Consider the following 62641-nt stretch of genomic DNA (forward strand, 5'->3'; position numbering starts at 1 on the left):
CCTTCCATCCCTCTGTCTTTTTTTTCAAGGCAGGTTCTCACTCTGCTGGAGTGCAGGGGTGCTATCACAGCTCACTGCAGCTCTGAAGCTTTGAATTCCTGGGTTTAACTGATCCTTCCACCTCAGCCTCCCAACTACAGACACACACCACCACCACACCTGGCTAAGTTTTAAAAAAACTTTTTGTAGAGACAGGGGTCTCGCTGTGTTTCCCAGGCTTGTCTTGAACTCCTGGGCTCAAGATCCTCCTACCTCGGACTCCCAAAGTGTTTGGATCACAGGACTGAGCCACTGTGCCCAGTCACACTGGTGGAGAATGGTGTTTAGAAACCAGACCTCGATTTGGTTTCTCAACCCAAGGGGAAAATGGTGATTCCAGATCTGGAGCATGGAAAGTATGAGGTCAGCCTGAAATGTCTTCTAGTGTCAGAAAGAAGGGTGTACCCAAAGACTAGGCAAGGCGTATGAAATTAGCAGACGTAAAGGGCCTCCAATGGGCAACATTTGGAATGGCTTCAGTGTTTTCTAAAAATGGACTCTAACACATTGCACTTTTTAAAAAGTATTCACAAATCCAAAATAATACCAAAAAAATACTGATGTTGGGGGCAGATCTTCTTTATACAACAATCCAGGCAATAAACAGAAAAGAAACAATAGAATTAGAAAGAGTTACCATTTTGTAGCCACCAATGTCATACTATATTCAGATAAGAAAGTATTCAAGGCATGGCTGGAGGAGAGAGGCAGCCGCGTGGGGCGGGAGGCTGGCAGAGTGGATGCCCTTTGTCGAAAGAACCAGCTCCACCTTCCCCGTCCTGAGAGTCTCTGAAAACAAGACCTGGTCCTGACATATCACCCCTCAGGCACTGAACCCTGGCAGCCACACTGTGGAACAGGTATTTTTCAAAATCTCTTTCTGACACACACGTTTGACAGCAAGGAAGTTCAGTGACCAGCTTCTGGGTCACTGTTCATGGCTTTGGGAACACAGTCCCCACCAGCCAGTATTCGGCCAGAAGGTGGCACCGGGGCAGAGGGCAGCCTTCGGCCCACAGCCATTCCAGGAAGGGTCCTGCCAAGCCAGTGGGTCTGCTGAGGGCAGCTCCTTAGTCCAAAATCCTAAAATCTCTCCAGGAGCAAGTAAGAGTGACAAAGCTTCCAAAGAGTCCCCACCAGGCGCCAAGAACACAAGGAGGTAGAGGCCCCTCTCCTGGAAGCCTTACAGGCGTCCTCCATGCCCATGTGGACTGCCCACCCCATGTTTAGTTTTCTTAGGACTCTGTGAGCAGAAGAGGGGCAAGATCTAAACACATATTTGTTGAAGGCTGTGCAAATTCCACAAGTTCAATAATTTTGCAAAGACTCGGACTTTTTATGCTGTTCACGAGCTCACTGCTCCCTCCTCTCCCTGATCACCAGGGCGGCTTCACAGACACAGCAAATCCTGTTTGCTCCTATGCCCTTCACATCCAGGTCATGTGCACCCAGGGCATGCTGGCCTTGGAGAAAGGTCTGGTCCCGGTCTCAGCTCCTGAGTGACCTTGAGAAGCCTTTTATTTCATCACTGGTGCCTTCATCTCTCACGTGGGACAGATACTGTTATCTGCCCCGTAAGGTGATTATGAACGCTAAATGAAATTAGAAGCTTATGAGAGTTTGAAACTGCTTTCTTCTGAATGCAGTTTCACACCTGCAGTGCCCCTGAATGGCTGCCCTTGGAAGCAGTGATATGTAATCAGATGTGGGTTTCCTTGTACTTTGAAGCCTTGCAAGAACCCTTTGGGATTTGGAGATGATTGTACGTATTCTTTAGCTCATCAGAACCACAATGATCCAAGATACACAAGTAAGCGTGCTCTGGGTAACCTGCTGGCTGCTGCCGGAACAGGAGGGCAGGCCCTGCTGTCTCTAACTGGGTCTCTGCACTGCTCTGCAGCCATCTGCCTCATCTTGCTGATGAGCAGCTGCTGCAGAATGAGGGATTGGGAGGAATTCCTAGAAATCTACCCATGGCAGTATAAAACCAAACGAAAAAACAAACAAACAAACAACAACAAACAAACAAAAACCATGAAAGAGTACTGTTACTATTTTTTAGAACAGCTTTCTTCCCCCCAAATCTCCATTTTTCATTTTAGAGAGTCTATGCCAGCATCTGTAGAAACCAGAACCTGGAGCTGCACTGACGTGATTTTCCAAGCACCTGGGGTCGTCCTGGTAAAACCGACACCCTGGACACCATTTGCCATTGAGGCAGCAAACTTAGGGGGTTTCCCAGAAGAGGAGGATGAAGAGTTGGGAGCACATCACAGGCCGTCAGATGCCAGCTGGCCGTGAGGTTGGGGAAGCAAGGCAGAAGCGGATTTTAAATGAATCAACAGAAACCCAGTCAATTGAACTGGGTCATGTTGAAGACGGAAGGGTGCTGAGCAGGCACGGAAACCTGGACGCAACGTCGGCAGGGACCTTCTAGCTCTCTGGTGCTGAAGGAAGCTTGACTCAGGGGGTTTGTGCAGTCAGGCATCCTTGGCGCACACCCCCTAGCATGAGAGGAACATCCCAAGGTCAACCTTCTTCCAATTCATTGTGCACCAAGCAGTGTCATCATCCAGCTGCCTTGGCAACCATCCTATAGAAAAAGAAAGTGTTCCCTGAGTCATGTCACACCCACGCCATTCTGTCCCATCAACAATCACTTCTCTCCTTATTGATGGATAAATTAACCTCAGGATTTATATGTCAGTGTTTATGAGTCTAGTTAACTTGTGTCTGTCTTTGAAAGACACGCACTTTCCTGTAATAACAAAACCAGTGTTCTGGAAACCAGAGCTGGGCTGCAAAGAATTCACCCAGGTTAGGGCCCCCCGCGAGGGGCACCTGCTTGTGCAGCCAGCCCAGCTGTACTTGAGACTGGCTTTCCTTGAGGCTCAGTGCATGTGGTCACATAAGAATCATTGTTAAAGAATGACAGATCACATTTTGACTACTTTATGTTAACAGCTGTGCTTTTATATCACTCTCTGTGTCTAGTCTCCCTTTTATTGTCACTATAAACATAAATAAAATGTTCAATGAATGCTGATTTATTTAATAGACTGATTTATTTAATAAATAAAATATTGAGCCTATATTTATTAAACATTTAATATATTTATTTATTAAATATATTTACTTATTTAATATATTTATAAAATATATTTAGTAAATATAGGCTCAATATTTTTGACTGAAAAGGGATAAATGCCTATGAGGGCAAAAGGCAGCCTCTATGTGAAAGCACTATAAGAGAAATATGCTTTATAAATACATGAGATTGTCAATTGCCCAGGGGGATTCTGTTCTAACACAAGCCACCCACAGGACAGGACTTACATCCAAACCATAACCCAAGCCTGCTTTATGGGTTTCATAGTTATAAACAGTTTCTCACACATACCTTCACTTTATCCTCACAGTGCTGTAGGTGGGGTGACGTGGGAACTGGGATTTGAATGTTGTGTTGTGTTATTTGCATTTGATCCAAGAGTGCCTTAACCTTGATCTGCCATTCGCTTCTTTTTTTCCTTCTTCCCCCCTCAATCTTTAGCAGAGGACTCTTATGGGAGCAATATACAAAACCAAAACAAAAACAATAATAGAACCACCAACCCATGGGAATCAATTATTTAAAATTAGCACATGCCTACTGTCTATGGATATTAAAATCAAAAAACAGAAAAACCAAAAATGAACTTTGACCTAAACCTCACACCATACACAATTATCTCAAAATGGATCACGGACTAAACGTAAAACATAGAATTATAAACTTCTGAAAAAACCCAAGAAGAGAATCTTTGAAATCTAGAGCTAGCCAGAGTTTTTAGACTTGACACCAAATCATCATCCATAACAGGGGAAATCGATCAATTGGGCCTCATCATAGTTAAAGATGTCTGCTCTCTGAGAGATCACGTTAAGAGATTGAAGAGGCTGGGCACAGTGGCTCACGCCTATAATCCCAGCACTTTGGGAGGCCGAGGCGGGTGGATCACGAGGTCAAGAGATCAAGACCATCCTGGTCAACAAGGTGAAACACCATCTCTACTAAAAATACAAAAATTAGCTGGGCATGGTGGCGGGCGCCTGTAGTCCCAGCTGCTGGGGAGGCGGAGGCAGGAGAATTGCTTGAACCCAGGAGGCGGAGGTTGTGGTGAGCCGAGATCGTGCCATTGCACTCCAGCCTGGGTAACAAGAGCGAAACTCCGTCTCAAAAAAAAAAGAGATTGAAGAGACAAGCTATAGAACAGGAGAAAATATTTGCAAACCACGTGTCTGACAAAAGAATTGCATCTAGAATACATGAAGAACTCTTACAGTGATGATATGCAGATGGCAAATAAGTACATGAAATGCTGGCCAACATCATCTGCCAGAAAAATGTGAAATAAAACCAGAATGGGATGGAAGACACACCTGCCGGAGTGGCTAACATAAAAATAACGACCACACCAAATGTTGACAAGGACGGGAAGCTGGGTCACTCATGCGTGACCAGTGGGAATGTGAAATGGTACAGCCCCTCTGGAAAAGAAGATGAGTCGTTTCTTATAAAACCAAGCATGAACTTACCATACGACCCAATAGTTGTACTCTTGGACATTTAACACAGGGAAATATTTTTCTATTCACACAAAATCTTGTTCATCAGTGTTCATTACAGACTCATTTGTAATAGCCAAAAACTGGAGACAATCAAAAGAATCCATCTCACTGTATGGTTAGAAAACTGTGGTAAGGCTGGGTGTGGTGGCTCACACCTGTAATCCCAGCACCTTGGGAGGCCGAGATGGGAAGATCACTTGAAGCCAGGATCACTTGAGCTCAGGAGTTCAAGACCAGCCTGGGCAACATGGCAAAACCCTATCTCTACAGAAAGTACAGAAATTAGCCAGGTGTGGTGGCACATGCCTGTGGCCCCAGCTACTCAGGAGGCTGAGGCAGGAGGATGGCTTGAGCTCGGGTGGTTCAGGTTGCAGTGAGCCAAGATTGTCCCTTTGCACTTCAGCCTGGGTGACAGAGTGATGTGCTGGCTCAAAAACGAACAAAAAAAACCTGTCATACCTCCATACCATGGAGTACTACTCAGCAATGACAAAACCTCAAACTATTAATGCACGCGACAGATGCCTTGGAAGGATCTCAAGGGAATTATGCTGAGTGGGGAGAGCCAACCCTGAAAGGTCACATGCTGTCTCATTTCACTTATATGGCACTCCTGAAGGGAGGAAATTACAGAGGTGGAGTACAGATTACTGATCCTCAGAGATCATCTTCCAAGGTATCACAAGGGATCATCATAATGAAAATTTTCTGTATTTTCACTATGGTGGTGGTCACATGTATCCACATAGGCGATAAATTTACATATAACTAAACACATACACACACACGCAAATGCATTTCACAAGTGAGGAAATCTCAAAAACGTTAGTATTAGTTTCCCAAGGCTACTGTAACAAATTACTCCAAATTGGGTGACTTAAAAGAGCAAAAGTTTATTCTATCGCAGTGTTTGGGGCAAAAGTCTGAAATCAAGGTGTTGACAGGGCCGGCTCCCTCTAAAAGCCCTAGGGAAGAGGAACAGCCTTTTTAAGCTTCTAGAAGTTCCCTGACTGATGGCAGCACCCCTTCAGTCTCTGCCTCTGCCATCACAGGGCTGTCTTCCCGTGTCTCCCTGTGTATCAGCATCATTTTTCTTGTGGTGATATTGCATTCTGCTGTAGTTACGCTACCGTTGGGGAAGTTGAGTGAAAGTTATATGCGATCTGTCTGCAGTATTTCTTACAACTGCATATGAATGTGTAAGCATGCAAACTAAAAAGGTGTTTTTCTTTTTTTTTTTTTTTTAAGGAGAGGCTGAGCAAGGAGGGATGCCCAGGTCCTGGTGTCTGCTTGGCTGTGGGGCAGCAGGAGACATGGGAGGTGGCATCCAAGTTTCATGGCTGGATGATGGGAGATGGGCTGGACCAGGACATCGCAGAGGACGGGGAAGGAGGACCACACCAGGGTCAGACCAGGGGACTGGTGGTCAGCATGGTGGCTTCAGGGACGAGAAGTATGAATTTATTTGGTATGGAAGTAACACCAGCCAGCTTAAGCAGAAATGAAGAGTTTCCTATAAGATTAAAGGGAAGAACCATTGAAGCTAATGGTAGAAATGCAATTGGACCTCAGGAAAGGCCAGTGCCGGGCATGGGAGGCCCGTGAGCACCTAGGGAAAACATGCTCTTGATTTCAATCCTGTTCCTTGACAGACCAGACATCTCTATCCCTTCGCCCACCTGCTGTAGAGAAAATGGCTAGACTTAGCTCAGGTCCCAAGTTTGCATCTTATCATTTCAGCCACTGGGAGAAACTGCCCTCTTGTTATCAGTCCTAGTCTCAAATTCCCAGATAAAAGGTTCTGACTGGCTCTCTTGGGGCCAGGTCATCTCCACTGTGGCCAAAGACAGGATTATTTTACACACACATGGCCGAGCTCTCCAGAGAACGACAGTTTAGGGAGGTCATTTTGAGCTGAACAGACATCCCAAAATGTATTCTCTTTCCATGACAGAAGTCTTTAAAGCACCTTATATTCAGTTCCATAAACTTATTAGAGAAATGGAATTAGCCAGATTTTATTTCAAAAGAGGCATCTCTCTCTATTTTTTCAACCATCATATTTTAGACGGATTTTCAACAGTAACTGAAATAAACATTTAGATTGGCTTTTATGTAACCATAAATTAAATTAACCAAAGCATCAAATCCCCAAGCATTCTTAGAGTCAGAGTTTTATTTTCTTCTAAATCCAGATCTATGAAAGCAGAAATCACAGTCAGAGATTGATAACAATTGCTCACTCGCAATCCCTTAAGCTTTCGAAAATCATTTATTACTCTGATAAAAATAATTCATCTGAAGACGAATGTGGCAGAATAACCCCGTAGTGCAAAGCCATTTTCCTTTAACAGAGCAATACAGTTTCTTCTTAGAGACCAACACAACAGTAAGTGCAAACATAAGCAGACCGTGGTCATTTATAACGCGAGTTAGTGTCTGGGAGGTTTGCTGTAACAAGCGGGTGACCCGCTGGAGGTCAGATGACAGTAACTTGAGCAGAACAAGAAGTTCGAGATTCAGAACCAGGTATGAAGCATGAGAGGAAAGCCTAAAAAAACAGGGACAGGAAAGGAGCCTCTTCTTCCCTTTTTTTGTATAAAAAACCCTCAGAGGAAGATTTTTCTTCTTGTAAGAGCGTTAATGGGGCTGAGTCACAAACGCCACGCAAACAAACGGTTCCTCACCGCATCTGCTTCCTAGACTTGGGATTTGTTGATTCTGTCCCACAGTTGTGCCTCCTGGTGATTTTTCATTAATCAAGAGCCGCAGAAGTGAAAGAACTTCGTACTCTTTTCAAAACATCAAAGTGGACACAGAGGTTTCTGGGAGCTCTTTGATTCTAAACCCATCTTCCTTCCCTTTCGGGGCACCCGCCATTGAAAGAGGTGGACGGTCAGCCCAGGGAGGACGAGACTGAAAAGCAAAGAGGAAGAATCTAGAAGCCTCATGCACAGTGTCACCAGCAAGTGTGGTGGAAGACGGTTTTTGAAAATGAAAGCTCTGGGCAACCTCAAGAGAGAACTCTGTCAGTGTTTTGTCAGTTAGGGATGTGGACGACATGATGTAAAATGAAGTCACATTCCAGGCATACCATTTGCGGTGGAGAGCAAATGCATTCAGTAAAACCAGGTTCCAAAAGGAATCTGTGTAATGTCCGAATGAACTATTATGAAGCAGTGGTGAAATATTTAAAGGCCAACTTATGTGCACAACAAAATTTATGTGCAGAAGTTTTTCTCAGAAATCATGTAAGAAGTGAACTAAAAAGAATTCCAGTGAGATGCTGGAATTCCAGTGAAAATAAATGGTGTGGCAGGCAGAATTCTGAGGTGGCCCAGGAGATTTCTGCCTCCAGGCATACATATTGTGTGCAATCCCCTGCCTTGCATATCACCTGGGAATTGAGGACACAGACACTCCTTAGGCTAGATTTTGTTATACGACAAAGGTGATGGGTTAGTCATTCTTGTGATCATGTTATGTCGTATAAGACTCCAAGACCCGCCAACTGGCCTCAAAGATCAAGCAAACAGCTGTGCAGTGAGCTACCATACCCTAAGACGGCCACATGGCTTGGACCTTAGGGGGGTTATAGGAGCTAAGAGTGACCCCCAGTTGACAGACAGCAAGAAAACAGGGACCTCAGTGCTGCAGCCTCATGGTAATGGATTCTGCCAACAGCTACATGAGCTTGGAGGACCTGGAGGCTTACGTAAGAACCCCAGCCCCTACAGTGACACCTTGAGTTCAGCTTGGTGATGCTTTGGACAGAAAACTCAGTTAACCCGCCTGCAGACTCCTGACTTACAGAAACTGTGAGATAATAAATTTGTGTTGTTACTCTATATTCTGATGTAGTAAAAAAAAAAAAAAAAGAATAAATTTATGGTGCTTTAAGCCACTGAGTTTGTGCCAATTTGTTACACAACAGAAAAGTAATACAGATCATATCAGAATATAAATCAGTATAGTTTACCTCAGTAAGAGTTTTAAACAGAATTTTATGCATCTGTCATAGAATAAAGGATTGCCGCTGTTGGATTAGAAACTTGAGAGCCCTGAATGCATCATTTAAAAGGACTAGCACTGTGCTGGGAGTCAAAGAACATGGCTGTGCCAGGCTGACGGAGACCAGTCACTTCATTGCTGGGCATGCTAGTTTTACACCCTGTTAAATGAAAAGATGCAGCAAAATCGCTTCCTAAGTTTCTTGTTGGTTTCAAAACGCAATGCCAGTTAATTCCCGTTTGTCTCTTTCAATTATAAAAGTGATGAATATTAACATTCACTTTCCCGTGTAAACCCTTGCAGTAGTCAGCCTCCCTGGTCGATTTTTTAAAAGTCCAAATTACATGGCGTTGTCAATGTCTCCACCGTGTTTGTTTGTTTGTTTTTGAGATGAAGTTTCGCTCTTGTTGCCCAGGCCAGAGTGCAATGGCAAGATCTTGGCTCACCAAACCTCCACCTCTTGGGTTCAAGCGATTCTCCTGCCTCAGCCTCTCAAGTAACTGGGATTACAGGCACGTGCCACAACACCCAGCTAATTTTGTATTTTTAGTAGAGAAGAGGTTTCTCTATATTGGTCAGGCTGGTCTCGAACTCCTGACCTCAGGTGATCCTCCTGCCTTGGCCTCCCAAAATGCTAGGATTCCAGGCATGAGCCACCGTGCCCAGCCTCCACCTTGTCTTTTCTCCCTCCATTCTCATTACTTCAGCTAAGCTGACAGCCTTGCAGGGTTCTTTTTATCATGTAGGTGTGGGCACCTTTACACGCCTTTGTATCCACCACAAGTCAGTGGCTGGAGGAAGGTTACCCAACCTCTTTCTGTCTCTCTTTTCTCACTTAAAAAATGGAGGTAATAATGCCGTCTTGTCTTCTGTATAGGATCATTCATTCCTTCAGCACACATTTTCTAAGGACCTACACTGTATCACCTGCTCTTTGGTGCTGGAGATGCGACAATAAACAACGACACAAGGTCACCTGGCCTGTGGAGCTGATATTCTACCGCAGATGGTCCATGAAGTCCTCTTCGAGAAGATGAAATTTGCAGCAAGATCTGAGTGTAGGGAGGTAGGGGCCACACAGACACCTGGGGTGACAACCTCCAGGACAGGGAACAGCACAGGCTCAGGCCAAGGCATGCTGTAATCAGTGCCTCCAGCTTCCTGTGCAGCTCGGAGAAAGTCACTCTGCCGCTCTGAGCCGCCTTTCTCTCATTTGTTTGAGACAATCAGTGATTCTCACCCAGGAGACTTGGACCTCTAGAGGCCCCACAAAGAAAATAATGCAGGCTGGGTGCGGTGGCTCACACCTGTAATCCGACATCTGGGGATGCCAAGATGGGAGGAAGGCTCAAGGTCAGGAATTCAAGACCAGCCTGGTCAACATAAATAGGGCAATCCCGTCTCGTAAGAAAAGAAAAAATTAGCTAGGCAGCTTGGCTCACACCAGTAGTCCAGCTACTCAGGAGGCTGAGGTGGGAGGATTGCTTGTGCCCAGGAGTTCAGGGTTGCAATGAGTTATGATCATACCACTGCAATGTAGCCTGGACAACAGTGCAAGACCCTGTCTCAAAAAGAGAAAGAAAGACAGAGGGAAAGAGAAGAAGGACGGAGTGAGGGGGCAGGGAAGGAGGGAAGGAAGGAAAGAAGGAAGACCAAGAAGGAAGGCTCATTATACAAAGAAAGAGCCCAGTTTCAACGTTTTAAATGTGGCTTTTCTGTTGTTTTAGTCTGGAATCATACCAACTCTCTAACACCGGTTGTCTTACAATGATCTTCAGCTGCGTGTGTAGCTGAGGAACTAAAAATGGAAAATTATTACAGAATAAGAATACATTTTAAGTGGAGGCTCTTTTTTGTATTCTTTTTTTTTAATTTCTACAGATTTCAGGGGTATAGGTGGTGTTTGGTTACATGACTAAGTTCTACAGAGGTGACTTCTGAGATGTTGGTGCCCCCATCACCCATGCAGCGTACACTGCACCCGATTTGTAGCCTTTTATCCCTCACTTCCCCCACCTTTTCCCCCAAGTCCCCTAAGTCTATTGTACCATTCTTATGCCTTTGCACCCTCATAGCTTAGCTCCCACTTATGAGTGAGAACATACACATTTGGTTTTCAATTCCTGAGTTACTTCACTTAGAATAATAGTCTCCAAATCCAACCAGGTCACTGTGAATGCCATTATTTCATTCCTTTTTATAACTGAGTAGTATTCCATGGTGTGTGTGTGTGTGTGTGCGTGTGTGCACACGCGCGCGTGTGCGCCCACGTATGTGTATATATATCTATATATATATAGATAGATATATATACACACATATATACGCACACACACATATACATATATATATGTATGCATGTACCACAATTTCTTTATTCATGTGTTGGTCGATGGGCATTTGGGCTGGTAAGTGGAGGCTCACATGCACAGTCTCTGTGGGAAAGAGAGCTTGGAGACCATCAGGCTGGTGTGGTTTGGAGGCCCCACAGCTCCAGCTAGCCATCGTTCTCCAACCTCAGGAAAAGCTTTTGCTCTTTCACTGCAGGGCACAATCTCCTGAAAACACATCTTTAACGGAGGCCTTCCATCTACAAATGCAATTGATGGGCCAAAGGTACCAGTTGTCTGAAGGCACTTACTTCCCAGTACCAAGAAACACCCATGTACCCTAAAGAGGAACGCCACCAGAAGACACAGGGCAGGAGCTACCAGCAAGAAGAAGAAACTGCTCTCTGGCTTTGTAAATTCTGATGTCTGCAGCTACTGGAGTCTGGGAAGGAAAAAGGAGGGAAATCGCTTTTAAACCTCCTCCTACTTTGCCTCCCCGCTCTCTCAGTGAGAGACACTGAGGGTCCAACAAAGAAATGCCAGCATCATTGAAGGGAGTTGAAGTTCCTGTTAACAAGGCAGTCTGCTTGGACCGAGAGCACTGGGAATTGGGGAAAACACATTCTGTCCTCAGGGATGTTGCTGCCTGAATTCATGTTTTCTGGAGGATGCTGTGGGCTGAATCCTCTAGCCAGGAACGGGATGCATCATCCGGAAGTTTTCAGGAGCTCTTCCTCCCAGTAAAACATTATTGTGCCAGAGCATTGCCTCAAGCCAGGATTCTCTCTTGAAACTTTTTTTCTACTTTTTGTATTTCGTTTTACACTGGACTGGTATGCAGACAGGCGAAGATCTCATCGAGGCACTTCCAGTGACTTTAAACAGTCACACAACATGGGCCCCCGTTTCAGCCTCGGCGCTGGCCCTTGGCGACGGAAGATAACGTTTAAGCAGATATAGGCTGAAGTTTGGACTTCTCTGATAAGCATTTCTATTTAAGGGACGGGGACGTGGATGATGCCAACAGTTATGGATGGAAAAGTAAGATTATGCACCAGGAAAACTCATTTCCAAGGAAGCAGGCTGTACGCATGGCTTCCCTGGCTGCGGCTGGGTTCCCGGTGCTGGCAGCAGCTGGCGAGGGCTCTCCACTGACCTGCAAATCCCAGGGACAAATCCGAAGCTCTGGGGTTGGCAGGTCAGGAGCAAATCCAAAGCTCCTGTGATTTCTTTCCTTGGATTATCAGAATCAAATGTGCTTTCTTTTCTTTCTCACTCTCCTTCCTTCTTAAAATGCTTTTCCAAAGAATTTCCTTCCATGAACAACTGTCTGCTATTTCTACCACTGGACTTTTCAGTCTCTTGCTAACTTTTTCTTTCTTTAACTTCCTGTGAATAATGCATGTCCTGGGAGCCCGGTCCTCCCAAACAGCACATGTTGGCAAATGAAATGTGAGGGTAACAGCCAAGTACTCATGCACTCCTGGTTCTGAGACCCTGTACTCTACGCTGGAGTCCCTTCCCCTGTGCACAGGCAGGAACTTTCCTGTAACTCCAGTATTTCTGCTGAGTCGACCAGCCCCTAGAGATATTAGGACATTAAGACTTTGTCTAGTCCCACAGCTAGTTGGAAATAAGGGGTGAAATCCTCTTCTAAGCAACATTTCTAAAGGGGGGTGCCATAGACCATCTGCATCAGAACTCCCAGGGGTCCTAATGAAGCCCAGGAATTTGCATTTTAAATAAATTTGCTAGGTGATTTGAAAACCAAGTTTAAGTTCCTATCTGTATTAGTCTGTTCTCGCACTGCTATAAAAACATACCTGACACTGGGCAATTTATAATGAAAAGAGGTTTAACCGGCTCATCATTTTGCAAGCTGTACAGGCTTCTGCTTCTGGGGAGGCCTCAGGAAACTTACAATCATGGCCGAAGGCTAAAGGGAAGGAAGCACATCTTACATGTAGGGGCAAGAGGAAGAGAAAGAGAAGGGGAAGGTGCTACACACTTTCTTCTTCTTTTTTTGTTTTTGTTTTTGTTTTTTTGAGACGGAATCTTGCTCTGTTGCCCAGGCCGGAGTCCAGTGGCACCATCTTGGCTCACTACAACCTCGGCCTCCCAGGTTCAACCAATTCTTCTGCCTCAGCCTCCCGAGTAGCTGGGACTACAGTTACATGCCACCATGCCAGGCTAATTTTTTGCATTTTTAGGAGACAGGGTTTCACCATGTTGGCCTGATGTTCTCAATCTCCTGACTTTGTGATCTGCCCACCTTGGCCTCCCAAAGTGCTAGGATTATAGGCGTGAGCCACCATGCCCTGTCAGTGCTACACACTTCCAAACAGCCAGATCTCGTGAGAACTCTAGCATGAGACAGCCCTGGGGGATGGTGCTAAACCATTAGAAACCACACTCATGATCCAGTCACCTCCCCCCAGGCCCCACCTCCAAGACTGGAGATCACGGTTCAACATGAGGTTTGGGTGGGGACACAGAGCCAACCCATATCAGTATCCCGATGTCTGTGAAACAGTGAAATACACACACACCAGAAGCTGTAAGTCCTGTGAAAGTGAACAGCTTCCAACTCGAAGTGCAGTCAGAGTGGGTGGGTGGGTAGTCACTGATAAGAGAAATGAATAATTGCCATGCAGTAAAAGGCATTTAAAAAACACTTTTTTTAAACAGGCAAACCATGCCCGGGATACAAAAGAGAAAACAGTGACAAGCAGTCTGCCTGCTCCGCTCTCTCCTAGGGACTCTTCCTCCCTCCCCGGAGGCCACCACAGCTGATAGAATCTGGTTAGGAGAAAAGACTTGAAAATCGGGGAAAAGCTTACAGGCCATGTTCAACCTGGAAATGATATTTTTCTTATCTAAAGACAATGAGGTCCATAAGATCTTCCCCCAACCCACCTGCAGGCAGAATCCCACCCCTACCCCATCACCAAGATGGCCTTATCCTCACCCTCATCCCTAGGGCCTATGAATGGGTTCCATTCCATGGCAAAAGAGAATGTGACAAAGAGGTTAAGATTATGGATCTGTGGCCAGGCGCGGTGGCTCATGCTTGTAACCCCAACACTTTGGGAGGCTGAGGTCAGGTGGATCATTAGAGTCAGGAGTTTGAGACAAGGCTGACCCACATGATGAAACCCTGTCTCTACTAAAATACAAAAAACTAGCCAGGCATGGTGGCAGGTGCCTGTAGTCCCAGCTGCTTAAGAGGCTGAGGCAGGAGAATCTCTTAAACCAAGATTGCACCACCGCACTCCAGCCTGGGAGACAGACCGAGACACCGTCTCAAAAAAAAAAAAAAATTGTAATTTTAATATAGAGATATCTTCCTTGCTCATAATGGTGAGCCCAATCTAATCACATGAGCCCTTGTAGGAAACAAAACATAATTTATTTTCTTTCCTTTTCCTTTATCTAGGTTCTTAGTGAGACATTCTCCTGAAAACAAGTCAAATTAACAAAAGAAAAAGCAAGCAGAAATGTAGTAACACCTGCTGTACCCATCGCATCAGAGAGGTCTCAGTTCCAACGTATTTCTCTCTCAAGGCCTAGGGGCTTGCTTAAACAGTATTCTAATGAAGGGCCATAGATCCTACATAGTGACAAGATGAAGAAGGTGAGAGAAGTTCTTGTCTTTAAAAGGTGGGAAACTGGAGGAAGATGGTAAAACGTGTTCCCAGGGTCTTCTGGTGCCAGCTGCTGCCTTCTCCGGGCCGATGACAAGCACTGTCTCTGGGAAAAAGGGACCGATGTCCTGCCGTCAGGCAGGCGGAGGTGAAGGTAATGTTCCCCTGCATTTTCAGTGTCTTAAACTTACCAGTCGTCAATATATATATGTTTTTAATTTATTTATTTTACTTTAGGTGCATACTATATCTGGCATTTCTCCCCATGTTATCACTCCCTACCCTCCCCTCCCTCCCTACCCCCGCTGTCTCTCCCCTATCCCCCCAATGGCCCCCAATGTGTGATGCTCCTCTCCCTGAGACCATGTGTTCTCGTTGTTCAGCACCCACCTATGAGTGAGAACATGCAGTATTTCATTTTCTGTTCTTGGGTCCGTTTGCTGAGAATGATGTTCTCCAGATTCATCCAAGTCCCTGCAAAGGACACGAACTCATCGTTTTTTATGGCTGCATAGTATTCCACGGTGTATATGTGCCACATTTTCCCAATCCAGTCTATCATCAATGGGCATTTGGGTTGGTTCCAGGTCTTTGCTATTGTACACAGGGCTGCAATGAACATTCATGTGCATGTGTCCTTATAGTAGGATGATTTATAATCCTTTGGATATATACCCAGTAATGGGATTGCTGGGTCAAATGGAATTTCTATTTCTAGATCCTTGAGAAATCGCCACACTGTCTTCCACAGTGTTTGAACTAATTTACACTCCCACCAACAGTGTAAAAGTGTTCCTATTTCTCCACATCCTCTCCAGCATCTGTTGTCTCCAGATTTTTTAATGATCGCCATTCTAACTGGCGTGAGGTGGTATCTCAATGTGGTTTTGATGTGCATTTCTCTAATGACCAGGATGATGAGCATTTTTTTCATATGTTTGAACAGTTGTCAATATTTTCAGGAGAAATATTTTGGTTTTCTTTATCCTTCAAAGCAGATAACTTTCTCCAGCTCTAGTCCAAAGCAGTTGCCACAGAGAGAGTTGTAGGATCTGGAGTGTGGGAGGGTCCAAGCTGCCGGGGCTGGAGGAGAAGCCACGTGGAAGGTGGAAGGAATACAGGTCACCTCGAGGAGCAAAGACTGGCTCCCAGTGGAGGCAGCAGAAAAATGAGACCTCTCCCTACAACTGTGGGGAACCAGACTTCCTCACCAACCTGAATGAGTCATCCCCAGAGCCACGGAAGGCAGTGCAGCCCAGCTGACTGACTTGCTTTCCAGCTTGTGATTCAACTCAGCTGTCCTCAGTCGTCTGACCTGTAGAAGCATGAGCCAATAAACAGGTGGTAAGTCTCTGAGTTTGTGGTGGTTTGTTGAGGTTGCTGGACACACTTCGTGGGGATGCATGGGTACCATCATTATGTGCCGAGGTGTGTGTGGTGTTGGCTTCTGCATCGGTACACAGGAGAGGGTTCATTTGATTGTGAGTTGTCACCTGGCCAGCCTGTCACTACAGGAGCAGCTGAAGCCCTGCCTGCTGGACACAGGGGACAGCAGAGTTTCTGTGACGTTCCTGGGAAGGGGTGAGAACTGGAGGAGTGGGGATTGGTTGGAATGGTTGGGAGGGTCAGTTGCCTGCAGCTGGGTTTGCTGTTGTTGTTTCCAGGTGTTGCTCTTCAGGCTGGAGCTGATTTGGGGGAGAGAAAGCTGCAAGAGAGTGGGCCAGCCTGGTACCCATGCAAACTGCAGTCCTGCCTGTCGGTGGCTTTGCTGCTGCTGTTGCTCTTGTTGTTTTCATGGTTGGCCCCAGGTGTGTTCAGGAGAGCCCTTAACTTGTTGAGAGGATGAGGTTTGGAACTGAGCCCCAGGGCCATTTCACGAAGTCCTTATGCCTCACTGACCTCCCGTGTACAATGGTGTGATAATAATAGGATTCTTTTGGCAAGGCACGGCGGCTCACGCCTATAATCCCAGCACTTTGGGAGGCCGAGGCAGGTGGATCACGAGGTCAAGAGATCGAGACCATCCTGGTCAACAAGGTGAAACCCCGACTCTAATAAAAATACCAAAATTAGCTGGGCATGGTGGCGCGCGCCTGTAGTCCCAGCTACTCGGGAGGCTGAGGCAAGAGAATCGCTTGAACCCAGGAAGCGGAGGTTGCGGTGAACTGAGATCGTGCCATTGCACTCCAGCCTGGGTAATAAGAGCGAAACTCCATCTCAAAAAAATAAATAAATAAAAATAAAAATAAATAATAACAGGATGCCTTTTATGGGGCTGTGTAAGGACCCAAAGGGAAGCCTGTTTGTAAAGCTCAGAGCGTGAAGTATGGGAGCCCGTGTCCTATAAAACTCATTCCTAACTTGCCCGATGCCTTTCTGTTGGTGGGTGGTCCTCAGCGGACCCCCAGAAGCTTTCACATGGTGAGGGCCCTGCTTTTCTGGAGCTTCCTTGGATCATCTGCCCCCAAATAGACACACGTTGGATCTGCCATGGAACCAAATCCAGCCCTAGCCCTAAAGGCAGCCCCATCTTCCAATCAAAATGAAGAGTATTTTTAAAGTTCTGTCGTCTGCATCTCTTCTGAGGGACTCCAGGAGACGACCTTCACTGGGCCCTGGGATCACGTGGCCCATCTCCAGCCTGACCCCCATCTGGGGGGCAGCATGAAAGTGGCATGTCTCTCTTGCAAGATGCTGCTGGATATTTCACAGGGGTGGTGGGCAGCCTGTTAATGGTGAAGTCCAGCAGGATTTAAATGAGTGAGTTGATCATTTGGATAGCGATCCTCTGCCCCGCTCCACCCTCCCCTGAGAAGGCTGCATCTCCGCGTTTCATTTCTGGATTGGGATGGGAACGTGACCCAGGACCCGTGGCAATCAGGAGCAAAGTCAGAGCCTTTGATTGGAAAGCCAGCGCCACCTGCTGACTCTCAAGCTCACTTCTTTGGTCAGTTTCTCTGCCTGGGACAAGGAGTCTAAGGGCTCCCCACTCTTCTAGTTATCAGGCAAAGTTGCACATTGATTCTGCCTTTGACATTGGCAAGAGGAACCCCTTCCTGTGGCCCCAGGCATTCAAACAGCATAGCCTGTCCACAGGACATTCAGGCATACTCAGTAGCGGTTAAAATCAGACACCTTTCATACTTTACCAACTTCCTGTCATTTAAAACAACAGCTTTACATACACTGCTCAAGGTGTGAAATTTGTCTCTGGCAAAATTGACCCTAAACTCTAAACATCTTCCCTGGTCAAAAATTCCTTGCAGGCCCCAGGGACGTGCTTCTCTGTAGTTCTGTGTCTCAACACCAAGGGTGACTCTATCCAAAGGCTGTGAGGTTTGTAGATTGTACAACTACCGCAATCAGAGCTAGTTACTGAACTGTGACCATTTAGTAAAGAGAAGGTACAAACTAACTGACTTGTCAAATTCTTCCTTGTAGAGAGCATGGATGCAACCGATTCTTGCATAACCAAATTCTTTCCTAGGAGTGCCGAAAATCCATTTTCTGTTAGTAATTCCAGAAATATTCATAGATAAACAGACTACTCACAGCCCTGGCACCTGGTGTCTCAGGACATTTTTCTTTTTCTTTTTTCTTTCTTTCTTTCTTTTTTTTTTAGATAAAATCTTGCTTATTGCTCAGGCTGGAGTGCAGTGGCACAATCTCAGTGCACTACAACCTCTGCCTCCCTGGTTCAAGCGATTCTCCTGCCACAGCCTCTCAAGTAGCTGGGATTACAGGCACCCACTGCCACAACAAGCTAATTTTTGTATTTTTTAGAAGAAAAACTACTACTAAATTTTGCCATGTTGGGTCTCGCCTTACTGGCCAGGATGGTCTCAAACTCCTGACCTCAGGTCACCCTCCCACCTTGGCCTCCCAAAGTGCTGGGCTTACAGGTGTGAGCCATCGTGCCGACCAACATTCTTCAATATTAAACAACTTGTGTCACTCTTACATTTTATATGTGTAGGTCTAGATACAACACGTGTGATGCTAAAGCTGATTCTTTGTGTTTATCTATGAATCTTGATATTGCTTTAAAGGATGGTAAAAATCATATGAGTGCTAATAATTTAAAGGATAAAATTAAAATTTTGTATTTTATGCCACAACAACAATCTCTTTTGTGCAGCCCTATTACAATGTTTGAATAAGGTTTGTAAATTCTGGGTACGTTTCTACCCCAAAGTACTTTCCTAAGATTTTTATCAACAATTGCAATAACTACAGCTTTAGCACATCTAAGTTTCTTCAAAATGAAACGAACAAAAATGATCTGAAAACCTTAATGATTCCAGAAAGTTTGCTTCATTCGTCATTACTATCAATAGAATGCAAATCATATGAAAATGATTCTAGGCCGGGCACAGTGGCTCAAGCCTGTAATCCCAGCACTTTGGGAGGCTGAGGCGGGTGGATCACGAGGTCGAGAGATCGAGACCATCCTGGTCAACATGGTGAAACCCCGTCTCTACTAAAAATACAAAAAATTTTCTGGGCACGGTGGCACGTGCCTGTAATCCCTGCTACTCAGGAGGCTGAGGCGGGAGAATTGCCCGAACCCAGGAGGTGGAGGTTGCGGTGAGCCGAGATTGCGCCATTGCACTCCAGCCTGGGTAACAAGAGCGAAACTCCATCTCAAAAAAAAAAAAAATTAAAGAAAAAAGAAAATATTGATTCTAACGACATATTAGTATTTTGCTAAAATTAAGAAAAGACAAACATCTATGGATAATATAATAACGTATGAATTATTTATGTTATTATTTACTTATTCAAACAGTGTAGCCTATCCACAGGATACTTAGGCATACACAATAATTATTAAATTCAGCTGTCTCTGATATTTTACCAACTTTCTGTCATTTAAAACAACAGCTCTATATATACTGCTTTATTTTTGTTCTTACGAAGGTATGCTTTTCCAAGTAGAATGATGAAATGTATTTATTCCTTAGTTTTATTTGTACCTTTAAGTATCTGTCTACTGTATCTCTACCCATACTTCCTGATACACACACATGCGTGCTACCTGGGTCTCGATTTGTACCCTTGCCCTAGACCCCACAAAGGCTAAGAGAAACCTGCTGTTAGTGATTTTTTTCTAAAGTAAAACCTGCTTGGGTTGGCTGTAACATATGCCATTCAGGTTTGTAAAAATATTGGGGTAAGCATCTAGGTTTATTAAAATGTTAGGTTAGGGGCACTGTCTCTAAAAGGGATGGTCTGACTTGGGGACAAGGAGGCTAAGGAAGGCAAGCAAGACATTTTAAAGCTACTGATGTCAAAATAAAGGGGGCTCTGGCCAGGTACAGTGGCTCACGCCTATAATCCCAGCACTTTGGGAGGCGGAGGCAGGTGAATCACCTGAGGTCAGGAGTTCGAGACTAGCCTAGCCAACATGGTGAAACCCTGTCTCTACTACAAACACAAAAATTAGCCAGACATTGTGGCGCACACCTGTAATTCCCATTACTTGGAAGACTGAGGCAGGAGAATCACTTGAACCCGGGAGGCGGCAGTTGCAGTGAGCAGAGATTGCACCATTGCATTCTAGGCTGGGCAACGAGAGTGAGACTCCATCTCAAAACAAACAAACAAACAAACAAATAAAGAGAGGTGTCCTGGAGAGGCAGTCTTGTCTGGGAAGCTGTGAAGAGGGGACATGAGCTTTGTTACAGGACCCTTTATTGAGTTCGGGAATTATCAAGTCAGCTTCTGGAAGCTTGCTCCTCTTTTCTAAGCAGTAATGTGGACATCACAGTTTATACTGATGTCTGTAGTGCTTCTTACTCCAAGAATACAAAAGAGGGGACTCGATCCTTGCCCCAAAGGACACTAAGGGACTTCCTTCGCAGAGAAGCATCCCTTCATGAAACAACTTTAGTTCAACATCACTTGCTGCTAACTAGTATGGTGGTTCCTCAAAAAATTAAAAGCAGAATCACCATGTGATCCAGCAATTCTACTTCTGGGCAAAAACATTAAAGAATTAAAAGCAGGGTCTTGGACACATATCTACATACTCGTGTTCCTATACGCATTATTCACAAAAGCCAAATGACGGTGGTGGCAACTGAACTGTTCATCTGTGGGTGGATGGATAAACAAAACGTGGTGTATACATACAATGGCATCATAACCATAAAAGAAAGGAAATTCTGACACACACTACAACATGGATGATTCCTGAGGACATTACGCTAAGTGAAATAAGCCAGTCACTAGAGGACAAATGCTATACAGTTTCATTTACATGAGGCACCTGGAGCGATAATCTTCTGTGTTAATTTATTTCAGACTTGTCAGCTCCTTTAATTGTGTGAGTTAATTCTGGCTCCCTCTCCCCATCCCTCTTTCTTTGTGCGCGCGCGCGCGCGTGTGTGTGTGTGTGTGTGTGTGTGTGTGTGTGTGTGCATGACTGGGCTAAAGGGTGCCCAGATAGCTGGTAAAACATTATTTAGGGTGTGTCTCTGAGAGTGTTTCTTCAAGAGGTTAGCACTAGAATCCGTAGAGTAATTAAAGAAGAACTGTGCTCACAGGTGTGGGTGGCCATCACCCAAACTGTTGAAGGCCCAAAGAGAACAAAAAGAAGGAAGGATGAATCTGTTCCCTCCGCTTGAGCTGAAACATCCATCTTTTCCTACCCTGGGACATTGGAGCTCCTGGTTCTCAGGTTTCCAGACTCAGGCTAGGACTTATTCAATTGATTCTCCTAGTTCTCAGGGCTTTAGACTCAGGCTGTATCACACCATAGGCTTTCCTGGTCCCCCAGGGTGCAGACAGCAGATCCTGAGACTTCTTGGCCTGTAAGTCAAGTCCTGTAATAAATTCCTACCTATTATGTATCTTTTATCTATCTATCTATCTATCTATCTATCTATCTATCTATCTATCATCTACCCTATCTGTTCTGCTTCTTTGGAGACCTTAGCTAATACATCTAGAATAGTCAAATTCATAGAGAGAGAGAATGGTGGCTGGCAGGGGCTGGGAGGAGGAAGGAATAGGGAGTTGTTCAAAGTGTGCAGAGTTTCAGCTTTAAAAGATGGAAACCTCTGGAGATGGACGGTGGTGATCATTGCCCAACAGTGAGGACGTACTTAGTGCCACTAAACTCTACGCTTAAAAATGGTTAAAATGAGGCTGGGCTCAGTGGCTCATGCCTGTAATCCCAGCACTTTGGGAAGCTGAGGCTGGTGTTCAAGACCAGCCTGGCCAAGATGGTGAAACACCATCTCTACTAAAAATACAAAAATTAGCTGAGCGTGGTGGTGCCTGTAGACTCAGCTACTCAGGAGGCTGAGGCAGAGAATTGCTTGAACACAGGAGGCAGAGGTTGCAGTGAGCCGAGATTGCACCACTGCACTCCAGCCTGGGCAACAGAGTGAGACTCTGTCTCAGAAAAAAAAAAAAAAGTTACAATGGTTTGTTTTAATCTTATGTGTATTCTACCATAATTTTAAAAACTGCTTGCTACTAATTCACACATTGCTTTAATCTTTCATTAATCAAAATCTGCTTTTTAAGAGGCCTGCGGTGATTTGAGGGGCAGAGGGGTGAACGAGAAGAGCTCCCGTTCTCTGCCCCAGCAGGCTCTGATGTGGTGAAGAAGACAAGCTTAAGTAATAAGGGGCCCAGGTCTGAAGGTTCAGAATAAAATGACTATTCTCCAGCATCGAGAAGTGACCTTGAGGAAAGCCCATTTCGAGATTTTGGGCTGGTATCATTTAAAAATCACTTAACTGTGGAATATGATGCTAAGGGTTTTCAGATCTCGCCAGGGCAACAGTCACCTCCTATTGATGAGAACACTGGGACGCAGGGTTTTCTGTGAGCAGCTCAAGGCCCCATGGCCAAGGGATCCTTGCACATACCCCCACCCAGCACCTGGTTTTTATATTTGTCCACAGAGCTTTCCTTTTTGCATTGCAGCCAATATTCATACGCAAGGAGTAAGGGTCACCCATGCCAGTGGAGTGAGGTCCTCAGATTTCCGGGGGAGAAGTCCCATGCCAGTGGAGTGAGGTCCTCAGATTTCCGGGCGAGAAGTCCCATGCCAGTGGAGTGAGGTCCTCAGATTTCCGGGCGAGAAGTCTCATGCCAGTGGAGTGAGGTCCTCAGATTTCCGGGGGAGAAGTCCCATGCCAGTGGAGTGAGGTCCTCAGATTTCCGGGCGAGAAGTCCCATGCCAGTGGAGTGAGGTCCTCAGATTTCCGGGCGAGAAGTCCCATGCCAGTGGAGTGAGGTCCTCAGATTTCCGGGCGAGAAGTCCCATGCCAGTGGAGTGAGGTCCTCAGATTTCCGGGGGAGAAGTCCCATGCCAGTGGAGTGAGGTCCTCAGATTTCCGGGCGAGGAATCCAACCTGCAGGAGCGAGGCACACATAAAATGATAACTCAGGCCTTGTGGGCCACGGCTTCCATGGATACAAGGGCCCAAAGTGAGTCCTCAGAGGCTGACATGCTTTGTGTTGCTCTAGGCAGCCTCACTCCCAGAAGTCATATTCTCAGCTTCTTACAGAAAGACATTTCAGGGTGAAGCTGGTATTTCAGCCCAGGCAACCAGCATAGGTTTGTGATCTTAATAAAACCAAGAGTGGCCTTTCATTTCCTGGAGGTGGCAGAGTTTTTATGGTGTGCAGGAAGGATAAAAACGCCAGCAGATCCTTTACACTCTCTTGAAATAGAAATCTGAGAAACTTACTCGGGAGGCCGCCGCTGGGAACTAGCTTACCTGAAGGACATCAATCCTCCTGGCGCCTTTCAAAATTCTTACTTATTTCCCCCAAAGTTAGAAAACTGTGGAAATTCAGACAGAGGATATAAGATGCATTAGATTGAAAAGTATCAAAAAGGGACTTGCTTTGTGTGATGGTTAATTTTATGTGTCAGCTTGGCTGGGCCATGGTGCCCCATTGTTTGGTCAAACACCAGTCTCAATGTTGTGGTGAAGGCGATTTTTAGATGTGGTTGACATTTAAATCAGCTGGATTTGAATACAGCCTAGGACCCTGCATAATGTGGGTGGGCCTTGTCCAATCAACTGAAGGCCATAAACGACGAGACTGACGTTTGCCGAAGAGAAGAAATTTTGCCTCCAGACGGCTTTTGGATTCAAGACATCAGCTCTCACTGGAATTTCCAGCTGACAGTCTCTTGTGCAGATTTCAAACTTGCCAGCTCCTTTAATTGTGTGAGTTAATTCTGGCTCACTCTCCCCGTCCCCTCTCTCTTTTCGTGTGTGTGTGTGTGTGTATGTGTGTGTATGTGTGTATGTGTGTGTGTCTGTGTGTGTGTATGTGTGTGTATGTGTGTGTGTGTGTATGTGTGTGTGTGTGCGTTTACATTGTATACAGCTGGCCTTTGAACCACACAGATTTGAACTGCATGGGTCCACTTATACATGGATTTTCTTCCACCTCTACCACTCCTGAGTCAAAAAGACCAACTCCTCCTCTTCCTTTTCCATCTACTCAACCTGAAGATGACCAGGATGAAGATCTTTATGATGATCCACTTCCACTTGATAAATAGTAAACATGTTTTCGCTTCCTTATAATTTTCTTAATGATATATTTTCTCTAGCTTTCTTTATTGTAAGATTATAGTATACAATACATATAACATATAAAATATGTTTCATCAACAGTTTATGTTATAAATACATATACTATATATTATATATATAAAATGTATATTCACTATATATGATATATATATGTTGTGTATATATCAAATATATGTTGTATATCTCATGAATATATATCATATATAGTGAATATACATATATCCATTTTATATATATGTATAAATGATATATATACATATATTCATTATATGTCTATATGGATATATATATATATATATAATGGATATATATTCACTATATATACCATATATATGATATACATATTATATGTATATATATCATATATATGAATATACACACAGGGACACATATACACGCCCTATACATCATATATGTGGTATGTATGTTCATATACATATATGTGTATGAATATACATGCTACATACATGATATATGGCTTGTATATGTGTCCCTGTGTGCATATCTTGCATTGGTCTGTTTTTCTGCAGAATCTTGACTAATATATTTGGAAATTGATCATTGGCATGCATTGTGAAACTACGAGTCAAGGTTATAGATGAAAATACTGGACTTTATTTATTGGTTTCTTATTTGTTTTTTGGCATTTTCTTTGGTAAACACATTTAATATAAATGGTAAGTCTGTACCTTCTTCAGAGCTATTCCAGGACCCTAGGATTTCCTCTAATCCTTGCTCTGTCCTTTCTTTAATCCCTTCCAGAGCCAGAGCCCTCCCCTCTCTGCAGCCCCATCTGATGTGCCCTCCCTCCTCCTCTTCCCACCTCCTTCTCTGGGCTCCATGCCTTCCCTTGCCTTGCAGCTCAGTCCTTGCTGCTCCCTGTTCTCTGCTTCCCCACAGCAGAAAGCCTCCCTGCCCCAGCACTCCTCGTGCAGGTGCCAGGGGTGTCCAGCGCTGTCCTGTGAAATCAGAGCACGACGGAGCCTGCCTGCGGGATTGTGGCTGCTGAGACCTGACACCAGCAGAGGGTCCTGGCCCTGCCCAGTGTTCACCAACCACTCAGCATATTCCCAGCCCTTATCTCCAAAACCAGCAGCCCCAATTCTGTGTGGGAGGTAGTGATCCAGGTGGTGTGAGGTGTAGACAGCTCCACTAGAGGTCAACCCTTAGTCCTGCAATAGCCTGCGGCAGAGCCAGGAAAACTCCTGCAGGGCAGGGAGCTGGTGGAGGGAGGGGCCCAGGATCCTCTGGGGCCTGTGCCGAGGGCAGGGCAGGGAGAGGATTGTGGCAGGACCAGGATCTGCCCCAGCACTCCCAGTTGGGTTGCTCCCTCCCACCCTCAGCAGAGCCTGAACCTCCACCCAGCACCACCTGCTTTGGGTCGTTCTTGGGATCTGATTCCAGACTCCTCTGGGTTTTGTCCAGCCCACCTCCACTCACTCCCGCCACCTCCTCTATGCTGCAAGAGAAACGCCACCTTCAACGTGTTTGAGTTACATAAACTAAAATAATGTGATATAGGAAAGGTTTGAGAAACCTCACTCCAAATGAGATGAATCTTCTCCAAACTAGGGAAAAAAATCACTGAGAACTGCATGTTATAATTTCAAAGCTTGCAAGCAGAATGAATTCTAACTTGTCTTTATGGTATTGTCATATGGTAGGGATATTTCCACTGTCAGAAGAATTTCCTACCCATCTTTAAAATAATTATATGAAGCACAGGGCTGTTCACTTGCATCTGAACTTCTGTGAGCAACCACTGTAGGGCCATTTTAACCTCATTATTTTCTCCTATGGGAATATCATCTAAGCCAATGAGAAGTGGTGGTACCAATGCTGATGTGACTCTATGTCCTTGAAACAGAAGCCAGTAGTGACAGGCAGCACCTCAGACCGGTAATCCCAGCACCTTGGGAGGCTGAGGCAGGTGGATCGCCTGAGGTCAAGAGTTCAACACCAGCCTGGCCAACATGGTGAAATCCTATCTCTATTAAAAATATAAAATTGGGCCAGGCGTGGTGGCTCAAGCCTGTAATCCCAGCACTTTGGGAGGCCGAGGCGGGTGGATCACAAGGTCAAGAGATCGAGAGCATCCTGGTCAACATGGTGAAACCCCGTCTCTACTAAAAAAAAAAAATATACAAACAATTAGCTAGGCATGGTGGCACGTGCCTGTAATCCCAGCTACTCAGGAGGCTGAGGCAGGAGAATTGCCTGAACCCAGGAAGCGGAGGTTGTGGTGAGCCAAGATCGCGCCATTGCACTCCAGCCTGGGTAACAAGCATGAAACTCCGTCTCAAAAAAAAAAAAAAAAAAAAAAAAAAAAATTGGCCAGCCATGGTGGTGGATGCCTGTAATCCCAGCTACTTGGGAGGCTGAGGCAGGAGGATAGCTTGAACCCAGGAGGCGAGGGTGCAGTGAACAGAGATCGTGCCATTATGTTTCAGCTTAGGCAACAAGAGTGAAACTCCGTCTCAAAAAAAAAAAGAAGTCAGTGAGGAGGAGGCCAAAGAAGCACGATTTTACTACCTGCTATTTTAGGACAGGCCCACTGAAAACATCAATGATGATGCTGAGGAAAAAAATAAAAGTAGTATTGAGGAAGTTAGTTTTGTGTTAAAGTATTATATCATAAAGCAAGGGTAATAAAAAAAGGTGTTTGCGACACGGTGGATGACACCCTTTCCTGGTTCACATCCAAGATCTCATTGGTTGTGGAGAATCTGTTCATGGTTATAGAGGAAAGAAATCTAAAAGAAAGCAGGAAGGCTAAGCTGACTTATATAAGGAGTGGAAAGATGAGGGGAGCAGGGAGAAGAAGCAGAAAAGCAAATGGGGCTTCAGAAAAGTTTAGGGGTTTGTAGAGAGGGAGAAAAAAGAAAAGAAGAAAGGGAATTTTGAAAGGGTTGCTGTCGTGTGTAAAATATATGTCCTTTAACTTTTTTTTTAGACGGAGTTTTGCTCTTGTTACCCAGGCTGGAGTGCAATGGCGCGATCTCGGCTCACCGCAACCTCCGCCTCCTGGGTTCAGGCAATTCTCCTGCCTCAGCCTCCCGAGTAGCTGGGATTACAGGCACGCGCCACTATGCCCAGCTAATTTTTTGTATTTTTAGTAAAGACGGGGTTTTACCATGTTGACCAGGATGGTCTCGATCTGTTGACCTCATGATCCACCTGCCTCGGCCTCCCAAAGTGCTGGGATTACAGGCTTCAGCTACCGCACCAGGCCCATCCTTTAATTTTCTTTGAGAGACACACCGTGGTTGGCATTAGAGGTATTTTGCATACTCTGGATGATACCATGGTGAGAGTGGCCCATGTGGGACATTGAGATGGATTTGGGTTTCACATGGCAGAGAAAATCAGCTGAATGATAATTAGTGACATGTCTGTTTCTGAGAGTCTATTGTTTTATCTTGAGTTATATAAATTTGATATAGGAAAGATTAATAAAATCTCACTCCAAATGAGATGGATTCTCTCCAAACTAAGAAAGAAAAAAAAAAACACCGAGAATAGCATACTGTGATTTGAAATCTTGTAAGCAGCTTTGAACTTTTAAAATATTCATATAATTTTTTAAAGGATGGGTAGGAATTTCTGTTGACAGTGGAAATCTTCCTGCCATCTGACAATAGCATAAAGACAAATAGAATCCACTCTGCTTGCAAGCTTTGAAATTACAGTATGCAATTCTCAGTGATTTTTTTCCTTCATTTGGAGAAGATCCATCGCATTTGGAGTGAGATTTTATTAACCTTTCCTATATCACATTATTTTAATTTACATAACTCAAACACAGAAGGATACTGCATGGGTGGCATTTCCTTTGCAGCACAGAGGAGGCGGTGGAAGTTCTTTCTCTGACTTGACCAGAGATGTGAGCCTGAGAAGGTATTGGCTGAGCCTGGCTCTCTGGTTTGAGACTCAGGGACATTAAGCTCAGTCCTCTTCCACCTGCACACCCCCACCTGATGCTACCGTCATTGTGCCTTATCTGCTCACATCTGTCACCCTTGGCTCGGCACTCGAGGCCATCCCTAACGCAAAGCCATCGCTTCAGCCATGCCTTATCTCCCACTCTTCCTGAAAGTGAAGCACCGCCTCTCTCACCCTGCGGTCCTTCCTGATGGTCACGCACACCCTGCAGGGGAAGCCATCCTCTCCCTCGCACTGGCCCCTGCTCCTCTGCTGCTGGCCTCTGCAGTTTCCGTCTTCACCGCAGACTCTGGAGCCTCCATGAATTTGTTCCAAACACCTTCTTTTCTTCCTTTCATTCCTTTGAGCTGCTTAGCACCATCTCAGCCTCTGATTGTGGGTGCCTCCTGGACAGCAGCCCTTAGTTCTGTGTTGTTTATCTCCTCCCCTCATCAACCAGGGCTTGGTAAATTCTAAATTATTTAAAATCAATTTGTAAAACCCACCATTAGTATCATTTCGCTCTTATTCCAGGTCGATTTTGACAAATTTTTAACAGATTTTCATTGAAAATGCCATATATCTAAAAAGAATTAATACAAAGATGAAGTTTATATCAATATACGTTTTATTTTTTCAAAATTATAGTATGAAGTTTTTTCTGGAGAAGGACAGATTTTATTGAATTCCTGCACAGGAGTTTCTCTTCTCCTTATCACACGGTACAGAATTAAGCATGAAAGGTTAATTCACATAGTTTAGAGCTCTTTCTTCCTTACCTTCTTTCAGCAAAACCAAAGCGGGGGAGAAAAGCCTATTTTCAGTCAACAGCTATTTTATTAACCTAGTTGTTAAATTATTTAACTTTATTTGCGATACCATACTTCCCCCTTGTGGAAATAAACAGGCCATAACAATTGCAATCTTTCTTTTTCTGAATCCATTGCAGCAGTTTGTGAAAAGACCAGGAAGGAAACAGTAGCTTATTTCCAGCCTTTTCATCACATGGGTTCTGTATCTGAAATTCGTTTTCATTCCTTATTTTCCTCCCTAATTTATAATATGGTCTTGCACCTTAAATTCTTTTGTAATGTTATTCAAATGAAAATTCATAGATTTTCAAAAGTACTTTATATCCTAAACCTTCATCTATCAATTAATAATGCTTTTGTCTTATGAGGCAATGTTAGGCATATAGCCCATCGGTCTGAGCTGATCAGCATACATTGAATAGTGCCTTTGTTTGATGTCATTTCAGAGAAAATCGCTTCGGAGAAATCTAAGAAGCCTGCTGCTTTAGTAATATTTGGGGTAAATATTTTTATTAAGGAAATAAGCAAAAAGCCTGGTGGAATACTATTTTTCAAACCTTTATACTTGTAGCAAACGAATAGTTTTGCTTAATTGATTTGTTCCAGAGGTGACAAAACTGAGGACCTTACCTGAGATGACAAAGCTACTTAAGTGGTGGGACTGTGATCAAAATGTATTAAGTGACTGAAAGTCAAAAGAAGCTGTCTGTTGAAAAATGTGTGCTTTGAATGAAGAGACCTTCCAAACAGGCTTTGTGTGAGCAACATGGCAGTTTATTCACCTGGGTGCAGGTGGGCTAAGGCCGAAAAGGGCATTATGAGCAAAGGGCAGTGGGATAGGAGCTGGTTTCATAGGTTTGGGTAGTCCTTTGGGGGTGGGGATGTTGCAGAGTAAGATCAGTTACAGTGGTGGGGAGTAGGGGGCAAGGAGTACACATGACTACAAGTTCAGTTACAATGGCAGGGTTGGGTGAGAGGTATTTACATGATCATAAGAACAGTTCAGATGGCAGGGTTGGGTGAGGGGTATTTACATGATCATAAGAACAGTTCAGATGGCAGGGTTGGGTGAGGGGTATTTACATGATCATAAGAACCGTTCAGATGGCAGGGTTGGGTGAGGGGTATTTACATGATCATAAGAACCGTTCAGATGGCAGGGTTGGGTGAGGGGTATTTACATGATCATAAGAACAGTTAAGATGGCAGGGTTGGGTGAGGGGTATTTACATGATCATAAGAACAGTTCAGATGGCAGGGTTGGGTGAGGGGTATTTACATGACCATAAGAACAGTTCAGATGGCAGGGTTGGGTGACGGGCTTGTCCGGGGAAGCGATTAGGGACAATGGCAAATATAGGCAGTGGGTGGGAGACTTCAGCGGAGACAAGGAGGACTTCAGACTTTCAGGCTCCAGGCTTGCATGTGGAGACCTGACGCTGTCCCCTCACTTGAAACTCAGTAGGCAGCCACTAACAGACTAAGGAATAGATCGTGGCAATCAGTTTTGCATGGGAAAGTGAATCACAGTTTCCCAGAGTAAATGGAAGAACAAAAAGGAAATACCAAGGCTACTGGAAAAAATAAAACATAAAATCTGACATGTAATCAGTGCTATTTAGTATAAGTCAAAGGCTCCCATCTTCTGTTAAATCACAAAATCACAATGGGCTGCTGCTTAAAAGGGAAGTTACAATTAAATAACATTAAAGGTTTATCTTCTTCTTGAGATGGAGTTTCGCTGTTGTTACCCAGGCTGGAGTGCAATGGCACGATCCCGGCTCACTGCAACCTCCACCTCCTGAGTTCAGGCAATTCTCCTGCCTCAGCCTCCCGAGTAGCTGGGATTACAGGTGCACACCACCATGCCCAGCTAATTTTTGTATTTTTAGTAGAGCCAGGGTTTCATCTTGTTGACCAGGATGGTCTCGATCTATTGACCTCGTGATCCTCTCACCTCGGCCTCCCAAAGTGCTGGGATTACAGGCGTGAGCCACCGCGCCCGGCCTAAAGCTTATTCTATATGGAAAACATGACAGCAACAGTGAACAAAACGTAAGTGTTTGGATGGTTTGGCAAAGGTGGTGAGGAGCAAAATGGCCAGGCGGTAACTCTCCCTGCTGTGCCTGTCTCTGGGGTTCCTCCATTCCTATTTTTTCCAGGCTACACAATACTATTGAGAGAAAGAAATTTTATGACAGCGATGGCCAGAAAAAATAGTCGAGACAAAATTGGACATTTAAATTTATAGAAAGTGCTATCTACAGCTTTAAAAATACATAAAGCAAAACTGTTTGAAGTACAAGGAGTAATTAACAGAAACAGGAAAGCAGTAGAAGTGTGTGTATATACAAACACACACAAATATAGATATATATATTCATAACACCAACATTCTGTATTCCAATCAGGCATATAAAAAGTGAGGCCAGGAAAGCTTTGTAAAATATATCTAATTGAGACAAATCAGGTGTCTGCTTTCAGACATAATGGAGTGACTTAAATTGGGCTAACTTTTGTGCCAGGAAAAACAATCAGCTGAATAAAATGTGCAAAGTGACTGTGTGAAGCGTGGGCAGCCACTGATGTAGACAGTACTGAAAGGCACAGTTGTGAGAAGGAAAGCACACATTTCTACATTAACCCTGCTGGTTTTCCCTGAGGGAATTTTTTAAAAACCTTGCATGAGGAATAGAGACCACCTCTAACGGGCCAGGCACAGTGGCTCAAGCCTGTAATCCCAGCACTTTGGGAGGCCGAGGCGGGTGGATCACGAGGTCAAGAGATCGAGACCATCCTGGTCAACATGGTGAAACCCCGTCTCTACTAAAAATACAAAAAATTAGCTGGGCATGCTGGCGCGTGCCTGTAATCCCAGCTACTCGGGAGGCTGAGGCAGGAGAATTGCCTGAACCCAGGAGGTGGAGGTAGCAGTGAGCCGAGATTGTGCCATTGCACTCCAGCCTGGGTAACGAGAGCGAAACTCTGTCTCAAAAAAAAAAAAAAAAAAAAGAGACCACTTCTAACAAAGCTGGAAATCAAGCCTCGATGGGACCCAAGGTGTTTCACTCACACAGTAATGCCTGACAGGAAAAAAACCTTCTTTGAAGAAAAACATCATTATCAGAGCCTCTACGATTTTTACCTACAATGAACAAAATAAAATTTAAAAATTAAGGAACATGGTAAAAAAGATAGGACCAAGAGAAACAAATGCTGAGAAAAATGTAAACATTATAAGTAGTTTCACGGGTGATTTAGATATTGGTGTTATCAAAGAGGAATTTTAAAAATGTATTAGCCATTCAAGAAAATAAAGGATGCCATGGAAAAACAAGAGAAAATATGAAGAATTCAAACATAACTGAATGTATAGAACAAAGCAACTGGGCAGTCTAGAGCTGAAAAATACAATATTTGAAATAAAGAATTTATGAAATGAATTTAACAGTACACTGGACATAGCAGAAGATAGATGGATAGAACTCATTCAAAATGAAGCAAGGAGAGAAAAATAATGGAATGAACAGTACAGGATATTGTATACATATAATCAGTGTCCCCAAAGGACAGGTTGCAAAAGAGCATAAACAATATTTGAAGAGGTAATGGCCAAGTATATGTTTAAAGAATAATGAAAGACATCAACCTACAGGTTCAAGAGTCTAAGCAAACCCCAAGTAACATAACCAGAATCAGCATATCTTAGTCAAACTACTGAAAATCAAAGACAAAATGAAAAGCTTAAAAGCAGGCAGGAGTAGTGGCAAGACATTATTTTCAAAGGATGAAGAATAAAGCTTGCAGTTGACTTTACAACGGAAATCATGGAAGCAAGTGGAATGTCGTCTTTAAAGGACTAGGTATCAGCCAACCTAAAATTTTATACACATTGAAAATATGAATAAAAGTGCAAGCAAAGTAAGAAATTTTTGACAAATGAAAGCTGAGAAAATTTGTATCCAGTAGAGTTGCTCTAAAAGAAACACTGAAGATGGAGAATATCTTCATGATTTTGAGGTAAGAACAGATTTCTGAAATAGTTTTTTAAAAAGATACTAAACCTAATGAACATAGTCGATAAATTGAACATAAATTGATAACTGACATTAAGCATTTGTTTACCAAAATATACCTTTAAAAGAATAAAAATGCAATACCAACAAATATAAATGTTTATATTTGTGAATCATGTACTTGACCAAAGGCTTTTATTCAAGATCAATGAAAAGGAAAATGTATAAAAAATTGGATCAGGAACTTTCCTAAGAATCTAAGAAGAACTTCGACTTCATTAGTTACCAGAGAAAAACAAATTTAAAACACAGTAAGATACTACTATTTAATTAGCTAGATTCTTAAATACATTCTAGATTAGCTGAAATTAAAAGACTGACTTCATTAAGTGTTGATGAGGATGTGGAGTAATTCATGTGCACTGGTAGTGGAAATGTATGTAAATTGATATAAGCACTTTGGAAATCTTTTTAGTATTATCTACTAAAATTGAATATGCACGTATTCTATGCCCCGTGCATAGATGAACCAAAATACATGTGCAAAAGCATTCATGGCAACATTAGACATAAAGCTAAAGTTGCACAACAATGCAAATGTCCTTGAATTGTAGAATGAATATATAAATTATGGTATTGTCATACAGTGGAGCACGACTATTCTGTTAATAAATTTAATCAAGTAGATAAAAGCAACAGATGAAATAAGAGATTTTGGAGGGGGGCAGGTCCATTCTTAATAAAAATAAAGATATTATAAGCTAAGAACATACTGACACTTTTCTTTTTGGAACTTTGGGTGCAGAGATTTAAATTAGTTATTCTCTTCAGTTCAAGGTACACCATCATCATGATTTGTGCAAGACTCCCTCTTGGCTTTTGTTTATACATCCATTTATTCCGTCCTCCACATTCTCTAATTCTTTCCTCCTAACTTCTTTTCCTCAGATGGAGCTGCCCTAGGGAGTTTGGTATGTGTCCTTGGAAAATAAGTTTGTGAATGTGTGTGTGTTGGTGGGGGGTCGGGGAGGAGTGACGGTGAAGTTAATTCACATGAAGTATAAATTACAGTTTCTTGCTTTAAATTAAATGGTTTCTTATCTTTTCATTACCTCTCTTAAGATCTCTCTATATTACTGTTGCAATATCTGGTGTATTGTTACAAAGTCTGGCAGCTACTTCTTCAACTGCCTTCACTTCATTTTCTTTTCTTTCTTTCTTTTTTTTTTTTTTTTTTTTTGAGACGGAGTTTCACTCTTGTTACCTAGGCTGGAGTGCAATGGCGCGATCTCCGCTCACCACAACCTCCGCCTCCTGGGTTCAGGCCATTCTCCTGCCTCAGCCTCCCGAGTAGCTGGGATTACAGGCACGTGCCACTATGCCCAGCTAATTTTTTGTATTTTTAGTAGAGACGGGGTTTCACCATTTTGACCAGGATGGTCTTGATCTCTTGACCTCGTGATCCACCCGCCTCGGCCTCCCAAAGTGCTGGGATTACAGGCTAGAGCCATCGTGCCCGACCCTAATGATGAACATCTAGCTTGCCTCTAGTTATCTCCAGATCACTGCAAAGGGCAGCCTACTACTTGTCTCTACATGGATCTGTGTGAGAATCACTGTGGGATACGTATTTGCCAGTGTGATTGTGGAGTAACAGAGCCTGTGTGTGTGTGTGTGTGTGTGTGTGTGTGTGTGTTTGCGTGTGTGAGAGAGAGATTTGGCAAATCCCGGCAGATTGCTCTTCAGATTGACTGCATCAATCTCTTTCATGAGGAGTCCTCCCATGCTTCTCTTTTTTCTGGCAAGGTTAGATATTATTGCACTTTGTCATAGTCATGAGATTAAAGTGGCATCTTAATTTCCCTGCGTAGTACAACTTGAACATCATTTCCATATGCTTCTAACGATCAGCATTTCTTCGCTAACCAGTATTTGTTTATATTTGCCTGTTTTTCTACAGAGCTTCTTATCTTCTTGTTTATTTACAGAAGAAACAAGATTGTAATTTCATGGCATTGACTCATTATTAGTCACAGATGTTGCAAATATCTTTAACCAATCACTCATCTGTCTGTTGTCATTATCTATACGGAGTGCAATGGTGATCTTGACTCAGCGCAAGCTCCGACTCCCGTGTTCAAGCAATTATTCTGCCTCAGCCTTCTGAGTAGCTGGGATTACAGGAATGTGCCACCATACCAGATAATTTTGTGGGGTTTTTTGGCATTTTTAGTAGAGATGGGGTTTCTTCATGTTGGTCAGGCTGGTCTCGAACTCCTGATCTCAGGCGATCCACCTGCCTCACTCAGCCTCCCAAGTTGCTGAGATTACAGGTGTGAGCCACCACACCCGGCCACCTTTTCTTCAATTGGATGTTCTTTCTTTGCAACTCCTACAAACTAGGGAAAAAATTCAGTTTCCTGGTGACACTAGCAGTTGATGCTGGCTGTGTACCGGGAGCTCAGCTTGGGCCCCGAGCAGAGTGCTTTCATGAGGTTCTCTCGGCATGGAGGCTAGGTTCTTAGGGTGATATTACCAAGATTGAGCCTTCCAAGAGCCATGGGCCAAAGCTGAGTCTTCCAAGCAGTCCTCCAAATCTCCAGAGCATCCTTTCCACCACGTTCTATTGGCCAAGCAGTCACCAAGACCAGCCTGGCTTCAAGGGAAGGGGACTTAGGCCCTCCCTTTAATGGGGCATGACAACAGCACAGCACAGAAGAGCCTGTGGAATGAGCTGTTGCTGGGGCCATCTTTGGACAAGAGAATCTGCTCTAGTCACATAACTAAAGATTGCTGGGAATAGGATGATGCTGGTGTTCCTTTTATTAGAAAAGACCACCTCTTAATGAGATTTACAGATACGTATTGTATCACAATGTCTGAAATGATATGGATCTGGTAATGATTTCACTAAAAATGAAGAAATGTGAAGGCAGTTGCATTTTCAAATCTAGCATCATGACTGGTATTTTAAAAGTTCTAAAGCCAGGCCAGGTGTGGTGGCTCATGCCTGTAATCCTAGCACTTTGGGAGGCTGAGGTGGGTGGATCACCTGAGGTCGGGAGTTCAAGACCAGCCTGGCCAACATAGTGAAATCCCATCTCTACTAAAAATACAAAAATTAGCCAGGCGTGGTGACTCACCAAGTCCCAGCTACTTGGGAGGCTGAGGCACAAGAATGGCTTGAACCTGGGAGGTGGAGGATGCAGAGAATCGAGACCCCGCCACTTCGCTCCAGCCTACACAACAGGGCAAGACTCCATCTCAATCATAATAATAATAATAATAAATTTTAAAAATAAAATAAAAAACATTCTAAAGCCAGTTGGAGTTTACTAACTGCTTCAAATATGCCTGTTATTTCTTCTCTCCCCATGGAGAGTGCAGGGAAAAAGATGTATGCCTGCTACTTAACAAGGGCCCAGATGAGACTAATGATTCCAGTTCAGCTCTTTTCTTAGAATGGAAGGTGGTATGTTTTGGTTGCTCATTGGTTATTGGTAATAAAGCTATTTTCCTATGCATAAAAAGAAGACTTAGCAACTGCTTTCTTTATTAAAATTGTGAATTGCTCAAAACAGCTTCCTGTCCTCCAGGAAATCGAAAGCAAAGCGCTGAGAATTTTATAGCTTCCTTCCTTTCCCCCAGAGCCCACAAGAACTATTTATTTTCTTCCCTTCTATCTCTTTTTATTTTCCCAGACCATAATTTCTGTGGAGAGAGCCCAGTTCATTGGAAGTTTCTGGAAGGCAGGGGATGCCAGAGTGTGGCAACATCATTCCAAGGATTGTCACTGTGCTCAGGAAATCATGAGCCTCAGGCCACTGAGTACCTTTTACTTTAAAGAGACATGGTTTCTGGGCACAGTGGCTCACATCTGTAATCACAGAACTTTTGGAGGCCAAAGCAGGTAAATCACTTGAGCCCACGGGTATGAGACCAGCCTGGGCATCGTGGCAAAACCTCGTCTCTCCAAAAAAACTCAAAAATTAGCCAAGTGTGGTGGTGTCTCAGCTATTCAGGAGGCTGACCCAGGAGCTACTCAGGAGGCTGAGGCAGGAGGATCAAATGAGCCTGGGAGGTCAAGGCTGCAGTGAGCTGTGATCACACCACTGCACTCCAGCCTGGGTGACAGAGAGAGTCCTCGTTACACACACACACACACACACACACACACACACACACAGACAAGGTCTGTTTGGTTTTGTTCCTTCCAAGTCTTAACACGATGAAAGGCCATTTTTAGTGAGTAAAACCAGAATCGTTTTATAGATTATGCCAGTAATAAACATCACTAGGAATTTGTCATACTTTAAATGATGCTCAGTTCATTTTACTCCTTACTGTTTATAGTGATTACTGGACATTTGCTTTGCTTTTATTAATTACTTTTATTAATTGTCATTAGAATCAGAATTTCATTGTGGCTTAAATTCAAACCAATGTTGACAAATAGTTGGGAGACTTCCTTTTCCCCAACTTTGGCTTTGCCAGAGCCGCAATAATGGTGTCCTCAGCTGGCCTGCCAAGGGCAGCCTCTGTCCTTCCCTCTGACTGGCTCCGTCCCTCTGTGCATCATGAATCCATGGAAAGCTCAGGGATATGTGGGAATGAGGAGTAAGTGTCAGGAAGCAGGGTGGCCCCAAATGCTAGGAAATGGGGCTTAACAGAAGGAAAAGATTGATCTGAGCAGGTTTCCTTTTTTTGGTGGGGAGGGAAGCATAAGAGACTGAGATCACAGCAGGAGCTGTGGGGAGCCAGAGGGGTCCTAGAGGGAGGGCAGAGACTGTTGCTGGGAAAATGGTGCTGGTGCGGCAGACTGGGCTTCCTGGGGCTCCAGGAGTGCAATCCAGCCCGTGCTATCCATGTGGGAGGCTCAGCGTCAAGCCCAAACTGTGGTTTTTGGGCTCCTTTCAGCAGCTACTCTCACTATGTCCCTGTGTTCTGCAGCTGCTTTTCCTGGTTTGCTTGGATTGATTTTTCTAGCGTGTTCCTTCCCTTGTTCTTGTAAACCTCTTTTTGGTCTCTTTTCCCTCATATACCTCCTTCCTTTCTGATCTCAAAAAAACTGCCATCAAAGATGCGTTTCTGCTGGCATTTTTTTGGATGCAGTAGATACCTACAGATCAGAAACGATTGCAGTTCTTTTGAAAAAAGAAGCATGTTTCTTGCTTAAATCGTCCAGCGCCTGGACACATAACAATTTCTCTAAAAGTAGATTGCAAATGACTACACTGATTAGTTCCTACAAGCAGCTCAGCCCTGTGGTGGATAATGTTACTGGGATCTTATTGCTTCAGGGGGTTGACTTTGTAATTTGTGACTTGTGCTTTGCTGCAGGCTTTGCTGCTGGAATACAAATGAGGCAGTATTGACATTTATGCCGAGGCTCAAAGGACCCCACTGGCTCTTCTGAAATGGATCCAAACTTTCTCTGAATATATTTTTGCTCAGATATTCCCAAATAAGCCTAGAGGTGCTTGTACAAGTTCACGAATCAGTCTAGCATCTTAGCTGTCCCAGAGGTGCCTGTTGCCCTCACTGGTGAAACAGACCATCCTCTTTGTATCTAGACTATGATGGTATCTCAAGAAAAGGAGGATACGGACTCAGGACTATCCCACAGAAAAACTGCCTGGGCCCTGAGTGTAACACCTTACAACCCACCCTTGGACAAGCCCCTTCCAATTCACACTGGGTGAGCCTCTTCCAATTCACCCTTGGACAGCCTCTTTCAGTTCACCCTTGGACAAGCCCCTCCCAATTCACACTTGGGTGAGCCTCTTCCAATTCACCCTTGGACAGCCCCTGTCAATTCACCCTTGGACAAGCCCCTCCCAATTCACACTTGGGTGAGCCTCTTCCAATTCACCCTTGGACAGCCCCTTTCAGTTCACCCTTGCACAAGCCTCCTTTCAATTCACACTTGGACAGCTCCTTTTAGTTCACCCTTGGACAAGCCCTTTCCAAACCACCCTTATGCAAGCCTCCTTCCAATTCACTCTTGGAGATAGTCTTCCAATTCACCCTCAGACAAGGTCATTCCAATCCACTCCTGGACAAGCCTCCTTCCAAGTCACACTTGGGTGAGCATCTTTCAATTCACCCTTGGACAAGTCCTTTCCAATTCACATGTGAACAAGCCTTCCAGTTCACACTTGAATGAGCCTCTTCCAATTCACCTTTGGACAAGCCTCCTTCAAATTCACCCTTGGACAAGCCCCTTCCAATCCATGCGTGGTCACACCTCCTTCCAATTCACACTCAGTGAGCTCTTTCAATTCATCCTCAGACAAGCCCCTTCCAATCCACTCCTGGAGAGCCTCTTCCAATTCACCTTTGGACAAGCCTCCTTCAAATTCGCCCTTGGACAAGCCCCTTCCAATCCATGCGTGGTCACACCTCCTTCCAATTCACACTCAGTGAGCTCTTTCAATTCATCCTCAGACAAGCCCCTTCCAATCCACTCCTGGAGAGCCTCTTCCAATTCACTCTCGGATAAACCTCTTCCAATTCACCCCTGGACAGGCCTTCTCCAATTCACTCTTGAAGGTATTCTTTCAGTTTACACTTGGGCAACCTCTTTCACCAGACATCAATGGTACCAGGGTTACTGCATCAAAATGGTGTCCCTTACCACCATTCAGCTGACCCAGGGCCAGCTCTTAGATGGTGGTGTAAGCCTTCAGTGCTCATGGTTCCGGTCTCCCTCACTTCTTGAGGTGGATTTCCTCTCGGGATTCTGGGGTCCTTCCTTTCAGTTCATGCCATTAGAGATACCCCATCCCCTCAGGCATAGTTTAATACCTCTGAGCCCGAGGTAAAGGGATTCAGGGTCTCTGTCCCCTTTCTTTCTGAGGGTAATCCATCCCTTTTTATATAAAAATAATTGAAGCAACCCTGCAGTATCTGAGTCCCAAAACCAGATCGAGGAGGGAGACACAGTGTTGGACTCCATGAGAGAGCAGGAAAACACCACACCTTGAGGCTGTCTGCTCTGTTGCTTGAGGGTATGGACGAGGTGCTGGATGGAGGCCCAGAGCTGCTCATCCCCACAACCAATGCCCACGCACTCACCAGGGGGTGAAAGGGCTCTAACCCCAAATGTCGTGAGTGGTTTCCATGCCATCTTCCAACAGGAGAAAGGACACTCCTGGGGACAGAGGAAGATGGTGCAGTCACCTGGTGTCCCCGGAAGGTTTGACCTCCCGGAGCAGCTTATGTTCCAGTATCTCTCTCTATACAAGATAGGGTTATTTTTATGGTCATTATAAAATGAAACAAATAATAATAATCACCAGCAAAGAAACATTACCAGTGAAAAATTTCCTTTTGTTATTTATGATCATAAATATAATCATACCAGTAAAAAAAAAGGATAAAAATAAAGCAAATACCATAATACAAAAAGGAAATAAGACCTGCTTTTATTCCAAGGAGTCTAGTTTTGTTTTTTTTGTTTTTTTTGAGGCGGAGTTTTGCTCTTGTTACCCAGGCTGGAGTGCAATGGCGCGATCTCGGCTCACCGCAACCTCCGCCTCCTGGGTTCAGGCAATTCTCCTGCCTCAGCCTCCTGAGTAGCTGGGATTACAGGCACGCACCACCGTGCCCAGCTAATTTTTTGTATTATAGTAGAGACGGGGTTTCACCATGTTGACCAGGATGGTCTCGATCTCTTGACCTCGTGATCCACCTGCCTCAGCCTCCCAAAGTGCTGGGATTACAGGCTTGAGCCACCGCCGCCCGGCCTCCCAGGAGTCTAAATATCTACATCATGGTTTCGACTTTGACGGCTTGTTACCATTTGGTGTCATATTTTGTACCCAATAATCACACTGAATCATCTACGGAAGACATGGTTCAGGCAACTACTAAATCATTCCATTTTTGTAGATTCTATTTTCTTGATTCGCTTTTGTTTTAAAACAGTTGACAATGACTACACAATACCCTTCATTTTCAAGATACTATTTAAATTCAACCAATAGTTGACATATGAAGCAAACCAAATAAAAATATTACACCTCCAAAGTGGCACTGTCTCACTGCTCTAAATTATAAACCAAAGTTAAAACTCCAGTGGGCAAACAACGCAAGAGAAGTGGGTTGTTGTCGTGGCTGTTTTAAACACAGGGCCTTGCTCTGTCGCTCAGGCCGAAGGGCAGTACATGAACTTAGCTCAGTGCAGCCTCAAACTCCTGGACTCAAGTGGGCCTTCCACTTCAGCCTCCTGAAGAGCTAGGATTACAGATGCATGCCACCATGGCTGGCTAATTTTTAGAAATTTTTTTTGTAGAGATTGGGGTCTCACTATATTGCCGAGGCTGGTCAGCAACTCCTGGTCTCAAGCAATCCTCCTGTCTTGGCCTCCCAAAGTGCTGGAATTACAGGCATGAGCCAGAAGAGTTCTGGTTCCTGGTCTTTGCTTCTCCATGTTGCCATGACTGGTTGTAAACACCCTGTTAGAGGGGTAAGGCATAGACCGTAGTGGGAGATCCAGACCGCACCCCACAGCCTTATCAAACCCCATCCACATAGCTGGGAGTTCTCTGAATTATCTTCCGTGCAGAATACGATGTTTAGTAAGGCGAGTAGTAACAAGGTGCTCTGCTGAAGCTTACATATGTATTATTAAAACAGTGACCACAATTGTTTTTGACTGAGACCAAAAAAAATTCTTTTTCACGTGGGAGTATTTTTGTTATTGACATTGTTTAGAATTGCTGGCATATGGCGATAATAAAAAGCAGTCATAGTTTTTTGTTTTTTTTTTCTTGTTCAATGTACATCAGACAATGCCCACATCCCCACATATCATCTGCACCCGGGCAGACCCACCCACTGCCTTGAGAATTTGGCTGCCTACTTTGTAGAAACAAATAAACAAATCAACAACATAAACCCCACCTGCAGGATCTGGTTATGGAGAAGGGTTCCTTCATGTCCTGCCTCAAGGAGGCCTGTTTTTTCTAAACACTGGATTCTTCTTTTCCAAATATTGGGGTCTGAAATATCTCTGAACCTTCCAGGGATAATGTCATAGGACATTGGCCCAAAGTGGTTGCTGTAGCCCCTGAAATCAACCTAGTCATTCCTATGACAGGTCGTCAGAACAGGCTGCAGGATGGCTAGCCTGCGATCTTTCTGCAGAGTTGCTGAAAGGACTCACGTGACTCAACTGAACTACTCTCCCCTCTCTGTCTGCCCAGGCCAGGTGTCCACACATACCAGAAGCCCAGCTCTCATTCACAACTCCACGGTCCTTCCAACACCCTGAAATCGTAAACAAAAATCAGCCTAAATACAAGTAATCATTAATGGCGTATTGAATTTCTTTGGGACTGAAGCTAACTATAAACTGGAAAACATTGTTCTAATTTGGGAGACAGAAATAAACACTCAAGATGGAGCTTTCTTTAGTGAATCAAAGTTACTATTTTTCAAAAAGGGCCCTAGGGTCCTATAGTGAGCAGAATTATAGTCCCCACCCCCAAAGACATCCTCATCCTAATCCCCAGAACTTGTGAATATGGCAGACTGCCAAGCTGGATTTTGGGGGAAAAGCCCAGCACCAGTAGCTGGGACCCACCAGCAATGGGCAGGGATGAGGTGGCCCCGGGAGCCCAGACCCCAGAAACAGCCAGATCCCAAGGGCTTCAACTGTGATTGGTGTCCCCAAGGGCTCTGGATCCTTCCAAAGTCACAGCACAGTGGGTTAGCTGGATGGAAGAGTATCACATCTAAGCCACTGTCTTGTCACTGTGTCTGACCAGCGTCCAGGGAGTGGAATCTTCTGATCCACTGGCAGTCTGCAAAGAACAGCAGCAGCAGGGATGGAGAGGAAATTTGATCTACATGAAGTGTGAGTACAGGGTCGGTTCAGAGACTCTTTTTACTTTCCAGGTTGAATATTTTAAACTAAGAGATGGACTTGTGTCTGCCACCCGTAGCTGCTGTCACAAACTACCACAAACCTAATGGCTTACAAGAGCAGGAACTTACCTCATCATTCTGAGGTCAGAGGTCTGATATGGGTCTTACAGGCTAGAATCAAGGTGTCGTCAGAGCTGTGATCTTCCTGGGGCTCAAGGGACAATCCAATCCGTTCTTGCCTTTTCTGGCATCTAGAGGCCGCCTGCATTCCTTCGCTCGTGGTCCCCTTCTCCATTTCAAAGTGTGTCATTGCATCACCTTCTCTGACTCTGACCTGTGTCTCTCTCATAAAATCCTTGTGATGACATTGGGGTCAGCCAGCTATTCCAGGGTCACCTCCCCTTCTCAAGATCTTTAGCCGAATTACATCTGCAAAAGGCAAAATGGAAAGTAAGGTGTTCAGAGATTAGGTCTTAGGGATTAGGATGCGACCATTTCGGGGGTGGGCATGGTTATTCTGCCTGTCACTGGACTCTCCTGCCATTTTTGAAAAACACTTTAAAAATATCAGATTTGGCTTGCTTGTTGCTCTTTCTTCTACATTAGAACAATTTGTTCCGTTTTGTGTTTAGCTTAAGTCCCAAAGAAATTCAATATGAAACTCATAACTGCTGGTTATTAGCCTAATGTGTCATTTGGGACTTGGCTGTACTTATTTCTCAAACTAAAAGGTGGTGGCGAATTCGTTAATAATGTTTACTTACACTGTGTGTGGGTCTTTAAAAATGATTTGAGGCTGTCTACAAACTTAAAATATAATGAATAAAATTAAAACCCAAAACGACTCCAAGACAAGCAGATTTTACCAGGCGCCTCATGCAGACTGGGAACATCACTTCAGGATGGTTTGGTTGGGTGCTGGGGTTTGGGCTCTAACCCGAACCCATTATGCTTCCTGGTCACCTTGCCTGACAAGACAGAAGTACCCACGAGGTTGGAAGGAAAACCGATGCCCAGATTTCTGTTTATTTCGAGAGACAGAAGTAAACACTCAAGATGGCGCTTTCTTTAGTGAATCAAAGTTAATATTTTTGATAATAACGACTCAAAGAGACAAGCAGATTTTTAGTTGGAGGAGGAATCTGTGTGTGGAGCCCGGGTTGGGGAGGAGTCCGTGCGTGGAGCCTGGGTTGGGGAGGAGTCCGTGTGTGGAGCCCTGGTTGGGGAGGAGTCTGTGTGGAGCCCGGGTTGGGGAGTAGTCCATGCCTGGAGCCCGGGTTGGGGAGGATTCCGTGCGTGGAGCCCAGGTTGGGGAGGAGTCCGTGCCTGGAGCCCGGGTTGGGGAGGAGTCCGTGTGTGGAGCCCTGGTTGGGGAGGAGTCCGTGCCTGGAGCCCGGGTTGGGGAGGAGTCTGTGTGGAGCCCGGGTTGGGGAGGAGTCCGTGCCTGGAGCCCGGGTTGGGGAGGATTCCGTGCGTGGAGCCCAGGTTGGGGAGGAGTCCGTGCCTGGAGCCCGGGTTGGGGAGGAGTCCGTGTGTGGAGCCCTGGTTGGGGAGGAGTCCGTGCCTGGAGCCCGGGTTGGGGAGGAGTCCGTGTGTGGAGCCCTGGTTGGGGAGGAGTCCGTGCCTGGAGCCCGGGTTGGGGAGGAGTCTGTGTGGAGCCCGGGTTGGGGAGGAGTCCGTGCCTGGAGCCCGGGTTGGGGAGGAGTCTGTGCCTGGAGCCCGGGTTGGGGAGGAGTCCGTGCCTGGAGCCTGGGTTGGGGAGGAGTCTGTGTGGAGCCCGGGTTGGGGAGGAGTCCGTGCCTGGAGCCCGGGTTGGGGAGGAGTCTGTGTGGAGCCCGGGTTGGGGAGGAGTCTGTGCCTGGAGCCCGGGTTGGGGAGGAGTCTGTGTGTGGAGCCCGGGTTGGGGAGGAGTCTGTGTGAGGGCGCTGAGACCCCAGCTCCCTGCTAGCAAGTTCCCTGCCTCCTCTCCAGAGCCTGCTTACATGAGGCTGGGCCTATCCGCAGGTATCCCAACCTTGCGTTGTCTCATCTTTCTCCCACTGCTCCCAACTTGAACCCCTCTCCTCCTCCCAACTCCCTTCTGTGGGCTGTCCCAGGTCTTTCCTGGAATGCAGTTTCCTTCGGCTCCCCCCAGAACCCACTCTTTTTTAATGTGACAAACCAACATGCCATGTGATCCTGGCCACCTTGCTGGAACTGAATCACCAAACAGCTCCAGGACCTGCCCCTCTCTCTGTATTGGAGGCTTTTGATCTTCCGGAGCTGCTGCCTGGGGTTGAGCTGGAGATGGGGTACGGGAGATCGGCCTGCTCCTGGCTAAATGCACATTCCAGATTCCTCCCCTTGGAGCCCCATGCTGCCCGTCACCACCCAGCACCCATGGGCAGCTCACGGTGAAGCACGCAGTGGGCACCTGCCTCACTCCGCAGGCCCCTACCCTTCTGCCTCCCTCTGCCCATGCTGCTCTGTCCTCCTCGAGCCCAGCCTTGACCTCACCCCTGGCCCCAGCCCTGCTCCTGCTCCTTGTCCTGCTAGCCCAGTTCTCACGTTTTGCTCTATTGCAGGGACTCACGGCCCCACGGTATCCCTGTCTTCAGTTGCCCAGCAGCTCACATCGCATTTCCCACACCAGTGCTGAGTAGGGCTGCAGGAACTCACCCCAGCGCCACAGACCCCGATCCCCAACTCCGTATGCGGCTCAGGCCTCCCAGCAGCTTACACACCAGTGTCTGCCCCTCCCCAGGTAGCTCCTGCTGTTGCCAATGTCCCCTTCTCTCCCCATGCGCCAACCCTACGTCCCCTTCCCAGCTCTTCCTGACGACCCCGCATCCAACTTCACAGAGAAAATGAAGATGTCAGAGCATCCTCTCCTTTCATCCTAAGAGGACTTTACATATGGCCAAAAAGCTCAGCCTTCTCCCTCTTTACAATCAGGAGTTGCCCAGGACATTGCCCATTGCCCAGAGTGGATAGAGAGGCCTGGGGATGCTGGGATGCACAGAGCCAGCTGACCTCTTACACACGGGCGACTTTGAGAGGTCTCCAGGCTTGGAAACGACTCTCAGCAGCGGAAAGCCAGGGAGAATCCATTAACTCTAGGATCTGGAGGATGAAGAGCCTCAGTCACCCTTTACAGGTTTTGGTCATTTAGTTGTTGTATTGTCAACATTCCACCTTCCCGGAGACGGAAAGGGGGAATTGTTCTAGAAAGCTCGTTCTAGACAATGGTTGTCCTCTTTGAGGCCATTTGCTACTTCCCAAGGCAGCCAACTTCACCAATGGCTGCAGATTCTCTTGGTATCTACTTGTGAGTCTGAGATCACACTGCATCTCTGGATGTAGCAACTCTGGTCCTCATCTAGCGACTTCCCCACAGTGCCCAATGACATGGCTCTGTTTTACCCGTTTGACTCCACAACGCACATGAGCCATGTCCTGCCCTCCACCTGCCGATTAGGTGATATGGTAACGTCGGTGAGCTCAGTAGTCATGCTTACATTCATCTAAACCTGTAAATACAATGCCCAGCTCTGATAGTTTTACGTGTCCAGGTGGCTAGGCTCTAGTGCCCACCTATTAATTAAAATGCCAACCTGGGGGTTGCTGTGAAGGTGTTTTGTACACACGACTAATGTCCACAGTCGTTGACTTTAATCCAAGGAGAGGATCCTCCGTCATGTGGGTGGCCCCATCCAACCTGTTGAAAGACTTTAAGTACAAAACAGGTTTCCTTGAGGAAGAAGAAATTCTGCCTTCACACATCAGAGTCAGCTCCTGGCTGAGAGTTTCCAGCCTGCCAGCTGCTCTACAGATTTTGAACTTGCTAACCCCAAATCACATCAGCCCATGTTATGCATACATACATACACATGTATGTGTGCATGTGTATATGTATCTGTGTGTGTGCGTATCTATATGGCTAACATGTCTCACAGGTTTGGTTTCCTTGGAGAGCTCGGATTAATATATCAGTTAAGCCTGGAATATATAAGCTTTCTATATCCTTCTGTTTTTCTAGGAGTTGATGATGATTTTGGTTTTTATTTGCCTAGTTTCCAATGTAATTAACAGTGATTTATCCCCAAATGTTCCACTCAGTGCTCCCCACACTTAACTCTATTTCTGGGGTGCTATGGAAGCCTCTTGGCCTTGCAGGAAGGTCTGGGCCCTGGAGGGTTGGCCTCCCAGGACCCTGGAAGATTCGCTGGGTCTCATTGCCTTATAGGACTATCCCCCCACCACACACACACACTCCTGGATTCTGTGCCCTCTCTTGCCTGCTCTGTTCCCTCAATTCAGTGGAGTATATCTTCATTGGTGTTCTGCACAAGACAATTGGAAATGTATTTCTCTCTCCTCAGACTGAGGGCTATGAAATTCTAGGCTGGAAATCACCTTTCCTCAGAGTCTCGAAGACGCTGTTCTACTGTCCCAGCATTGCTCTTGCCAAGTTCAAAGTGCACATTGATTCTGGATCCTTTGTCTGAAGCTCTCCCGTTTTTTCTGAAAGCTGGGAGGTGTTATTTTTCTCCACAGTGTTGGGAAATTCCAAGGCAAAGTGTCCTGCGGAGACTATCTGCCTCTATTGTGCTGTGCACTGGCTGGCCCTGCCCTTTGGAAACCCATGTACTTCACTTCTGGACTTTCCTCCTGCCTTCCTCTGTCTTCTCCTTTTGTTTTTTATTCTTGTTTTCTTAATGGACACGTAATAATTGCACATATATATGGGGGTACATGTGATATTTGATACACGCCTCTAGTGTGTAATGATCAAATCACGTTAGCCGGAATATTCATTGCCCCAAACATTTATCCTCTCTCTGTGCTGGGCGCGTTTCAAATCTTCTTTTCTAGCTACTTTGAAACGTACAATAAGACATTGTTAACCGTCGTCTCCCTCCTCTGCCGTGGATGGGAGAACTTACGCCTTCTCTCTAACTGTGTTTTCGTCCCCATTCACCACATTCACCTAACTCTTTTTTGGAACTCCCGTTATTTGGATGTTACCCCTAAACTGGTTATAGAATTCTCTTTTCTCTCCTGACTTCCATCTCTTTCCTTTCTTCTTTGATCTGGAAATTGTTTAAACTTTAGTTTCAAAATATTTATCAAGTGTTACATTTTTACTTTCTTCTATTTTTAAACAAAATGTTCAGAAGGCTTGTTATTCCCTTACACTGCTTATTTAAAAGCGTTACGTTTTTGCTCTTACTCCTTGCTGGAATTTTGATAGTTTTTTTATTTTTTATTTTTTTAACTTTCTGTTTCCTGTGTGTTCTAAAAAGCCGGTGGGAAGCTCCTTGTAGGAAGATGGGTCTTGATAAAAGTGCACTGGTTCATGCCTGTAGTCCCAGCACTTTGGGAGGCCGAGGTGGGCAGATCACTTGAGGTTAGGAGTTCGAGACCAGCCTGGCCAACACGGTGAAACCCCGTTGCTACTAAAAGTACAAAAATTAGCCAGATGTGGTGACAGGCACCTGTAATCCCAGCTACTCGGGAGGCTGAGGCAGGAGAATCACTTGAACCCAGGAGGCAGAAATTGCAGTGAGCCCAGATCACGCCACTGCACTCCAGCCTGAATGACAGAGCAAGACTCCGTCTCTCAAAAAAAAAAAAAAAAGTGCCATCGCTCTAGGTGTTCTGCATGAGCTGTTCAATTTGTGGAATGACTTTCTTATGTTGATTCAGGTTCCCAGACTCCAGCAAACTCATTCTTAGAAGCTCAAAGGCTGAGGTTCTGGGAGCCCCCTGGCAGAAGCAGGGTGGATGTCCTTTTATTCCCCTGGGCACCCTCAGGATGGTGTTTCTGGCCCAGAGGTACTGTTGCCCCCAAATCGGAGCCTGTCTGTTCTCCCTCCAGTGGCTCCTCTAATCTCCACCAGGGTGGAGGTGAGGTCATCCGGTTGGTGGGCATAGTAAGGAGATCTGGAAGTCTCTGTACTGTTAACGGACTTTAAACTCTTCCTCTAGTGTTCAGCCCACCCTCACCTCCTTCCAGGGTGCTGGATGCCACCAATCCCTGAGCTTCCTGGATCTCTGGGGTTGAAATTCAGTTGCTAAATTAGGATTCCCTGTTCTATTTTTGGTTAGTCAGTTGCAAGGGGTCCTGCCGCCCTTTGGCTTGCAAATCGTTTCTGCTATTGTCTTGTCTTCTGTTGTTTGCCCTCGGAGATTTATGACTAAAGAATAAAACAAAAGACACAAGTGAAAACCTTTGCTGTATTTTAGTGGACTCTCAGGAGGAAACGGGGTGAATCCATGTGTGAGGTGCTTTGACACTTACAGGCAGTTTCCCTCGCCTGCCTTCTGAGCATTCAGCAGCCACTGTCTCTGAAGCTTACACCAGGAGGGTGGCTTCCGTGAGGACACTCTTCCTGGCAGGAGAGGTCTCCAGATGGGAAGTCATTCTGGATGTGAGGAATTCTCATTCCACCTTTGGATGCTAACAGCTGGTGACAGGGAGCAAAAGCTTCATCATGTGATAAGTAATGATTCTGAGGTTCAGAGTCAGGGCTGGTAGACAGCCCCTCACTGCTCCTGGGAGTGTTTGGTCTCCCGCAATCTTTAAAGCTAAGATCAATGCTTTTGTGCACCCTTCACTAAGAATGTGCCTCTCCAGGAGTCTAACGAGTTCAGTCTCATCCTTCAAAGTGAGGTTCTTCGTATTTATGAAAATTGATCCCTTTCTGACTTCACAATGCTGGGTGCTGTGAGCATTCGAAGCACAGCAGATTAACTTCTCCACAGCTGTGCTCAGTGGTGATCTCGGCATGGACTGGCTGGCTCCATCCCTGCCTCCTGGTCCAGACTGGGGGTGATGGATTTCCCCAGGAACTTGTCTCTGTCCCAGGTGTTGTGGTCCTGAAGCGTGCCATTCAGAGAGGGCAAAAGTGGCTCATGAGACAATCTTGTCTTGTGTCAGCCTGCCTTCATTGTAATGCATGGAACTACAGCTTCAAGGGTGCACGTTGTTTCTTGGAAAATCATCTGCTTTCTTTCAAATCATGGATCCGACGGATCCAGGAGGGCTTCATTTCGCTGGCTAGCTTGCTGATGCTACCTACAACTTGGCTTTTAGTGTTTGCTCTGGTCATTTATATAGGTGAAGAGAGATGTAAGAATCAACCTTGAAGGAAATGAATTTCCTAATTTTCATTTTAAAAGCTATATAGAATTTTTTAAACTTTGGTTATGGAAGCATAATTTACACAGTAAAATTCACCAATTTTTAAAAATTGTTTCTACAGTTTTATTCTATGAATATTAATTTTCTTAGAGAAAACAGAGTTTCTAGCAAGTTAGCAATATTATAGTAAGCTTAGAGGTGTGAAGTCGCAGGTGACCATGCTAAGCAAAGATCTTCTCTTGTAGATCCAAAGTCCTGAGTAGCCCTAAACTGACAATATCTATTGTTCATTTATTGTAGGAGGATTTCCCATTTCATAAACAAACGTGTTGTTTGTGGGAGAAGGTCCAGGGCTTCAGAATGTCTTCAGTGTATATTTCCTGACACCCGAGGGGCAGAATTCCCCTTCTGTCCTTAAAGTGACATCTACTTGGAGCTGCAGGCATTTTGCAGAGACTTCTCCAGAATTAAATACACAAAAAGATGATTCCCTGGTAACCAAATATGGCCCCTGTATAGCTTCTTCTCACTCTGCTATGAAGAACATACCCAAGACTGTGTGATTTATAAAGAAGGGAGGTTTAGTTGACTCACAGTTCTGCCTGGCTAGGGAGGCCTCAGGAAACTTATACTCTTGGTGGAAGGGGCAGAAAACATGTCCTTCTTCACATGGCAGCAGCAAGGAGAAGTGCCAAGCAAAGGGGGGAAAAGCCCCTTATGAAACCATCATCTTGTGAGAATTCATTCACTATCATGAGAACAGCATAAGGGTAACCACCCGCATGATTTGATTACCTTCCACCAGGTCCCTTCCACGACATGCGAGGATTATGGGAACTACAATTCAAGATGAGATTGGGTGGGGACACAGCCAAACCAGATCACCCCCCACCCCAGTCTTGTTAGACTATAATTTACTTACTGTTCCTAAATAGATATGCATATATATAAATATATATATATATACATATACACACACACACACACACACATACACACACATATACACACACATACATATATTCTCTTTACTATCTCCGCTCCCTTTCTTTTCAGTTGCTCTTCTCTAGAATCCTACACAAGCTTCTATCCAAATACCATTTCAAGGGCCAGCAAAGTCCTATCTCTTCACTAAAGGACAAAGTCTTCCATTGCTATTCTCTGCAGTTATCTGGGTCATCTGACCTTCTTTAGCCATTATCAAGCATCTGGCTCCCATTTGTGGTTGCCCAATACTGCTAACTACCTTTTCACAGGTTGTTGACATCTTCCAATTAGATGACAGGCTCCTTAAAGGCAGATTCCTTCCAGGTCCGATGGCTGATGCCTGTAATCCTAGCACTTTGGAAGGCCTGGGATTTGGGCAGATTGCTTGAGTCCAGGAGTCTGAGACCAGCCTGGGTAACAAGACAAAAACCCCATCTCTACAAAAAAAATTAGCTGGGTGTGGTGGCACATGCCTGTAGTTTCAGCTTCTTGGAGGGCTAAGTTGGGAGGATTGCTTGGGCCCGGGATTCAGAGGTTGCAGTGAGCTGAGATCTCACCACTGCACTCTAGCCTGGGTGACAGAGAAAGACCCTGTCTCAAAAAAGAAAAAGAAAAAGAGCAAATTCCTTTATTCCATTTTTCCTGTTTTTCTCATGCACCTACATAGTAGATGCTCTAATGTCCTGGTTTTGAAAAGTAACGTAGTGAATCCCCTCATGACTCAAGATATACATTTTAGTGTTCTGTAAAGATTTTTCCAGAACAAATCAATGTTATTGTTATGAACATGAATATTCTGCTAGCCTGATAGATTGTTTGAGTGCTCCGCGTCGGAACTCGTGAGCTGACTGTGTCCCAGACACAGGATTGCAGTTGATCCTGGGGGAGTTTGACCTCAATGTCACATACAAAATTTGAATCATCCTTCTTCTGGTTTTTCTGAAAAAGTTAATCCATGATGATTTTCCCTTTGGGAGGCTCCTCGTCATCCAGTGTACTCTGGTCTTTTTCAGGATCAGTGGTGGTTTCCAGTCAAATTTGTTCCACTGTTTCTGCCAAACTCTGCCCCCACAGGTAACCTCATAAAAAACTGGATAGCTTCTCTAGCTGCCTCAGGAATCCTTGGTACAAGTAACTCTTGTGTCGTGGGTTATTCTTTATCTGTTCAGCCGCTTGGGTGCAATCTGAAAACTCTGAAAACTTTTGAACTGGCAGAATGCACAAGCCAAGTCTCCCCTTGATTTCATTCTCCAGATGAGGGTACTAGCTGGAGGCTGGAATCAGATCCCATACTTCTTGGCAGTACACATCATTTCCACACACATTTCAGAGGATATCGGAGGACATCTGATGAAAATGCGTAAGGCATAATGACTTCCTACCTTGGGGAAATACAGAAAGGACATCTTCTTCTGCAGGCCACCATCTATACTGCTGGGAGAGGGTTGTTTCCACCCAACAGCAATGCAAAGAGGAACACCTAAGTCAACTTGGCTGGGCAGAGTCTGGCCCTGCAGGAAGAGGCAACAGCCACAGTCTACTGATGTGGCCAGGTGAATTCCCTGGGAGTAAAGGCAGGACCAGCACAGGGGACCATATACTGGTTCCCACAATGGTATGTGGGAGTTCAGAGTCCTGAGGGGCACTGGTTGAGTCATTTCCACAGCAGCAGCTAGGGCTCACCGAAAGTCACCCTTTCTAAGTGTACAGCTCAATGAGCCTTGTGACAGTAGACAGTAGACAGTCATGCAACCACCACTTCCTATATTCGAGAAATACAGTGTGTCAATTTTTGGAAAATGTCCCCTCTGCCTCTTGGTGGTCCTCCCTTCCCCTCTGCTCCCAGCATACCGCTCTGCTTTCTGTCTCTGTAGTTTTGCCTTCCCTAGAGAGGTGAAATCATACAATTAGACACTCTTTCCTTTGGCAAATTGTTGCTGTGCATCAGAAGTTGTGTTTCTTTTTACCTTTGGGTAATATTTCATTACATGACTATACCGTCATTTGTTTTCCTGCTCCGCAGCTGATAGACATGTGTGTGGTTTCTTATCTCTGTCTATCATGAATAAAGCTGCCACAGACATTTGCATATGATTCTCTGTGTGTTTGTTTGCTTTAATTTCTCTTGGATAAATACTTAGGAATAGGCTTGCTGGGTCATATCTCAGTGTATGTTAAACTTCATAAGACAGTGCATAACTATAAACGTTATATAGATGACACGTGGCTATTCACATTTAAATTACGTAAAATAAAATTTAAAAGTCACTTCCTCAGTTGCAGTTGCCACGGGTCAGGTACTACTCACTAGCCACATGCGAGTACTATGTGGGATAGCACAGCATGGAATATTGCCACCATTCTGGAAACTTCCATTGGACAGCACTGGTACACACAATTTAATACACTGGGTTTCAGAACAGAAACACTAGTATTGATTTGGGCAAAGGATTTTTTAAAAAGCCATGGATAGCTCTTCTCACTATTGTTTATATGAACAATAAGGCCCTTGCCAAGTCTACTTAAAAGAGGAAGCATCCCATCTTGTGTTAGCTTTGCGGAAAAAATATTAGGAGCAGCCCGAGGACCAAAGCATCTGACAGCCTGAAGAAGCGATTCTTCATCCCGTCGCAGCTGGCTGTCCATGTGGGGAAGCCACCCACGGGGACCCAATTTCCTCCAGACCTTGGCAAATTCCTGTCAACAACTCCAAGACCCAAGGACTCGTAGAATGGAGAGGGGGATCTGCTCACGGCTGGGAAAATGCCAGAAGCCCCAGGACAGGTAACATAATGAACTGATTGGAATCATAATCTCAGAAATAAGCTTTTTCCATTGCTTCTCAGATGGTGTCTTCATTCATCATTGATGAGAAGGGGCACAGAGCCCAGCTGAGAGAGTGCAAGTCACCCATCCACCGTGACACTTTCGAGGCTTCCAATTCCACCATCCTTGACTGTTTTTATGGATTAAGACCTTAGGATTGGCCAGGCATGGTGGCTTATGCCTGTAATCCTAACACTTTGGGAGGCTGAGGCGGGTGGATCACGAGGTCAGGAGTTCAAGATCACCCTGACCAAGATGGTGAAACTCTATCTCTACTAAAAATACAAAAATTAGCCAGGTATAGTGGTGGGTACCTATAATCTCAGCTACTCAGGAGGCTGAGGCAGGAGAATCGCTTGAACCCAGGGGGCAGAGGTTGCAGTGAGCCACGATCACACCGCTGCACTCCAGCCTGGGTGGCAGAGCGAGACTCTGTCTCAAAATCAAATTTTAAAAAGACCTTAGGATTTAACAAATAGAATTTTTTTTTTCTGCCCGTGGCCCAGATGGATTTGTTTCACCTTGGCTTTTCCACACACAGTTCTGATTTCCTGGCAGCTCCAGCTACTGGTGAGAAATCGGGACTCAGGACAATCAGGGGCATTGACTGTGGGCAGGGCTCAGTTTCTTGTGTGTGGTCTGTCTCAAGAAGGGAAGGCACATCATTCCAGAAGGGTTTTTGTTACCTCTGGCAGTGTTGTGTTTTGTAAAAGAAAGTATTTTAACCACACATTTGAACAAAGCTCGCAAAACAATAGATCCTCTTGTGGTCTTAGCCGTTAATCTTCTTTTATGTAAGGGGAAAATCAGATGCCTCAATGATGTCATCATTTGGCCTGGAAAAGAACCAATGGAGTTAAAGGACCCCATTGTTTCCCTGACACAGTGGTGGAAGAGGAAGAGGCATTTGCTTTTACTGTTCCAGAGAGAAGAGGGCACATCTGCAGCGGGCCACCCATAAACACGCTAGAATGTGAACCCTGGGAGGATTCACCACAGGGCTTTGTGGACATAAGTCCTCATTTCCAAAGAGGCTTTCCCATCTGTCATCTGCTTTCTTCTCGCCCCCCCCCCCCCCCGCCCACCAAAATAAAAAGAGCTCAAAGTTGTTTATGGTAAGTCCAATGAAAAGTCCCCTCCCGTCAGGCTTCACTTTGTGGTTCCTTTCTCTCTTCACCTTTGGTAGAAAAGTGATTTAGGGCAATAAAGCAATAAAGCCATCTTCTGAGAGGTGTCAGCCAGCCAGGGAGAATGTGGGTGTGTTGTAGATACTTTGCAGGGAGAAGCTGAATGGTGTGACAAGCCCATTTTGGGGGAGGAGCATAAGGCTTAAGCGCTGCCCTTCGAGGGCAATTCTGTGAAAGGAAAATCTCTGTGGCCTGTCTGAGCAAGGTTCCTGGGGCAAGGGGTGAGAAAGAGAAGGTCTATGTGGCAGAAGAAGAGAGGGACACCAAATCATGTAGAGAGGAGACTCCCAGACACCCATCCAGATTTAACTCTGTGTGCACCAAAAGCTGCCTTGATGGCAAAATGGCAGCTCGCAAGTGGCCCCATAGTCTGACTATTCACGTTCTGTCTCTGTGTCCCCTTGCAGAGATGGTGTGACCAACAGGGTTATGTAATTGACTTTCAGTAGATTGCAAAAGTGGCCCCTCTCTTCTGCACTTTCCTCCACTCGTGCCTTTTGCATTGTGACTTTGCCCCCCTTCCTTCAAGAATTGGAGTTCATTTCTGCATTCCTTGAATCAAACTGGTCTTTCAGCTTGCTTTAGCCAAGAGAGTGGGGTGGAGGCGACTGAGTTCTGAGCCGAGGCCTCAAGGTGTTTTGTACAATTCTGCTCTCTCACTTGGACCCCTGACTCCACCATGGAAACAAGCCTAGGCTAAGTGCTTGGAGGGAGAGAGACTCTATGTATGTATGGAACAGAGAGAGCTGAAGCTTCCCAGCTGAGATCAGACTAGGCCAGCTGTCCTCCAGACAGCTTGCAGATGTACCAAGTCCAGTGGAACCTGCCCAGGCAAACTCTAGGCTTGTAAGGAATCATGTGCGATGGTTTCTTTGGGCCACTAAGTTTTGGGAAGGTTTGTTACACGGCAGCAACAAACTGATAACTCTTTATAAGAGATGTTGAGGATAAGGATATTATAGATGAGATAAAATTAGGACAAAAGCCAAATTACAATCAGCACTGGCTTGTGCATAAGCTGTGGATACCACGAAGCAGAGCCCTGGGGGGTGTTCTCCCAGGCTTGGGAACCGGCAATTAAGATTTGGAGGCTGGGAGTGGTGGCTCATGCCAGGTTAACGATGGCCCCACCAGGATGGAAGAGGAGAGGGCTTTGGCCCTGGAATCTGACAGGAAAAGTGGGGAGGTCAAATTGCAAGGCATTCGAGCCTCCCCATCCGGCTTGGAAAAGAGCACTTTCTTTAGATCCTCAACTCAATCAGCTCCCATCTCTAAAGCCAGCACTCAGACTGCTGTGAAAGTGAGCAGTCTCCAGGTTCCATACATCATGCGGCCAATCTGCAAACTGGATCATCGCACTGGGCAATTTAAAGTTTCCCCTATAAGAATAATGACCATTTATTGAAACAGATGCAGACTATGCAATAGCACCACCTGGAGAAAAGAGCTGTTAGCATTTTGGTGAGCATCTTCATACATCTCACAGTGTGCAAACACACACATGGAGTTTTAATAAAGGCAATCCTAAGATTCAAATTTATGCTTATTTTCCTGAAATTGCAAAATTGGGTGGGCCTGCTGGCTCATGCCTGTAATCCCAGCTATTTGAGAGGCTGAGATGAAAGGATCGCCTTAGCCCAGAAGTTGGAGGCCAGACTGGGCAACATAGCAAAACCTGTTCTCTACAAATAACTTTAAAAGTTAGTCAGGACTTCGCCCCTACCAATAATTTTAAAAATTAGCCAGGAATGGGCTGGGTGCAGTGGCTCACGCCTTTAATACCAGCACTTTGGAAGGCCAAGATGGGTGGATCACAAGGTCAGGAGTTTGAGACCAGCCTGGCCAACATAGTGAAACCCTGTCTCTACTAAAAATATGAAAATTAACCAGGCATGGTGGTGCGTCCCTATAGTCCCAGCTACTCAGGAGGCTGAGGCAGGAGAATTGCTTGAACCCGAGAGGTAGAGGTTGTGATAAGCCACCATTGTGCCACTACACTCCAGCCCAGGTAACAGAGCAAGACTCTGTTTTAAAAAAATTAGCCAGGAATAGTAGCAGGAGCCTGTAGTCTCAGGTCCTTGGGAGGCTGAAATGGGAAAATTGCTTGAGCCCGAGATCGGGGCTGCAGCGAGCCATGAGGGCGCCACTGCACTCCAGCCTAGTGGCATAGGGAGACCCCATCTCAAAAATAATACTAATAAAAATAAATAAAATAAAGTTCCAAAATATCCTATGCTTAATGTAGACAATTCAACCAATAAGAAATGTCTAAAGTTAAACATAAAAGTTCTCCTCTTCTCTGCAACTGTGAATTACTTTCAGAATATTCATTAAAACATTGTTTCCTTTGTAATTTTGCTGTATGTTCTGTGTTCTAAAACATTCGCTTTTCAGCTATATCCATTTAGCTACCGGTTAGTCCACCAAGGTCTTGTTTAGATTGTCATTATTGCTTTGTTTTTAATTTCCGAAACCTGCTGACTGCTTCTTATTGATCATTTTCGTAGCAGTCTGTTCTTCTTTCATGAATGCAGTATTGAGTCTAAACATTTTCTACAAATATTAATTAGGCTTATACAAATGTCTCTCTTTCTTGCGTGAACCACGTTTCCTTGAAAACCATTTGCTGTGCTTGCCACTTTAAGCCAGTGGATTTTCTTCAAATGTCTCATGATTCCTGCCATGGGCTTTTATCTGTCAATGAAGATCTCAGTTTAATCAATGCTGGTAACTGTTGTGAGCATCTTTTGAAAATATGAAAGCCACTGTTTTGATTCTCTAGTTAGATAGACCCCTGGAGGACAAGGCTTGGCTGTGTGTTTGGGGGTGGGCTTACCCATGGCTGCAAGGAGAAGGTGAATATTTGCCATAGAGACTTCTTAGTTGTGTGTGTAGAGAAGTGGCTGCTGGACTGGAGATTCTCTTTGGCAAAGGAAGAAAAGTGGATGGTATCTTGGGATCAGAGTAGGTTAAGATGTTTGGGGATCTCTTGGAGGGTGTGTTAACAGGCTGCTCACTGGTCACCATCTGCTGAGTTACTGATTCAGGGGTCTGGGGTAGGTCCTGAGAATGTGTCTTTCTGACACATCTCCAGTAGATGTTGATGCTTCTGGTCCCAGAATGACAATCTGAGAAACACTGATTAGGGGACTTCACTGCTGTGCTGAATGATTTTCACTTTTCCCCTCTGTGCTGAGGTGGTGGCAGGAAGCTGGCCAGGGACAGGGACAGCCTCCTGCATGGCCTTGATGTTCTCATGCAGTCCTCAGACCTGCAGCACAGTCCTAGACCCTTCTAGAATCTGTCTGCCGACTCACAGCCCCAACCTGCTCCCTGCATCTGAGTTTGAGAAGTTTTTGTGGCTGTGTAGGAAAAAAAGATCCACTCACTTTCCCTGCCGCTGTTGATGGCTGTGATTTGTTTCAGCTCTGACTACACGTCATCAATGCCATCCTCTCTGCTTTCCATCATTCTTGAGCACTCGTGGCCTAACCTATCTTCTGGCATTGTGATGAGCTCCTTCTCCCTCTTACCTTTTCATACAATAATTTCTAAACACACAAAAAGTAGAGGAAATAATATAATAGCTCCTGCGTACCCACTGCTAAATTTTAAAGGCCTCTGCTTTTTACATATTTCTTCTGTCATTTAAATAAGATTTGGAGGCCAGGTGCGGTGGCTCACACCTGTAATCCCAGCACTTTGGGAGGCCAAGGTGGATAGATCATGAGGTCAGAAGATCAAGACCATCCTGACTAACATGGTGAAACCCCATCTGTACTAGAAATACAAAAAATTAGCTGGGCATGGTGGCACGTGCCTGCAATCCCAGCTACTTGGGAGGCTGAGACAGAAGAATCACTTGAACCCAGGAGGTGGAGGTCGCAGTGAGCTGAGATTGTGCCACTGCACTCCAGCCTGGGCGACAAGAGGGAGATTCTATCTCAAAAAAATAAATAAATAAGATTTGGAGAGGAAGGCCAGTAAACCAAGAGTTCAGTTCACCAACGGGACCTGATATCCCCCGCCCCTTATCATTTCAAATTATCATCCAAGCCTGTTTATAAGTTTTCATTCTCAACATACCCAGCAACGCAGTTATTCCAGCTATGCTGTGTTTTCTAGAAAGTACTGCCACGTAACGTGCAGTTACATTTCACGAATAGCTACAGATAAGCCCAACATATGTAGCAATGGAGATCACACGGATGTGAGCAAGCAGAGTCTCCGCTGTGGACCCCATGAGCTGTTAAGCCTTGAAGACGCATGTGAGGCCCATCATGGATGTTAGTACCTGCATTGTGGGAGGATAGATTTTTTTTTTTATGGGTTAAACTTTCTCTTGTGTTTAGCCCATGCCTCCAGTTCTCAGATCCTCACTATTTTCTCCCAGCTGCACATTCTTCCACCTCTCTCCAAATGACAAGTCTCAGCTATACTTGGATAAACTTTTAGGCACAAGGCAGAGATCAACCGTGTTGACTTTCCTGAGAGTTAATGATATGGTTTGGCTGTGTCCCCACCCAAATCTCATCTTGAATTGTAGCTCCCATAGTTCCCACATGTCATGGGAGGGACCTGGTGGGAGGTACCTGAATAATGGGAACGAGTCTCTCCTGTGCTGTTCTTGTGATAGTAAGTCTCATGAGAGCTGATGGTTTTATAAAGGGGAGTTCCCCTGCACGTGTCCTCTTGCCTGCCGCCATGTAAGACGTGACTTTGCTCCTCCTCTGCTTTCCGACGTGATTGTGAGGGCTCCCCAGCCATGTGGAACTGTGAGTCTATTAAACCTCTTTCCTTTATACATTACCCAGTCTCAGGTATGTCTTCATTAACAGCATGAGAACAGACAGATACAGTCAATATTCTTCCAGATATATGAGAAACATGCAATAAACAATGGGAATTTAGAACAAAGGTTTCCCTTCCCGCTACTGTGTGTTCTTGGGCACAGTACTTAACCTCCCTGATTCTTGTTTCTCTCATCTGTTAAGAGAGAAAGTGTCCACCTCGTGTAATTATTGGGAGGATCGTATATGATGACATCATAAAATCTCATGGGATTCGACCTGGTACACAGTGAGAGCTCGACTCCCACTCGCCTGGGCTTCCCACTGTTGAAACACTGCTTTGCTGTGCTGGGTGGGAGCGGTGGAGCCCAGGTAGGAATCTGAATTGTTAGGAAATTGTTTGTTATGCATTTAACCAAGGAAAAGGAAGACTTTGAAAAGTTCTTCCTGTGTATGCTGGTCAGGATTCTTTCAATTATAAATAACAGAGACTCAACTCGAACTGGCTGAAGCAAACAAAAAGAATTGTGGCTCTGGTGCCTGAACTGTCACGGGGAACAGCTGGGGCCTGAGCTTCCTGGGTGTCAGCCTGAGTCTCTTTCTCAGCACTGCTCTTCCTCCATTTTCAAGTAGGAGATCACATGATGTTGGGTTTACTTTTGGCCACAGTCAATCTCACTGTCTGTGCTCCCTGAGGAGCCTGGGTTTCCGTCAGAATCACATCCAGCAATTCCAGTGGAAACCCAGCTGCTTTTCCCAATAGCTCCAGCAATACTCTGGAGCTGGATGGCATCACCCAGGCTTGGATCATGTGCCTGTCTGTGGCAAGAGGAATGGAAACACTGATTGGTCAGGCCTGAGGCACATAACCCCATCCTGGAACTGATGTGCTTAAGCCACAGAGGCTGAGAGTGAGGGAGTGGGACTTCCCAAATGAAAATTGACATGCTCTGGTCAGCACAAAAGGGAATGGGAATGGAGGTAAGGTAGGCAAAATCAATAGATGAACACCACACTGAATCAAGAAGTGCGTTTTCCTTGGCATGGATATACTTGGCCCTAATCGAGGGTCATTTAGGTGGTAACCATGTCTCACCAGGCAAATATCTGTGTGAAAGTATCTTCAAGGGAAGCCGCCAAGTCAAAGTGCATCTGACTTTTCGATTTGACAGATATTGCCAAATTACTCCCAACTCCTGCTCTTTCGAGTCTTAGCACTTTTGGTCTCTCCCTTCCTGAGTGCATTCGACAATCACTTTGCCAGCCCTAGCAGGGATCACTCGAAAAGAGTGCCTACTGGTACCTCCACCTGTATTCCGTTCCAGGGCTCTGCTCTTCCCTGTTCCCTAAAGGTCAGGATTTGAAGCAGATTCCTATTGATCTCAAGGTCCTGTCCCACTTCATGCCAAAGGATTGCTTCTCCCATTGCTTTCTGCTCCATCTGATGTATCTTATTGGCAGCTAAAAGTGGTCTCCACTAAGCATGCAGGCCGGTCTCCAGAGCCCAGGGCCCTGCCTGGAATGCCTTCCCTGGGTGCAGATGGGCAGGGGACACCTGCTTCTTCTATGGCTCACATGTTGCCTCCTTGGCTTCTGTTCCCACTATCCTAGCTCTGCACTGCCTGGTAGAGTGTCTGCCAGGCTGTGTATAGAGGGCTGCAAACTCAGAGGAGAAAGAACCTTCTGTGATGGCTACTCCGTGGGAGGCCATCTGCTGTCTCTGTGCTTCTCCTTCCCCTGCGGCAAGGAAAGACAGAGGTAGCCCAGAGGCAACTCAACGTGCATATGTGATACAAGAAATGAGAGGGCACCCAGTGCCAACCAGCCATTTCAAAGGGCTTCCCCAGCCAGAGGAGGGTATGGGGTGTGTGTGTGTGTGTCTTTTCTCATGCACATATTTCTCCTGTTTTTGTCTTCTGCTTCTTCCCTTCCCTCCTCCCACCTCACTCCCCCAGGCTGCAGGAACCATCATTCTGTCCATTTGCTCTTTCCTCTCTGTGCTATGAAAAGTGGCCATCTGGCCGGGCACGGTGCCTCACGCCTATAATCCCAGCACTTTGGGATGTCAAGGTAGGCAGACCACCTGAGGTCAGGAGTTCAAGACCAGCCTGACCAACATGGAGAAACTCCATCTCTACCAAAAACACAAAATTAGCCAGGTGTCGTGGCGCATACCTGTAATCCCAGCTATTTGGGAGGCTGAGGCAAGAGAAGCGCTTAAACCAGGGAGGTGGAGGTTGTGCTGAGCCGATATCATGCCATTGCACTTCAGCCTGGCAACAAGAGTGAAACTCTATCTCAAAAATAAAAATAAAAAGTGTGTATGTGCAGTCAAAATCAGTGGTTTGCTAGTACACGTTAACCAACCAGATTCTTGGAAAGAAAAAAAGCTCTGATCAGCATTTGACTATTTCTGTGGCCAGTTTCAAGCTGTGGACATGGCTTCACTCAATGCAAAGCTGGGAAGAAGTGCACAGGTAACCAGGGGGCCAGGATTTCCACCATGCAGACACACAGATGGAAACAGTCTCATGGGCAATGGTAACAGTAAAATAAGCAAAAAGTGATGTGGTTTGAGGTTTTGTTACTTTGTTTTTAATATAATTTTATTTCTAAGTTTGCATACTTTCATTTTTAACATTGGTTGTGTTTAACAATTGGAAAATTCCTGAGAAAGTCGCAATTAGCTCTTGTGAGTGGGGAAAGCTGGTATACCACTGAATGGCTCCTGCAGGGAAGCAAAGGCCTGAGATTCATGCATTTTCTGCTCAACAATTCCTCTTTCTTGTACAGCTCTTTGGGGCTGAGTGGCGAGGCCTTGGCCATGACATTCAACACCCCGTCTCAGCTCTGCCCCTTTCCCAGGTGGTGTCCTGAATTTGGGTTATGGAGCCTT

At 45.2% G+C, this 62641-nt stretch overlaps 1 pseudogene; it reads right to left on the reverse strand.

The window, feature by feature from the left end:
- Positions 1–49143: 49143 nt before the first annotated feature.
- LOC100385591 (centrosomal protein of 19 kDa pseudogene) lies at positions 49144–52267 on the reverse strand (annotated as a pseudogene).
- Positions 52268–62641: the final 10374 nt, after the last annotated feature.

Source organism: Callithrix jacchus, chromosome 6 (genome assembly GCF_049354715.1).
Source record: "Callithrix jacchus isolate 240 chromosome 6, calJac240_pri, whole genome shotgun sequence".
Taxonomy (NCBI): domain Eukaryota; kingdom Metazoa; phylum Chordata; class Mammalia; order Primates; family Cebidae; genus Callithrix; species Callithrix jacchus.